A 71,584-nucleotide genomic window follows, 5' to 3' on the forward strand; every position below is an offset into this window, starting at 1 on the left:
TCCTCAATATGACATCCTTTCAAATATTTAAACAGGGCTATCATATCAACTCTTAACCTTCTCTCTTCTCCAGGCTAAACATCCCCAGCTCCGTGAGTCGTTCCTCATAGGGCAAGGTTTCCAGACCTTTCACCATTTTAGTCGACCTCCTCTGGACACGCTCCAGTTTCTCAATGTCCTTTTTGAATTGTGGTGCCCAGAACTGGACACAATATTCCTGGTGGGGCCTGACCAGAGCAGGATACAGTGGCACTATTACTTCTCTTGATCTAGACACTATATTTTTATTGATGCAGCCTAAAATTGCATTGGCCTTTTTAGCTGCCGCATCACACTGTTGACTCATATTCAACTTATGGTCTACTTGGATTCCTAGATCTCTTTCACATGTACTTTCATTCAGCAATGTGTCTCCCATCCTATATCTGTGCATTTCATTTTTCTGCCCTAAGTGCAGTACCTTACATTTCTCTGTGTTGAATTTCATTTTGTTAGCTTTGGCCCAGCTTTCTAGTCTATTCAGATCATTTTGAATATTGATCCTGTCCTCTGGAGTATTAGCTATTCCTCCTAATTTGGTGTCATCTGCAAATTTGATAAGTATGCTCCCAATTCTGTCATCCAGGTCATTGATAAAGATGTTGAATAGCACTGGGCCCAGGACAGAGCCCTGTGGGACCCCACTGGTCACTTCTCTCCAGGCTGAAAAAGAGCCATTGTTGAGCACCCTTTGGGTTCGGCCGGTCAACCAATTACAGATCCATTTAACAGTTACTTTGTCTAGCCCACGTTTTACAAGCTTGTTTGCAAGAATATCATGGGAAACCTTGTCAAAGGCCTTACTGAAATCAAGATATACTATATCCACAGCATTCCCTTCATCTACCAAGCTGATAATTTTATCAAAGAAAGAGATTAGATTTGTCTGGCATGACTTGTTTCTCTGAAACCCATGTTGACTTTTTGTGATTATGGCATTGCCTTCTAGATGTTCACAGACTCTCTGTTTAATGATCTGCTCCAGAATCTTTCCTGGTATTGATGTCAGACTAACTGGACGATAATTGTTGGGATCCTCTTTTTTCCCCTTTTTGAAGATGGGGACAACGTTTGCCCTCCGCCAGTCTGCTGGGATTTCTCCTGTTCTCCAGGAGTTTTCAAATATGATTGCCAATTGCTCCGATATTACATTTGCCAGTTCTTTTAATACCCTTGGATGTAGTTCATCTGGTCCTGGAGACTTAAATTCATTTAGATTAACAAGGTATTCTTCTACTATCTCTTTACTTATTCTGTGCTGAAATTCCCCTATCCTGTCCTCTGCTCCATTATCCTCAGGTTGAGCAGCCTTTTCTTTTTCTGAGAAGACTGAGGCAAAGAAGGTGTTGAGTAATTCTGCCTTTTCTCTGTCCCCTGTTAGCATTTTGCCATCTTCTCCACGAAGTGGCCCTACCATTTCCTTCTTCTTCCTTTTGCTGTGGACATATCCAAAAAATCTTTTTTTATTCTTTTTAACCTCTCTAGCAAGCCTGAGCTCATGCTGCACTTTAGCTTTTCTGACTTTACCCCTACAAATGCCTGCTATTTTTTGAATTCCTTTTTTGTGATTTCCCCCTTTTTCCATTTCTTGTATATGTTCCGTTTCAAACTTAGCTCGGCTGAAAGTTCCTTAGTCATCCATCCTGGTTTCTTGAGACACCTCCCTTTTTTCTTTCTCACTGGAACTGTTTGAAATTGTACCTTCAGTATCTCCCTTTTGAGAAAGTCCCATCCGTCCTGAACTCCTTTATCTTTTAGTATTTCTGAACATGGAATCGCCCTCAATACTTCTCTAAGTTTACTGAAATCCACTCTCCTAAAGTCTAGGATGCGTGTCTGACTATGCCTGGCTTCTCCTTTCCACTGTATTACAAACTCCAGGAGAACATGGTCACTTCCACCTAATGATCCCACCACTTGCACCCCATTAACCAAGTCATCCTTGTTGGTTAGGATCAGATCCAAAATAGCTGACCCCCTTGTTGCCTCTTCCACCTTTTGGACCATGAAATAGTCTTCCAGGCAAGTGAGGAAATTGCTAGACCTTGAGGATTTTGCTGAGTTTGACTTCCAACAAATATCAGGATAGTTGAAGTCGCCCATCACTACTACATCTCTCTTTTCTGACTGTGTGGTCATCTGTTCTAGAAAGATATCATCCAATTCCTCCGTCTGACTTGGGGGTCTGTAGTAGACTCCCACTGTAACATCCTTGTTGTTTCCCTCCCCTTTTATTCTTATCCAGATGCTCTTCCACCTGGCTTCCATGATTGATGTCCAGGATCTCTTCACTGGTGTAAATATCTCTGACATATAGTGCTATTCCTCCTCCTTTCCTGTTTGGCCTATTTCTCTTTAAAAGGTTATACCCCTCTATTTCCACATTCCAATCATGAGACTCATCCCACCAGGTTTCAGTGAGGCCTATTATATCATATTTGTTTTGTTGTACTAGGAGTTCGAGTTCATCTTGCTTATTTCCCATGCTCTGTGCATTAGTGTAGAGGCATCGCAGACCACGGGTCCCATTTACTTGCTGCTTGTGCAAGTTTTTTTGCCTCCAACTGTTGGGTCCTTGCACTTTTTTTCTTGTTTCCTCTATGTCTGTTTGACTATTTTCGCCATCCCTTTTGCCTTCCTTAATATTGTCTCCCTTCCCCACGGAACTCAGTTTAAAGCCCTCCTGATCAAGTTCTTGAGACTGTTGGCAAAAACATTTCTTCCAACTGGCATGACATGCAACCCGTCTGTTGCAAGAAGTCCCTCCTCATGGAACCGCAGCCCATGATCAAAGAATCCAAATCCTTCTCGGCGGCACCATCTGCGAAGCCAGTTGTTCACATCCGCTATTTTCCTCTCCCTTCCTGGACCATGCCCTTCAACTGGCAGAAGAGACGAGATGACAACCTGTACATACATTCCTTTCAGCTTCCTACCAAGCGCCTCGTAATCCCTTTTGATGTTCTGCAGGCTGTGTCTTGCAGTATCACTGGTTCCCACGTGGACCAAAAGGAAGGGGTAGTGGTCAGTAGGCTTGACCAGTCTTGTCAGCCTCTCTGTCACATCATGGATCTTTGCCCCTGGGAGACAATACACCTCTCGAGACATCTTGTCAGGCCTACAAATCACTGCTTCTGTACCCCTCAGCAAGGAGTCCCCCACTACGACCACACGCCTCCTCCGAGGTTTAGCAGCGGCTGTTCCCTTGGGTGGGACTCTCAGGCTTGCCTGCTCTGTCCCTGAAGTCTGTCATGAAGATACTTGAGACAGATTCCTGCATAATCTGTTCTGTTTTTCCTGGTATTAAGGTCAGGCTGACTGACCTTTTTTGAAGAGAATGTTTGCTCATCTCCAGTCCCATGGCACTTCACCCATTCTCCAAATGATGGCAAATGGCTCTGTGAGTACATAAGCAAGTTTCTTCAATACATTGTGATGCAGTTCATCTGGCCCTCCTGGGTAATTCCTGACTAGCTCCTTGTCAAAGTCTCTGCTCATGCATGGAAGTACACAGTCCTCTTTTTGAGGAAAAACTGAATCAAATCAGGTGTTGAGCAGTTCTGCCTTTTTGTGGTAATTTGTTAGCATTTCACGCTCCTTGTTGAGCAGTGGCCCCAACGTTTCCTTGGGTCATTCTCTTGCCTCAAACATATTTGAAAACCTCTGCTTGTTGCTTCCTGCTCCCCTAACCAGTTTTATCTTATTTTAAGCTCTAGTTTGTGTTATACTCTTCCTGAAAGCTTGGGCTACACACCTGTATGTTTCGTTAACGGCAGCTAGGATTGGCATATAGAAAATTGAACTTTTGGACTACACCTCCCAGACTCCACCAACATGATCAGAAACATTTTCTTACAGTGACACACCATCCAGAAGGCTTTCAGTGCATTAAACCTTATAGTGTTGCTAAAACATGCAAGCAGAGGGCCCAGGACTGAACAACTGACTTGGCTTCAGACATTGTGGGCACCTCAACAGGAATAACTGATAAAAGGGATGCTCTTCTTTTAGTTTCTGGATCTTTTGGAGCTTTACTTCTTCATTTGCTTGCTTGCTAGTTTGCAGTTTTGGAAATGAGTTCATTTCCCCACCAAACCCATTAGAATTAACATGGAAGACTTACACAAATGTTTACATTTTTTTGAGAGAGAGAATATGAATACGAGTAGGCAAAGAGAAAAAAAGGACGGAGTGGAATCTACATTGGGAGATGTTACACAGGAGCAGCCTTCCTTCTACATGTGGTGGTCTTGCACTTTTGGGTACAAGTGTTTAGAATAATGCAACAAACCAAGGCCAGCCTTAACTTGTAACTATGGTGGTGTGTTAAGGTCCATCAGTGAAGTTCCTCTGGGTGTCCAGAAAGGTTCTCTTTCCATGGCTGTACATAGCAGCTAGATGGTACCCAGACATACTCCCAATTCAATCAGCTCCCCAGGATGATAGAGCTATGCACAGGCACCATCCACCTGCTGTGCATAGCCAGGAAACACCAGTCTTCAGCTTTCTTGGACAGTCAGTGAGCTCCAAGGGAAAAATGGCTGCTGCCTTTTCCGACATATTGTTCCACTTTCCAGGTCTTTGACTAGCCACATAGGTGGACCAAAGTACCACGTAGTTGTCATGGAGCAATCAAGGAAAACACACGAACACACTAGAAGGTATTTGACACCTCCTTTGTGCTTGTGAAATTGGGAGGTTATGGCATCTTAAATCACCAAATGGATTCTACCCTATATTTAGGAAGCCTCCCATTTTCGCCAAAAGCTATTATTACATTTAGGAGCAGCAAGGATTTAAAAAGCTAAACAATAAAAAACTTTATCTGATTACACTGGTACCCCGGGTTACGAAATTAATTCGTTCCGCCGCCGCTTTCGTAACCCGGGATACTTCGTAAGCCGAATAGCCCATAGGCGCTAATGGGGAAAAAGCCGCGGCTGCGCCGCGGCTCCATTTAAAACAGCGCCGGGGTTTTTTCGTAACCCGAAAAAACCTTCGTAAGCCGAAACAATAAATCCCTATGGGATTTTTTCGTATCCCGAAAATTTCGTAACCTGGGTATTTCGTAACCCGGGGGACCAGTGTATTTAATTTAAAATGCTTCTTCAGAAATGTGAGGAAATTAGCATGTTTCTTGTAAAGTGGGTCAAGATTACTAGATTCAAAGTTTTCATGCACTTGGTGTATTACATAAAACTGTGAGTAGAAATTTTTTTATCCATGCCCCTTTCCATCATCTTAAGTATGTGAATCGAGCACTGGTGCAACTCAGAAAGTCAACGCCAAAGGGATTTATAGGAAGATCTTACAGTAGTATCAGTATAAACTTGATAAAACAAAATATTTTACCAATTTTTATTGGATGTTAATGTAAATACAGTGAACAATTATGGTTGTCTAAAATTTTATAACAGAACAAGGTGACAGTCTGATGGAGAAATCAAGTACAAATTAAGTCTGACATAACAGGACAACTCTCAGCTTAAGGATTTGCTTCATAGTCTGTCCATTGAAGTCTGTTTACAGAAATCCACACTACCAGGCCACTTGCCCAGGACCTCTAACAATCAGAATGCAGGGCAATCCTAGTTCACCTGATTCTTCATTTCCCTACAACTTGCAAGAGTACTTAACATAAAAGAAAAAAAAACTATTAAAATATGCTTTTTATGCAGCCTGACGTAATTCTCAGTAAACTATTTGGATTTGGGGACACAAAATACAACCAATACAAGTTAGTGCAAATTGCACTAGCATAAAGGCTTATCATTTGTATGAATAAAATATAAAACTCTTTGAAAATGATAGTCTTGCTACAAGTTGAACATGACTAGTTAAAAAAATATAATTGGCTTCTTCCATCTTTCCCTCCCTCCTTTTTTTTTGGAATCTTAGCAAATCACATCTAAAGACAAACCTTTTCCTTAAAATATATAGAAAGCAACAAACAGGAATTCCTGCAACAACTGGTGCATGGGACCTCCCTCACCCTCAATACGCAAATATCCATGGCAAATGTGATTTTACTTAAAATAATCATACAGCCTGCCTGTATATCTAATGCCTCAAAAGGTTAATAAGTTATTAGACACTTGGGAGATATTTTTTTTAAAATAAGAAAAGATCTCAAGTTTAAAACCACCTATTATGTTATGCCTTGCCAAACATACCAGTACTTTAGTTTTAAATAATTTGGGCCATCCCATTTTAGGACATGCTGCGTTAGCAAACAAAGTTTTTGTGATCTTAGTGCATTTCAGAATTTTCATACTTCTATCATGCATTTTGTTCAGGACAAATTGTGCAGTAGTACAGAACATTTCCAGTATTCAGGAAATTCGTGTTAGGTGAAGTTCTGCGATAGGCTGCCAGATTATACTAGCTTTTAAGGACATTGGAAAACAATTTTTCCTCCCTGTCATGCATTACAAAATGGCTGTTTTGAAGAATCTTGCTAATGATATTCTAGATAAAATTCTTTAGTGTTACTTTCTGATCATCTAATCAAAGTTTTCATCCCTCAGCTAATGTAGTATAAGAAGCTACTAAGCTGATTTGCACTTAAGAACAGCATGTGATGATTCTGACAAAGCTATAGCCTCTTAAAACAGACTCCATATAATAATCAGATGATCCTGCCAACTGCAATATAACGGTAACATTCACTGCTTTTCATGTTATTTGAAAAATATGAGGAAATTAGCACAAATATTTCCCCATGATTGTCATTTAACACATAGATTCAGAGAGCAATAATATGTACATATGTACATATTCTATTAAAAAGGTAGCTAAATATAACAACTTGGAACAGAATATTTAAATCAGTTCACTTTCCCCCCCAAAAAAAGGAAAAATTCAAAATGTGTAATGCAAATGTGCCTGCAAAAATAGAAAACAACCAAAACATAATTTATATTTACATTCAGGACTTGCTAAGCAGGATAAAGAAAAACTGTACTCTTAAGCCCACAATTCTTCTGTTCTTCCAAATTTGTAGATAAGGGTACTATGAAGAAAGAATTTGACATAAACCAGACATTAGTTTCATCTACATGCAAAAAGATATAACACTAGCATATACAGTATATTTCATTTCATTACCATCTCCACTGGCTTCTTAGAATAAAAGCCCAAGGCACTGCATACTCAGTGGAATTTGGTACTGACAGCAATCTGAACACGGACTGCAGTCCAAGCACATGATCTACTATGCATGTCGTAAAACGAATCTAAATCCTTTGGTCTCAACTAGACATATTATATTACTGTGAAGCTGATAAATAACACTTACGCTAAATTCCAATGACTTAATGTTTGAATGAAAAAACTGGATTAAGGCCATAATCTGATTTAAATATGCCCCTTTAAACTTCAGGTTCTTTTACTAAGCCTTACTATTTAAAACTGTTTGAGACAGCCACTAGTCAGTATGTAGTTTTGCAAAAGGCATAGATCAGATTTTGATATATTCAAGCGTATTCTTAAAATTTCAAAGAACAGCAGCAAAGCGAAGAATCTGTGAAAAGACTGTATTCAGTCAGTGAACAAACTTCGTGGAAGAAGGCATTGTGTACTAAGAAAGTCTATAACCAAGCCAGTATGAATGCCAATGACATGTTTTGCTGATGAAATCCTTACATGCAGCCCATTCGATATGCAATAATTTCAGAATTAATTTACTCCTCCACCCTGAGATTTTACTGACTTTGAAAACCATGGCTTTAAACAGAAAGCCAATCAGATATGCTCACTCCTTTTCAAGTAATCACAACCCAGTGTAACAGCTTTTGAAGCATCATTATATACAAACAGTGAATAAGCACTATAAGAGGTACAGCAGAACTAATCCTTGGACACTGCCCTCTGAACATGGTAATATATATAAATGTATAGATAATGTATTTCAAATGTAACATAGTATCACATATGGCCTTTGATCCAATGCAAACCAGACAGAGAGATGCCTGGAAAAATCTGTAGAATGTGATTTTACAGTAGCATAGTAGTAGGAATTTAGATTTAAAAAAACCCAATAAGGTTGTAACCAGATTTATCAACCAAATAATCAAAACACTGGTGTTAGGTAAGATACTGCTTTGCAATACCACACATGGTGGACTTCAGTGTATTCTTCATCTCTGTCACTGCTTACAGGTACTTCATATGTTTTATTATTGAACTGAAAGTTTCCTTTTAGTTTTGATGTTTTGTACCATGAACTAGAATTCCATAAGAAGCCTTAACACATCTTATTCTTCTGTTTGAATCATGCAAATTTTAAACAACTGTATATTTAACATAATCATTCAATGTTTGGGGATGACTTACCTAAAAAATATCAAAGCATTTTGGAAAAACACTGCTAATCCGGGGTAGACATTAACATCTATGAAATAAAAATACAAAGAATATTAAGTGGTCTTCAGAATATGCTAATACACAAAGGGTTTTTTTTTACATTTTTCTGAAGTAGCTCTAAAAGAGTTCTTTTAACACAAGATATTGGACAGAGCCACTCACTTCCTACCAGAAAACACTAAGCCTTTGATTGCATGTATAGTGGAGTCCCATCTGACTGAGGGACTTCACACTGAATTTGTGTCTAAGAACTGAACATTTTCAAAATGCACACAACACTGCTCTGAGATTGAGCTGCTGCCAGGCTGGATGAGAGGAAGACCCAGGAAGGGATCTTTGGATTATATCTAGATATAAGAATTATTATAAAAAGCCAGCAGTAATATAAAAAAACAACAACAGTATTACACAGCTAGAGTTACAGGACACAACTTTAAACAATGTTTTTTTTCCTAGTTTCCACCTTTCTTGTTTGACCATTCCACCAAATACAGTAGTTCCTTTTATTCAGTGCTTCAGACCCTCCTGCCCCGCCCCAATGGCTAACTGATGAGAAAACATCTGGCCTTTTCTTTACAGGAAAAGTAAAATGTGGCAAAAGCTCTTCTGGTAGATGGAAGCCACAAAACCTTTCTACTTAATAATAATAATAATAAAATTTTATTTATATACCGCCCTTCTAAAAAATCAGGGCGGTGAACAACAAGAAATTACAATACAATTACACAAAACCAAATAAAATACATTAAAAACAGTTCAATAAAAATAATAAAAAATAACATGTCGGCAGCACGATGCTGACATGGGGGGGGAAGAGTTACTGGTCGGGGTAAGCTTGCTCAAATAGATGGGTTTTTAACCCCTTCCTGAATTGAGGTAGGGAGGTGGCTGAGCGGAGCTCGAAGGGCAGCGCGTTCCAGAGGTTGGGGGCTGAGATGGAAAAAGCCCTCCTAGAGGTGGAATTATATTTCGCCTCTGGAACACTTAACAATAGCTGCCCTGAAGATCGAAGTGTGCGGGGCGGATTGTACGGAGAGAGGCGGTCCTCCAGGTACCCTGGGCCCAAGCCATTTAGGGCTTTATAGGTAATTACCAACACCTTGTATTGCGCCCGGAAGCGAATAGGCAGCCAATGTAAGTCTTTAAGGACTGGAGTTATATGACTGGCCCTGGCAGTGCCAGTGACCAGACGGGCTGCCATATTCTGCACAAGTTGCAGCTTCCGGGTATGGTACAAGGGTTGCCCCATGTAGAGCGCATTGCAGAAATCTAAACGAGAGGTTACCAGGGCGTGTACAACAGTTTCAAGGTCTCCCCGGTCAAGGTAGGGACACAGCTGGCGTATCAGCCGAAGCTGATAACAGGTGCTCCTGACCGTCGCATCCACCTGAGATGTAAGGTGGAGCGACGAGTCCAGGAGCACCCCCAAGCTGCGTACAGAGTCCTTCACGGAAAGCGTGATTCCGTTCAGGACAGGTGGAACCACCGCCAACCCCGGACCGGGGGAACCTATCACCAGTACTTCCGTCTTCTCTGGATTCAGGCTGAGTCTGTTGTCCCTCATCCAGCCCATTACCGACTCCAGACAGGCCACGAGAGGAGAGACGCCACTCCCGGTCACTGCATCAGTCGGAGACATAGAGAAGACTATTTGGGTGTCATCAGCGTACTGATAACACCGCGCCCCATGTCTCCAGATGATCTCTCCCAGCGGTTTCATGTAAATGTTAAAAAGCATGGGAGACAGAATGGCTCCTTGAGGGACCCCAGATGTAAGAGCCCTCTCATCGGAGCACACGTCTCCCAGCTGCACCATCTGGGACCTCCCGGAGAGGTAGGATCGGAACCACTGGAGCGCAGTGCCCCCGATTCCCACCTCCGCCAGGCGCCCCAGAAGGATACCATGGTCTATGGTATCGAAAGCCGCTGAGATGTCCAAGAGCACTAACAGGGACACGCTTCCCCTGTCCATGCCCAGACGGAGATCATCGACCAAGGCGACCATAGCAGTCTCAACCCCGTAACCTGCCCGAAAGCCAGTTTGAAATGGGTCTAGATATTCCGTTTCATCCAAGATCGATTGAAGTTGGATTGCAACCGCTCGCTCGATCACCTTTCCCAAAAATGGCAATAGCGAGATTGGCCGATAATTATTATGCAACAGGGGGTCGAGGGAGGGCTTTTTTAGAAGAGGTTTTACTATGGCCAATTTCAAATTTGTTGGAAATTGCCCATCCCTCAATGAGGTGTTAATAATCCACTGTAACAACAAGGTTACAGCCGGGCCCCCCTGTTTGCAGTCCATGACTACATGGCAAGAAAGGAACAAAATGCCTGCAGCTTCCCAAAAAAGGCTTGACCTATGAAAACTGCTGACACACATACACATGGAATAAACACCAACTAATAAAAAGCGTTGATTTTTCAAATATCCAGGAAGTGGGCTAGCAATTTCCATAGAACACAATGCTTTTGCCTTCTGAGTCACTGAGATTCAGTTCAGTTGGAAGATCAGGCCAACAGAACCTCCCTTCCTGCCTACTATTATTGGGTAGAACCTGCCTACATAATTTAGAACAGCTGTACACAAATCCTAGCTAAATGGGTTTCTATTAAGTAAAGGTAAAATGTAAAGGTAGTCCTGTGACATGAATGTTTAATCATAAGGGGTGGTGCTCATTTCCGTTACTAAGCCAAAGTGCCAGCGTTGTCCGAAGACGGCTCCAGTGGTCATGTGGCCAGTATGACCGCACAAAACGTTGTTACCTTCCCACCAAAGTGGTACCTATTTATCTATTTGCATTTGCTGCTTTCAAACTGCTAGGTTGGCAGAAGCTGGGATTAGTGACATGAGCTCGTCAAGAAATGCTGTTAATTGTTAACCGACAACATTTTCCACAGTACTTGTTAAATAATTCCAATGATATGGGCATGACACAGTGAACATGCAGCTTTTATAAGTACTACAGTTTCAAGAAGGAATACCATTTCAAGAAAATGTACTTTTGTAAATATGTTCACCTTATATTAATGCCTAGCTCATGTTCATATCCTAGGTATTCCCCTTCCCTCTTTTTTCGTCTTTTAATTTTTTCCTATTTTTTATTTTTTGTAATAATACTTTTAAAATCCAATTAAAAATTAAAAATAAATTAATTAATAACAAATTTAATCTCAACAGAAAAAGAAAAGCATGTGCACCTATCTCATTTTAAAAAGGATGTTAAGTATGTATTTCTTCCTCCTTGGATAAAAAAGTAACAAGAATGACTCTTACTTTGGGTAACATATGCTCCAAAAAGGATCCACATGGAAGCAATAAGTGAGCCAAACATCAACATGAAGCCAATGAAGAGCCAGACACGAGCACCTGTAAGAACATACGAAGCTAAGTACTGCGGTAATATTTGCTGTAAATTATGAGAGGATGCTTCAAAGAAGCACCACTGCTTATTCCACTCATGAAAAGTAGAACAAGACTTGCATTCATCATCTCAACACTGCAAAGATGACACAAATGAACATCTACAAAAAACATTATCCTCAGAAATCAATGGTATCATGATAAACTCCAGAAAAATTATGGTTTAACATAGTGCAAGATAAATGAGACTATCGGGTAAAAATCTTATACTGTTTTGTCAAGCTTGTGATGCTTTCGGTCTGAACAATCACTTGATAGCACTGACAATACCAGTAAAATGCAATATAACAAAAGGAGAGTTATATTTTAAGGAGGGAGGCCTGGGTGTCTAGCCTCTGGCTATAAAGTTTCTTTCATTAACTGGAAACCTGATTGCCTCTTAAAAGCAATCTACTTCACAGGTTTACTTGAAAGAGAAAATGGTAGTTATCCCATGTATACTGTCCTTGACTTCTACAGAAGATGGTGATACAAAAGTGCAATAATTTAGAAATATTTCCAGAATTCATCTAAGGCATTTTTATTCTGTCATTTGTTAAATCTAAATCTTAATTTTCTAGCCAATATTAGAAATTATTACTAACAATATTTTTATGAGCTGCTCCACATCTTACTTTGTGGTACTATACAGCTGGCCCTCCATATCTGCAGTTCTGATCTGATTGTTCACAGATTTGATTAATATGTTCTCTCTAAGAATCTCTAGCATGACTCTGCCAGACATTGACCATAGAATCACACTGGAGGACCTACCGTAGATATAACACTCTTTTAGGCATTTGTAAGGCCATCCAGTGCAATTATATGGCCAACGTCTGCTAGATGTTGGCCACAGAGTTGTGCTGGAGGTCCTAGGATTCCTAGAGAGGTGTACTTTCAAGTTAAAAAAATGTTTTGGGTTTTTGTTTGTTTGTTTGTTTGTTTTTTGCTGTTTTTTCACTCTCATAGGGGCCTTGCAGCCCTAACCCCAGCATATATGGAGGGCCCATTGTATTTAAATAGGTCACATCTCAGCATCCACTTGTAGAGCAAATTCTCTAATTATTATTAAGTCTAGCTAGATAAACAAATGTATTCTCACCTGTTCTTCCTAGACATCCATCACCATAGCTGTCTCCTCTCACCTGAGCATTTGATACAGCATTTATCCTAAAAGACAAAAAGAAGCATTTTAATTTAACTAATTGATGTTACCAGCAACCTAAAAAGAATTAAAAACCTTCACTATTCTGGATCCACAAGATAGCCACTTAGTAAATAACTTCAGTGTTAGCATTCTTCTCTTTGAATTTATCGTGCAATAAAATATGCAATTATTAAACCTGAACAGGTAACAGCCAAAATGCTAAAGCACAGTAATTGGTATCTGACAACAGGAGTATTGGATTCACTGGATTCTCTACCACACAAATACATATAGTAATTTCTGTATAGTTTAACATCTATAACTCTTAAGTATATTTTCTAATATTGGCAGTGATAGTGATCAGTCTACTGCAACACAAAGTCAAAAGGCAGAAGAAAGGATCATTCCTAGATAGCTGGCATAAGGTACTTATTAAGTGTAAAAACAGTAAGAGGTGTAGATCAGAAATTGCTCTCTGAAGATAGTGGAGACAGGTACCCAGGAAAACCAGCCCATGCCCCCAAACAGAGAAGGCAGCAAACTATAAAGGCATCAAGCGCTTTAATAAATAAATAAATATAAAAGGGAAAACAAAATAGATAGAGGGAGAAGGGTTTCTTTGTAGCTTCTTTTTATCATGTGAGACAGTTTACATTCAACTGCCATCTGAGGTATGAAATTCATTTTATACTGTATATACTTACATGAAGAAAGCCAGTGTGGAAAACACTCCACAAGTATGGAATGCATGGTTCATTTGATCTGGCTTTGGATAAACTACAGCTGCATCAATCATTATCCACCAACCTGTAAAAAACTGCATTACATATGATGATTAAACGAAGTCAGAAACTATAGAAAGGTCACCAATGCAGTTTCCTTTTCCATCTTCCACTCAAAGTTCATAATCAGATGGGTCCTAGACATCCAGTCTCATAAGAGAAGCAAGCCTTCAGAAACAAATGTAGGTCCATTTTGCAGCTAAAGAACTCTCTCCTTCACAGTAGCTTTTAAATACCTCCTAAAGTAGGGATGGGAAACATGCAGCTCATGTGCTGCATGCAACACCCTGCCCCCATGAATTCTGGCAATACCTTATAGGTTCCCTGCCCCCACATCAAACTAGTTGCTATGAAAGAAACTAGGGGAACTACTTTAAGAACAGATTTGAAACTGGGAAAAATATGCCTACCTAAAAATTAGTACTTCCAGGAGATGCTCCATGGAAACAGTATGTTTCCAGACTAAATTGCCCCAACTACTCAACATAAATGGGCTCAAAATGGAGGCCAAAACAATGTAGGTCAAGCAGACTCCATTTAAATAGTAAATGGCACTTGGAAAAGATGATGTCCCATTCCTCTAATTAAGAGATATCATACTTCAGTATTGGCTTCAAGATACATAAGACTGTATGGTTTCATGGTATCTGCTTATATAAAAATGGGAGCCAGTTGCACTGTCCTGAGGATAGAGTCTATGATAGGGTGTTAATTGCTCCCAAACTGTATCTCTTCCCAAATAGGCTGAAAAGCCATGGCAGCAACCCCCATGGTTAAAAATACTGCTGCTTAATGCCCAGCCAGTGAATGGTAGGACAGCTGCCATTCAGGATGTGATCCTGGATGAACATGCCAACTTGGCATGTGTTACAGAGACCTGGTTGGATAAAGTGGGGCGGGGAGTCCATCTTTCCCAGCTTTGCCCATCAGGATTCTCTGTGCAGCAGCAGGCAAGACCTGGGGGGGGGGGGCAGGAGAGAGATGGAGTGGCAGTGGTCTATTAGGATAATATCCCCGACCATGTGTCTTATTCCCTCAGTCTGCAGGGTTTGAATGTATGTATTTAAAGGTGAGCAGCCAGGACAGATATGGGACTGTTGGTGTATCGCCCACCCTACTGCTCAACAGTCTTCCTTCCTGAAATAGCTGGGGTGGTCTCAGAGGCTGGCGTTGGAGTCTCCAGGGTTATATTGCTGAGAGATTTCAATATCCATGCTGAGGCTACCATGTTGGGAGTGGCTCAGAACTTCATGTCCACTATGACAACGATGGGTCTTTCATTCCCCATAATAGTGATCTGGGAATGGAGGAGCTTTCTACTGTTCTGTTGTCATGGGCAGATCACTTCCTGATCAGGTTTAGACTTGCTAGAACTTGGAGCATCCAGAGGAGTGGGGAACCCATTAGGATGGCCCACCCCATTTGGCAGATGATCCTGTTGAAGCCCCCTGGTTGATCTGTGAAATGCAAGAATGACCAGGTCAGTAGACATGATCACTCCTAAGTGTTCCGTCTCATGGAGTGGAGCTAAACCAGCTCCTTGTTTCTCTAAGGAACTGGCAGCAATGACGTGAACAAGATGGAGAGTAGAGCAGCAGTGGCAGAAAGTTTAGTTAGAGTGAATCTGACTGAAAACAGGCTAAAATCTATCTGAAGGCATATAGTAGAGCAACCAAAAAAAAGGTTATTATTTTTTTGGCTACAACTATTGCAGCTGCACAGAACCATTCAGCTGAGTTGTTGAGATCTGCTGTGATCTGGTCCAGAGGATAATGTAAGCAAATCAACAACTCATTGTGAAGAATTTGCTCACTATTTTGCAGATAAAATCACTCAGATTTGCTCTGACTTAGATGTGAGTTGATACAGTTTCAGTGGATGTAATCTTGGCCCCTGCTTGTCCAGTACTGATGGACACTTTTCAATTTGTGCAGCCTGAGGATGTGGACAGTATCATTGGAGAGGTGAGAGCCACCACATATGTACTAGATCCTTGCCCTTCCTGGCTAATTAAACAGTCCAGAGGAAGACTGGTGGAGTGGGTAAGGGAAGTGATTAATGCCTCTTTGCAACAAAGCAGGGTCCCAATAGGCTGTGGTGAGACATCTTCTTAAAAAAAATAACTGGATACTACTATATTAGCTAACTATAGGCCAGTTTCCAACCTTCCATTTTTGGTCAAGGTACTGGAGCATGGCTTCTCAACTCCAGGGATTCCTAGATGAAATGGATTATCTAGATTCATGCCAGTCTGGTTTCAGGCCTGGTTATGGGACAGAAACTGCTTTGGTTGCCTTGGTGGATGATGTACGCAGGGAACTGGACAGGTGGAGTGTGTCCCTGCTGGTTCTACTGGACCTCTCAGTGGCTTTCGATGCCACAGTATCCTTCTGAGTCACCTCTCTGGAATGGGGCTTGGAGGTACGGTTAACAGTAGTTCTTGTTCCTTCTTGGAAAAATGCTCTCAAAAAGTGGTGCTGGGGGATCCCTGTTAGACTCCTTGGTCACTGGCCTGTGGCGTCCTTCAGGGTTCAGTCTTGTCCTCTATGCTTCAACATCTACATGCTGACAGAGGTTGTCTGGAGTTTTGGAGTAAGGTGTCACCTGTATGCTGATGATACCCAACTCTCCTTTCCACCTAATTCCAAGAAAGCTGTTTCTGTACTAAATCGTGTATAGCAGCTGTAATGGACAAACAAATTGAAGCTTAATCTAGATAAGACAGAGGTGCTCCTGGTCAGTCAAAAGACAGATCAAGAAATAGAGATTAAACCTGTGTTAGATGGGGTTATACTCCCCTTGAAAACCCAGGTTTGTTGTTTAAACGTACTTCAGGATTCAGTGCTAAGCCTAAAGGCCCACATTTCGACAGTGACCAGGAATTCTTTTGCACAGTTAAAATTGGTGCAACAATTGTGCCCGTTCCTTGAGAGGTCAGATCTGGCTACAATGGTACATGCCTTGGCTACATCCTGTTTGGATTACTGTAATGAGCTGCCTTTGAAAAGTTCTCCGAAACTTTAGCTGGTCCAAAGAGCTGTAGCCAGGTTGTTAACTGGAACTGGCTACATGGAACACACAACTCTCTTGGCATGACAGCCCCTCCCTAAAGAGGCCAGGATGGCTCCATCTTTGCTTTCTTTTCGACCACAGATAAAAACATTTTTATGCCGTCAGGTTTGGAATATAAATGCGGTGTAATTCAGATTTTAAGGCTTGTATAGAGTTTTTAATACATTTTAAAATTTAATGCATAATTGAACTTTTAAAATTATTTGTTAAGACAACATTAAAATAGTAAAGCATCATACTTCCTTATCACAACTACAAAACCAGCTTGTATTAATTTGTTTAAAGTATATGCTCATTCTGAACAGAGAGGAGACAGCAAAATATGTCTTTTCCATTTCTGCTTCATATATCTAGTAATGATTTATCAAAAAATGGAATACAATAGTATAGCATAGTGCATACCTGTACTTTATTTGTGAGGCTAGAGAAAGATGTGAGGATCTGTGAAATGGCAGGAGGTGTGGATTCATAACAAGCATGGATTCCTGCCATTTCAAGGATCCTCAGTCTCAATCCAGCCTCACATATTTTGTCACCTGGTTCTACCTTCAATGCAGCTGCTTCAATGCTCCTGTCTTGCTTCAGCCTCACATTTCATTCATTTGCCCCTTCTGTTATGTATGAGACACAAGGGTGACAAGAGACAGAGGATCTGAGAGATGAACCAGCAGGAGTGGCACAGTTGCTGCCTTGAAGGTGGAAACGGGTGGCTGGTGGCAAAAAGTTCCTGGTTTTTGAGGTTTTTGGACTTTGGATTAGAGGTGCTCAACCTGCACTGTGCCATAATGTGTTGGTCTATGACCATAAGAAAGATGAACTAAAACTAGAACTGAATCCATAATGATGGCATATATCACTTGAGAAAAAAAGAGAAAATTAGGAATGCAGCTATCACTAATGCATGATTTAGACAGTGTGCTTGGAATAATGCCAAAATAACCATCACTGCTAATATGCTGATCTAACAAACCTATGCTTTCATTACTCTGCTGTACTGCTTCCAGTTCTCCCAAGAGGAAACCTAAAAACACCCCATTTTGTAGTTCATAACTTCCCAGAATATGTTCTGATATGATAAGGCCTTTAATACAAATATTATTTCTTTGACCAATCTATAAGTGTGGTGATTATTCTCAAATGAAAATGTGCACAGAATAGTGCAGTTGTAAGCATATTTTCCTCCAAAAAACCTGACAAGGATTTTTACCTATTGATAGGTTTGCCTTACGGTCAAATAAGTCAGAAACAACTTGAAGGCAGACAACAAAAACGTGTATAAGACTAATGCCTAACTGGTCCTCAACAATGCAATAGAACATAACTTTTGAGAAAACTTGCACACTACTGCATTGTAACAGACCAAATGTAAATGTTTCCCAAAGCTTCAACATAAACAGTGCCTTTAAATATGATTTTTTTTTTTACCATCAGCAACTGGGAAGGGTCTGGCAAATAATAAAAATGTATGATATCAACTTTCACCTACCACACAAGACTTTAAAAGCTGGCTCTTACAGCATAATTATAAATCAGAATGCAAATCATTATCTGCCTATGAAAGATTACAGATACAATACTTATGGCCAGTTCTGCCAACCTTTTAGTCACCAGAAATGATGCCATTAAAGATAATCAAACTCATTAAAAATACTATGACCTCTTACAAAAATGAGATATCTGCTAGACATTACGTTAACATTAGAAACACAGATAAAACATGTTTACTGTATATACTCATGTATAAGTCTAGAAATTTAGGTCAAAAATTGACCCAAAAAACCCTGAGTCGACTTATTCATGGGTCAGTGTAAGTACTGTATCTTAACTCTTATTTAAAAGAAGGAACTATACCTTGGTGAAAGGCAAGAGTATAATTTGTCCTGGAAGCACCAATCCCCTCCACTTTCTCATCCATCCAGCCTTAAGAGTGAGCACAAAGAGTTATGTCTGCTGGAATTTTGTAAGTTCTTTGAAATTGTTTTGCTTTGCTTCATTCTTTAGATCCTTTGCTATATACCTCTAAATTTTACTCTCAACTTATCCATGGGTCATATCAAAATCCAGGATTTTTGCCCCAACACTTGCCCTCAACTTATACATGAAGTCGACTTACAGTCAATTTTGTACAGTAATTTGTCTCAAGACTTACCAGAATCCCAGCTACCACTGAAGCAACAGTATTTCTTCTTTCACTCCAATCTATACACTCACATTCTGGCCATCGGAAATTGTCCAGGAAGCCTGCCATTTTCTAAGTTCAGTTTTGCTTCTTCACTTGTGTATTTGCATTAGATTTTCATAAGCTTCCAAGATCTAAACAAAAGATGATCAAAAGATAAGAGGGGTTTATTCCCACAGACTTTCTAAATAGTAGTATGCAGTAATCAGGCAAGAACCCATATACAGTTGACCCTCCATATCAATGGATTTTTTATCCACAGATTCAAGCATCCATGGCTTGAAAATTTATTTTTAAAATAAAAATTTCAAAAAATAAGCTTTGATTTTGCCACTTTATACTAGGGACACCATGATACATTGTATTTAATGGAACTTGAAGATCCAGAGATGTTGGTATCCACGGAGGGTCATGGAATCAAACTCCAGTGGATACCAAGGGTCGACTGTACAGATATACAATTATCTACAGCTGTACATACCTATTCAGGCTCCTGCTCTACCCTCTGTATAGTACTGTGTATCTCTTCTGAACAGGTCTCTAGAGCAAGACAACTCCTTTGCATTAGATTTTCCCAAAAAGATGTTTTGTCAAGGAAAAATATAGGCCTACAATTACAGTCAACATGCATTTCTTTGAAGTCTATTGTCCCATGCTGGCAGAGGGGCTAGACATAGCATAAGGCTAAGAAGTAATGAAAAGCTGAGTATTACTCTCCTGATATGCAAGCAAATGTACACACACAAGATTTCCTAACCCCATTCTCTGGCTTTTCCCCATCAGTAGGGGAAAAAACGCACAGAGAATGAGTAAGGACAGAATGGACTAGGAAACCCTGTGTGTCTACATTTTCACTCTCCTATTCACTTGAAAAATACCATTGCAGAAGGGATGATCACGCATGAGCCAATGAATCTAATATCACATTACTCACAGAAATAGGCTATGCAGGGGTTGTAGCTGTTTTAGATATCAGTCCACTCAACCTTGCATTCATGCAAAATGACCAGAGTATGCACATCACTTTTACAAGGAGAGATTGAGGATGTTCTAGGACAGGTACGCAATAGCCTATAGTGAAAGACTAAGGTGGGTTACAGACCGCCTGTTTGGGATGGGCTGCACCCACCCCTTTCCCCGGTGTATCGGGGCCTCAGCTGCCAGACCGGCAGCCTCTGAGGCCCCAATCCGCCGCTTTCCAGGGCAAAAAGCCCCTTCCCCGCAACCTGAAAAGGGGTGTTCTTGGGGCTTCAAGAGGTGGGGAGGAGGAGAAAGGCTGCGCCCAGCGACACAAACTGACTCCGTACTTTCATGGCAGTTTATAACCCGCCATAGTTATACTAGAGTATCTACCCAGACACTTCCTGATCTACAACTGTAAAATATAAAACTGATGAAAAAAGTTGCACAGCTGTTTTCTTGGTGAATGGGGAAACAGATACACAGAGAAACCAAATATATTCCATCCACCATCATGGACTAAAGCAGCAGTAAAACTGTCAATGAAGAAAGCAGGTTAAGGGATATAATTACACTATGTTAAGTGACATCTAATACCTCTATCAGAGAGCTAGCATAGTCTAAGTGTAGTGGAATCTCCCTCTTTGGAGGTCTTTAAACAGAGGCTAGATAGCCATCTGTCGGGGATGCTTTGATTTGGATTTCCTGCATGGCAGGGGGTTGGACTGGATGGCCCTAGTGGTCTCTTCCAACTCTATTATTCTATGATTCTAATAGTTTGAGCACTGGACTACAGTACTGGAGATCAGGGTTCAATTCCTTCCTCAGCCATGGAAACCCACCAGGTGACATTGGGCAAGTCACCCTCTCTCACCTTCAGAAGAAGGCAAACGCAAATTCTCTCTGAACAATTCTTTCCAAGAAATCCCCACGATATAGTTGCCTTAAGATCACTGTCAAGTCAGAAACGATTTGAAGGCACACAACAACAATACCATTACAGGGAGATAATCAGACAATATCACCATATTCTGTGGAAGTGTTGCGTTGATTTATTTCTACAATGATTTCCTTCTACACTTTACTCAAAATAGTGGGATACACTATTGTAGGATATTAGCTTCAAAGCGGTAACACCTTTCTTGAAGATCCACATCTAAGGCATCCAGTATATTGTATTTTCTGGCGTATAAGATGACTGGGCGTATAAGACGACCCCGAACTTTTTCAGTAAAAATATAAAGTTTGGGATATACTTACCGTATAAGACTACCCCTCTTTCTGTGAAGCTGGCAGCTGGCCGTGTGCGTGCGCACGCAGACTTCAACAGGCCTCTGGAGACCTGTGAAGCTGGCAGCCACGCACAGGCTTCAAGGGGCCTCTGGAGGGCTGTGAAGCCGGCTGCAGGCCATGCACGCACACGCAGGCTTCAAGAGGCCTCTGCAGGTCCCTTGAAGCCTGAGCGTGGGTGCCAGCTTCACAGGCCTCTGGAGGCCCCTTGAAGCCAGCAGCCGGCCGTGCATGCGCATGCAGTCTTCAAGAGGCCTTCGGAGGCTTGTGAAGCAGGCAGTTGTGCACAGGCTTCAAGGGGCTGCTGGAGGCCTGGAAGCCGGTGGCGGATGCGCTGGGCCATGGAACAGACCAGGTGAGCGTGCCAGGCCGCAGGGCTCTCTTGTGGCCAGGGCTTAACCCGGCGTATAAGACGACCTTCGACTTTAGACGCAGTTTTAGAGGGTTAAAGAGTCGTCTTATACGCTGGAAAATACAGTACTTTGCTACAAATTCAGTTAAAGGAAGCTGACATAGATATGTTGGGATTTCAATTGTTAGAGCACCAAATGATACAGGGAGACAGACAGAGCATGGAAAGTTACTTTTTTGGATTAATTTCCAGAACTCCCCAACTGCCTTGACTACCGGAGGGAGTATGGGACCCACACTCCAAAATATAACTTTTCTACCTCTTGAAGATCAAATGCTATGATAAGCATCTTTAGGGCAACAATCCTCTGAAAGTTTATCTGGGTATAAACCCAGTGAAATGAAAGGATATATTACTGAATAAATGTATACCAGACTGGGCTGCAACCTTCACTGATTTCAGCTAGCAAACATGAGGAACATTATATTTCTTAACTTTCTTTCTGATGACAGTCACCTAAATTTTAATTTTCCATCTTTCATGGGGAGAAAAAAGTATATATCAAATAAAGAAATAAATTCTTCCAGAATGTTTAATTTCCCCTTTGAAATCAACTCCCTTATAATTTTAATTCATAAGTCGACACAATATTTTTGCAAGAGATTCTCATGTTCAGTAATGAGGTAAAAAACAATGTTAGCAATATGCATACATGAAGCATTAATTATGCTGTGCACTCCCTAGCCTCTACTTTACTTCTTTTGAAATTTTAAATGTCCAGAGTAGGCAACCTGTGCTTAGCTGACCCAATTTCACACGTTTCAAAATGCAAATCTCTGATGGAGATTCCCCAACAGCAGACCTCTGGAATTCTATTTTGGTCATTCCAGCAGCTACCAAAGCCAGCTCTTTGTGGTCTGTGCTACTTTGTCCCAAACACCAACCTGATAACCTTTTCACACAAAGCCCTTGCGCTCTACCACTGAATCCTCAAGCCGATATACTGAGAAAACTCTGAAATCAAGATTTTAATGAATAAGCAGGCAGCCTTTATCTATGCAAATGCAGCGCTTTAATAAACCTGTAATAAATGTCATTCCACTGAGGCCTCCTTTATTGGCTTTTTGCCTTTCGCAAGCACTCATATAAAGCTACAGAGCATTCATCTGAGGAAGTAGGTGCATGTCTATGAAAGCTCATGCTCCCAACTTCTCTCTTCCAGTGAGCCTCAAAACTGCTCCAAGATCCCTGTTGTTGTTGTTGTGTGCCTTCAAGTCATTTCTACCTTATGGTGGCCTTAAGGTAAATGGGCTTTCCTTGGCACGATTTGTTCAGAGAAGGTTTGCCATCTGAGAACCAACAGCGCAAGGTCACCTAATGGGTTTCATGGCTGAGCTGGAGAATCAAACTCTTGTCTCCAGAGTGGCAGCCCAGCACTCAAGCCACTACACCAGGCTGGCATACAAGATCCCTCTGCATAATGGTTTTCCAGACGAAGACTGTGATGGTGTCTTTGAATACAAAGCTCCAGTCACTCTTGCTGAGCTTGGTCCCACAAGTGGAACCGGTTTCCAGAGATGGAAAGATAATTTAAAAGGGGCGCAGTCAACTCCTCTGCACAGAAACAGACAGAAGGGTGTGTAAAGGCATCCTTGGGTGAGCATTCCCCAAATATTCTCATGAAGAGTTTTAATTTAATTTCCCCAACACCTGCGCACACACAAAAACTATCCGTCCGTCCATCGGGGCAGGAAACCCCCTCCCTGGCTTGGAAATCGGAACTAAAACAAGTGCTAAAAACACATTTGCCCACAGGAAAGAAAGAATTAGATGCTCATTTGTGCTTTGCTGTGTGCCTTCAAGTCGTTTCCAACATATGGACCCTAAGATGAAACTATCACAGGGTTTTCTTGGCCAGATTTATTCAGAGGGAGCCTGCCATGGCCATCCTCTGAGGCTGAGAGTGTGTGACTTGCCCAAGGTCTGCCAGTGGGTTTACATGGCTGAGTTGTGATTCAAACCCTGGTCTCCAGAGTCATAGTCCAACATTCAAACATACTGTACTACATCAAGCAGGATTATCTCTGCAATGTGTTTTGGTCCCTCCTCACTCTGTTTCGATATAACAAGGAAAGAGGACAGAGCCTAGTGGCACCTTTAAAACTGGTTTATTTTGGCCTGAGCTACTACCACAGAGTCAGAGCCACTTCTTCGGAGGACCTGAGGAACAGACACTCCTCCACTCCTGGCCTCCTGAGCCTTGGTCTCAGATGCACTGGTTCTGGGGCCAAGGGTCAGGATGTCTTTACAAACACAAATGTGTGACTACATATAGCCATACACTTGTGTTTGTAAAGATATATAGAGAAAGGAACAGAGAGATATGTTATATATATACAGTTTATATACAGTATATATAGTCACACATTTGTGTTTGTAAAGATATACATAAATAGGATGGAGAGATATGGAATGTGTGAGAATATGGAAAATTAATGTGTGTGTGTGTGACATTTGTGTTTGTAGAGACATCCATAAGTAGGAATGGAGAAATATGTAATGTGTGAAAATACAGAATGGATAATAATAATAATAATAATAACATTTTGAAAGTGTGACACATCTGTGTTTGCAAAGATACACAGAAACAGAAATGAAATCTAATGTGTGAGAATATGGAAAACAAGAGAGTCCTATAAAAGCATGAGACGTTTGTGTTTGTAAGGATGTCCATAAAGAGGAATGGAGGGGCATGCAATGCGTGAGGATGTGGGGAACAGCAGAGAGAGACTATCGCCAAAGAGAGCAAGTGAGCCACACTCTCTCAGCCTCAGAGGATGGCCATGGCAAACGACAACAACAACACACACAACACCTCCGAAGAAATCTTGCCAAGAAGAAAGCCCCACGGCGGGGTCTCCTTGGGGTGGCCATAAGTCGGAAAGGACTCCAAGGCACACAACAAGAGCAAATGTCCTCCCGCAAGAGCCGCCCCCGCTGCCCCCAGCCTCGCTGGGCTCAAGGGCAAGAGTGAGCGGAGGAGGAGGAGGAAGGCGGGGGCGGGCGGGAATGATAGTAAGGGCTCCCCGCGCGAGCCCCGCTCCCCCTCACCCTCACCTGGAAGCGCCTCCTCTCCTGCGTGCTCCATCCACTGCCCCAACCGGGCCACCTCTGCTCTGCCCTGCTGCCAGCCACAGGCTGAGGCGAGGAAGGAAGCCACAGGGAGCCTCGACCAATCAACTCCCGGCTTGACGCGTCACAATCGGGAGGAACCGGGATGAGCGCGGTGATTGGAAAGCGCGCCGGCGCAGGGACAGAGAGAGAGAGAGAGAGATTGAGACAGAGATGCCTGGCGAAGGTGTGGCCTCCGTGGCTCCGCCCACCCGCCAGACGTCATAGATGAACTGGCGCGCGCAGGCGTCAGTCGCGATGACGGTTGGGCGCGAGGCAGGCCTCAGAATCAGAGCGCTTTCATGCGGGAGGAAGCCCTGCTCCTGCTGCCTTAAGAGGAATTTTTGCCTATTAGCTATAGTGGAATCTCACTGACTGCCTTATGTTTATTTTATTTCCAACATGTGTGTGTGTGTTTTATATATTTACAACATGTAAATAAATATACACACACATATAAAACATTATATATATGTATGTGTGTGTGTGTAAATATACAATATCTATCTATCTTTCTATAAATATATTAAAAAAGCACTTTAAAAACAAAACAATCCACTCAAAACAGTAAAAAGTTTTAAAACAGACAACATTTAAAATATACAATATTAAAATAACCTAAACTGCCCCTGCATGGTTCTAAAAAGCTTTTGACAGGGCTTGGCCTGCCAGGGCTCCATGGTGTGGGATCCTGGGATGTGTAGTTTTGTGAGCTGTCCAAGGCTCCGCTGTCAGTGAGCTCTGGGACCACAATCTACACATCCCAGGTTCCAGAGAGTAGAGCCATGGCAGGTAAAGCAATGTCAGACCGCATCATCAATTCATTTCATAACCTGCCTTGCCACAGACTTCTCTATACAGTTGCTAACTCACCTGCTGGGTTGTTACCTTTCTTCCAAAACACAATGCAGAAATAATCCAGTTTGAGACCGCTTTAACTACCCTGGCTCAGTGCTAGGGAATCCTGGGAATTGTAGTTTTGGGAGACATTGAGCCTTCTCTGTCATGAGAACTCTGATTCCACAATAAACTACAGTTCCCAGGATTCCCTAGCACTGAGCCAGGGCAGTTGAAGCGGTATCAAACTGGATTATTTCTGCAGTGTGTATTAGACCTTAGGCTGCTGCCACACTGAGGAATTAATGCAGTTTGGGCACTGCTTTAACTGCCCTGGCTCAGTGCTAGGGAATCCTGAGAGTTTTCTGTGGCAAACATAAAGCTCTCTGACAAGGCTTAATTTCTCACAAAACTATAAATCCCAGAATTACACAGCATTAAGCCATGGCCATTAAAGCGGCGTCAAACTGCATTGATTCCTCAGTGCTGATCCATCCTTAGCTGCACCTAAATGTGCAGCTTCCTTTCCCATTTTGTTTTCTTCTGCACTGCTTTAAACTTGATGTCCATTGGTTGTTTAATAATGCTATCCTATGCATATCTCCTCAGAAATTAGTCCCATTATTTATAGTGGCACTTACACTATGTCTTGAATGACAGACAGACAGACAGACCTGATGTTGTGCTCTTTAGCTCCCAGGAATTGTGATTTTACTGTTCAGTATTGTAATAGCCACACTATCCAAACTACACACTGCTGTAAAAGTAGCAGTTACAGGTATCTTCACTCACTGCTGTTATTAGATAAGCTGCAGTACATTTGCTTAACTAGCTAAAGGATATGGTTCTAGTAAGTTTTCCCATTACACGAACGGTAACTCTCAACCTAAATTTCCGAAGACCAGTGATGTTTTGTTTCAGTAATAGTCACTGCTACACTTCAAATTGAGAGTCTCAGCTACAGGAGACCTACTCAATCAATATATTTACTAAAGTATTGACATACCACTCAGCAATTGATTCAGTAGATCTGTTCTAGATGGACCTAATAACTCAATTCAAGATGAATCTCTGAAGATGCCAGCCACAGATACTGGCAAAACGTCAGGAATAAACTCTTCTAGAACATGGCCACAGAGCCCAAAAGCCTCACAAAAACCTATTAATTCAAGATATCTCTCCCATAGTCATATTTTTAGCGTCCCTAAAAATTCCTGCCACTTTAAAACCTTTGCTCTAGGAACAAACATTTGTCTGTTTCAGCTAATTTTTAAAACTGTCCAAATGTGTAGGTGACTAAATTTCTAATCAAAATATTAATTCACCATAACTAACAAATGAAGGGATAGCAACAAAGCCAAGGCATGCTGGTAGAAGTGTTTTTATTTAATCCTATCCTTCCACAGCAAAGATCACTTACTATGTGTTTGAACTAGAAATTGTTCCAACAGTAAAATAGAAGAAGAAAAAACTTAAAGTCTTTTGGAAGGATCTGTCTTTCACAGAAAAATCAAATTATTATCTGCTTAATTCTACTTCAGAATAAGAGTAATCCAGTTTAAAAAACTGGTTTTAATATCAGATGCTCTACCACTTTTGTTTTCTGTTTTCTCTGTGTCATTTCCAGTCTTTTTTTCCACTTGGATTTTGTGGAGCTCCTGTATCTTTGCAATTTCTTTGCCTGCATTAAAATGTACCATTTGTCTGCTGAGAAGGGGAACAACTAAGTTGAAATCATTAATTCGTTTGTTTAATGCCTTGACATCTTCTATAAAATGTTCACAAATCTCCTGCCATTGTTTTGCTTTCTGCGGTGTCATTGGATCTCCCAGTTTCTTCCTAGAAATAACCATATCCTTTCTTAGCTTTTCAATGGTTTCCCGTATTTCTTTCTGCATGAGAATCCATTCTGGTTGGTATCCATTGTCTATCAGGATCCGGTTCAGGTTGTGAGTCATAGGATCAATATGTGGACAATCTGAAAATTTTCTCAAAGGCTTTCCTTTACCACTAAGGTTATCAAAATCTCCTTTTGCCATGGATTCCTGAATGAGGTCTTCAACCAATCGTTCCATTGCTTGGGTGATCTTTGCTTTCTTACTTTGCCGTACATCTTTTGCTAACATAGCTTCACTCATAGCAAGTCCACTCTCCATAATCTGCTTCCGGTATTCCATGACCTGTTCAGAAGCCCGATCAACTCTAAACTGCATGTACTGTTTTTGTCTTTGACTTGGAGTACCATAACCAATACCTTCAAAACTTAAATAGTGTCTGTGTTGTGGTGCTTTAGATTTGAATCTATCTTCCTCATCCTCCTCTGCCTTTTCTCTTGATTTCATTTTCTCAGCTATATCATTAAGCACAGTTGTATATGCTTCTTGAATTTGCACAAAAATTGCAGCATCTGCTGTAGCCGATCCGCTGTCGGGGTGATACTGCTTGGCAAGATCTCGGTATACATTTCTAACATCATCCAGTGAACAACCTTCCTGAACTTTAAGAATCCTGTAAGATTCTTTGATGTTCTTATGCCTGTGATCTGACAGCAGTCGATGGCCATAATCAAAGCAACGTGGAGCTGGATTGTGTTTCTTTGGAACCAGCACTGAACATACCGAGATATGACATTGTATTTTTCTCATCAGCACCACAGAAAGCCACTTCATAGCTCTTCAGTGTAGCTACAGGTACAAACCTGAACAAGTTCAAATGGAATTTAAGTGAATTAGTTATATTTTTGAAAAGATCTACTGTATTGCCATTCTTGGGTTCTTTTCTGTGAGTTAGTTTAGATAATTAACAAATGTTCTGAGTTAATTCTCACACACAGTTAACCCAGAGGCTAAGCAGTTACGAAGTACAGTTGTGCCTCCATATTCGCTAGGGTTAGGGGCACAAGACCCCCATGAATATGGAAAAACCGCAAATAACAAAAATATCATGTTTTTACCTGAGGGGACACCTCTCTAGGAATCTCTAGGTCCTCCGGTGCAACTCTGTGGTCAACATCCGACAGACACTGACCATAGAACTGCACTGGAGGAGCTACAAAGGCCTAGTAGAGTATTCTTTCTAGGAATCTCTAGGTCTTTCAGTGCAACTTTTAGTTTAAGTTGACTATAGACTTGCACTGGAGGACCTAGATATTCCTAGAGAGAACATAGTAATGAAATCCGTGAATAATCAAATCCGCAAATATGGAGGGATGAGTGTATACTTTATAAATGGATGGAGAATAACTTTGTCCACTTTTATCCTATCCCAGACCTTGAAAGGCCACACTTCTCTCCATCCTTTCCCCAGTTTAGGCCTGAACCCCACTTAGCAGAGGAGTGGAGACATGCTTTGCCTGCCCCTGCTTTATAAATATGTTTGCCGGATTCTGCTTCCACAATATCAATGAAATGGGAGCATTTTTGAAGCTATATTCCACCTGACAGGTTAGTATTACAAGAATCACACCATCTATTAACTCAAGTTCCAATAGAAACAGAGGGAAAACATGCAATTTGGCACATATGTAACTGAAAGAATTTCAGGAGGTGAGAATACTCTGTAAAGTTTTTCTCAATGGCTTTGTGTTTGTGCTGGTCTACTCTACCTACTCTGCATTTCATATTTTCAGATTTGGAAAGAGACCTTCCTCTTAACAGTGAGTTTCCAAATTGTTTCCAAATGTGTAAGCGAACAACTAACCTTCATGCTGCCACCAAAAAATGCAACTGATTAAAAGTCAGGTGATTGACTGAATACGTGATCAATAAGATTAACTAAAGAAAGTAACTCTAAATAGCTTAAGCCCAACTTTGAAACTGAATCAAGAATCTTGCAGTCTCAGGCAATAATTAATTTAGAAAACAAATGGCGGAATATTCTTAATGATGAAGTGAGAAGACCAACACCATTTTACCTTCAATTCTTCTAGAAGAAACATGGTCATTCCGCATGTCTTGGCAATTCTGAAGCTTTCTGTCAGCTTCCTTTAGACTATGGGGGGAAAGAACAGTCCCATCAAAATATAAGTGATGATCAGCAAAAAACCTTCAGTTAAAGGACATACATAAAACTGGTAAATGTTTTCCTGGATACTATCATTTGTATATTCTTCCATCTTGGAAAGACAAAAGATATGAGTCAAAGGCTAAAGTCAACAGAATAACTACCACATGTTCTTGTATTTAGATTAAACAAGGAGAAGGAAACAAAATAGGAGAAAATATCATTTGTTCCAGTACTGAACTGGAAACAGACTGAACCAAAAGTCCATACACATAAGTTGTGGCTCCTAAGACCTGAATGCATTGCATTTAAGGCAGATTAAAGGATTGTCTTAGTTATTTATGGAGTATGTCCAATGATAACGGAAACAAAATTTATTTCATGTGCTATTACTCCATGATTGCTAGAAACAACGTCAATGTCGAGAGCAGACTGGATTTTCCATGGTTATACTTTTGGGTTTAATACTCTTTTGAATATGCTCTATAGTACAGATTACATAATGAAATCAAGATTTCTTTTTAAAAGAGTAATTTCTCTTTTTATCAAATCACTCTATTTCAGTGTATTGTTTACAAGCTTTTACTCTGCCTCCTACACATTATACCAGTATAGTCCCACTACAAAGGTAAAGTTAGTCCCTTGACATGAATGCCTAGTAACCAACTGCAGGGTGAATAGTCCCACTAGTCTATTTAAAACCCCATTGACCCTTGTGTTTGTATCTTCTTTCAAGTCACTGGGCCCTTATGGCAACCCCAATAATTTCACAGGGACTGCTCAGAGATGGCTTTTGCCAGTTCCTTCCTCTGAAATATAGCCTGCAGCACCTGGCTTCATGAGCAGTCTCCCACCCAAGTACTAACCAGGGCTGATCCTGCTTAGCTTCCAAGATTAGACAGGACCTGGGGCCTTTTAGGGTACTCAGGCCACTCACAGACCCTTGTTGTTGTTGTTGTTGTTGTGTGTCTTCAAGTCATTTCCCAACTCATGGTGGCCCTCTCTTGGGGTTTTCTTGGCAAGACTAGTTCAGAGGGGGCTTGCCGTTGCCATCCTCTGAGGCTGAGAGAGTGGAGTTTATCAGACAAGGGGCTTCATGGCCGAGCTGGAGGCTCAAACTCTGAGACCCCTTTACAGCCCTGGCTTAATGCCAGGGGATTCTGGGAACTGTAGTTTTGAGAGACACTGAACCTTCTCTGTCACAGAGAGCTCTGGTGCCGCAACAAACTACAATTCCCAGGATTCCCTAGCACTTAGCCAAGGGGCAGTTAAAGCAGTCTCAAACTGGATTATTTCTGTAGTGTGTTTGGGACCTATGCTACCTAAAGAGCTCTTCGTCCTTTAGCGAGGAAGACACTGACCTTCTTTAAGGGCTCCCGAGGAAGCTGTCAGCGAAGCCCCGCCTCTGCGCGCCGCTTGGGATGCTGGGAGGCGTAGTCCTGGGTAAAGTTGCCATGGAAACCGTTGCCATGGGAGACCGGCCTACAGGATTCAGGCCCTTGGTTGCTCAACCCAGTTCTTCATCATGTTGCTCTTGCTTTTTCAGAGTGTGGGTCAACAACAGATGTCAAAAAGAGAGATTTGTTTTACTTATTTCAAGGATTATATATATATATATATATATATATACACATACCGCCTCTCTCCCACAATGGGGTTCAAGGCGGATTGTTACTACTACTACTACTACTACTACTATTATTATTATTATTATTATTTTCTTACATCCTGCCTTTCTCCTTACATAGAGACTCAAATAATAATAATAATAATAATAATAATATTTATTTCTATCCAGCCTCTTCAATAAGAAATGGCTAACAGCAAATTTGAAAACAATACAACAAAATGTTTAAATATATAAAAAATGTTAAAAAGGGCAAACAATTTAAAAAGTTAAAACACTTATGAATTAAAACGTTACAATGTTAAAAACCTTAAAATTTAAAACGCACAACATTTAAATCCCAGCCTTTATCAGATTGGAAAAGCCTGACAGCATTGAGAAGGTCTTTATCTGCCGATGAAAGGAATAGCAGGGACAACGACTTAAACAGCCAGAATTAAAACGTGGATGACAAAAGCCAGAAAAAATAATACAGTAATTCGATGTTACTAACATTCAAACATAAGTTAAAAACAGCATAGTTAAAACCAATAAAAAAAAACCAGTAAAATATTAAGGCAGCAGACTACACAACACAAGTAAAATTCACCTGAATGACCCAGGTCAAGGAGACAAGATGCCTTGGCCACAAAGGAGGACAAAGTACCATGAAACGGAGGACGTCACAAAATAAAAGCGAAAAACACTCATAGGAATAAAATCCATGCTTCTTAGTCAAGCCGAAAATGGAGGACATTTTGGAATTCCCCCTGGACCAAAGGTTGAAATGTAGGGAGTTTATCGCACGGGGTTTTCCTATGCAGAAACAGGATTTAAAATGGAAAAATCCCACAATAGCAGGATCGTTTTCACACGACATCGCGCATTAACACATACAAAAAGTGGATAAATCCTGCAAAGGTGGGATCGTTTTCACATGATGTCAGCGGCACTGAGCATTAATCCAGCAGTAACCCACACAGAAAATGGACAAAATCAGCTGCTTTTTACACAGGATTTAGGTGCTTAGCCTCCTGTGTGATAAATTCCTGTCCAGGAAAGAGAAGATGTCTAGTCACCCTGACCAGAGTCCTTTCACCCTACACAGTTACAGTATAGCACTATGATGTTACTTTAACTCCTGTGGCAACATCCTAGGGACACCTGGCATTTGTTGCTGGCAAGGTACTAAAGCTTGCTGGCTGAGGATTCAGAATATCCTTTCCTAAACTGCAAAACACAAGAGTCTCTACAGGATGTTGCCATTGTACAGTGCATCCGTGCCATATGCGGGTGCACCGTACACTGCTTCCAGCCTAGGTAGAAGCCACATGGGGGGGGGGGACAATGGTGTGCAGGCTCATGCCCCATTATTTTCAATTGGGTGTGAGAATATGCACTTTTTCCATTATGTGTGTGTGGGGGGGGGGTCTGGAACAGATCCCCTGTGTAAGGGAAGGGTCCACTGTAGTTGAACCGAGTGGCATCATTGTGGGGTATGGGGGGGGTGTGCAGCCCACATCAGGTGACATCCCGAAAGTAGAGGTGTTGACACCCGGTTGGGCCCTCCCCTGCACTCTCTCCTGCGTTCCCCCTGTCCCCACCCATGCAACGTCCGTGTGCTCCCCCAATGTGCCATCCCTGTACTCCACCCCATCCACCCCAGCATGTGCTCCACCCCCTGCTCCCTACCATGTGCTGTTTCCTGATGAGGAAAAAGACAGGGTGGCATGGGAGATGCAAGCATGCGCCACCCAGGAATCCCTGCCCCCTGCACAGGGTGACCTCCAGTGCGGGGACACCAATAGTTGAGGTGGGCCTCATAGTGCTACAGTTGTGTTGCGTGAAAGGGCCTCAGGTTACTGCAACAAGTTCTTGGAAGAATTACAGTGGTCCCTCCACATTCACTGTGGTTAGGCATGAAGGACCATGTGAATGTGGAAAAACCACAAATAAGAAAGAGCCGCCTTGGTTCCCTTTCTGGGAGAAAGGTGGGATAAAAATCAAAGTAAGAAAGACAGAAAACACTGTTCTTTTTACCTGAGAGAACACCTCTCTAGGAATCTCCAGGCCCTCTAGTTCAACGCTGGGGTCAATGTCTGCCAGAGGTTGATCATAGAATCATACTGGAGGACCTACAAATGCCTAGAGAAATGTCTTCTGTAGGAACCTCTAGGTTCTCCAGCACAACTATATGGTCAACCTCTGACAGAGTTGCTCCGGAGGACCTAGAAATTCCTTAGAGAAAACATATTAATCAAAATTGCAAATAATCAAAGCCACAAATGTCAAAACCACAAATGTGGAAGGTCAACTGTAGTCCATAGGAAGAACTGGAAAGAGTCAGCAGAGTAGGGAAGAATCAGCCTGGACACCAAGACCACTTCTCAGAGAGTCTTTTCTCTTGTCTGCTGCTAGTGGTGGTCCACCTGTCTACACCTTTCTCTCCCTGTGGACTGCTACTTGATATCTCCCAACAGGATGAAGTCCCAGGTGCTGAAGGCTTCCTGCTTGACCCCATGGCCATTGACCTGAAGGGTCTCCTTAGGGCTCCTTTTTGTCCCCCATGCTATTAAATGTCTACACAAAACCTCTGGGAGAGGTTATTCAGAATTTTGAAGTTGTATATTACACATATGTTGATAACACACAACTCTGTCTCTTCTTTCCATCTGATTCTGTGGAAGCTGTCTGTGGGCTAAACCTATGTCTGCTGTCGGTAATGAACTGGATAAGAGCAAATAAATTTAAACTTAATCCAGACAATACAGAGGTGCTCCTGGTCAGTCACAAGGCACATCAGGAAACAAAGAGTCTCTGGAAATCTCACATTTTGAGGGGGAGAGAGGCCTGGCCTGGAAGACAAAGTGCCCTCTTCCAACCACCATCTTGAGGGGGAGAGAGACCTGGCCTGAAGACAAAGAGCCCTCCTCCAACCACCATCTTGAGGGGGAGAGAGGCCTGGCCTGGAAGACAAAGTGCCCTCTTCCAACCACCATCTTGAGGGGGAGAGAGGCCAGGCCTAGAAGAAAAAGAGCCCTCCTCCAACCACCATCTTGAGGGGGAGAGAGGCCTTGCAATTTTTTGTATTGTTTTGGAATTTTATTGTACACCGCTATGATCATTGCGGAATAGCGGTCTATAAATAAAAAATATTATTAATATTATTATTATTTGCTGCTTGGGTGTGCTCCTGAACTGTCTGGATGCTCAGTTTTCCGCAATGGCCAGGAATGCATTTGCAAAGATAAACTGGTATGCCAGCTCCACCCAGTCCTTGAGACATCAGCTCTGGCTACAGTGACACATGCCTTGTTTACATCCCATTTGGATCACTGTAGCACACTCTACTCAGGTTGGCTTCCAAACTTGAGAGAAGAAGCCCCTCGTCACTGCTGGGTGGAGGACATTTATGTCTCATTGTGCATATGATGGGGCATGGGGAAATGTGTGATTGAGCGTGTGCGTATGTGCAGGTATGGAAGTCTGTGGACAGGTTTATGGATATTCATACCTGGGTGGGTGGGAATTTCCTTGCACACTCCGTCACCACCAAACATCCATGGCTATGTGCAAGGCAAGAAGGCTGTTCATTCTTAGATTAGTACAGTAATTTGTTCACTAGGATCCCATTCTAGAGTAGGAGTGAGAATTGTACAGCCCTCCAGGTCTTTGAAACATTTCCAGCACTAAAAGAAAATCCAGTTTCTTAGGGCATATTGAGATAGAGTGTTGTGCAATTCATCAAATGCCTTAGACAAAGCAGCCGAAGCTTATTTCAGCTGTATCTGTTTGGCTAACAAATTACTGCATGCTGGTTTTGGGAAATGAATCTTGCACTATAGATTAATCTCTTAAATTATTTTCATCTTTGACAGGTTGGGATCCTATTCCAATTTGCTTACTTAGAATTTTGACTTTTACAGATATATGTTTGTTCCTTGTTTCTTTCTCTTATCAATCACATGTATATTTCTCTAATTTTATATAAGATCATTTGAGCTGCATCATACAATTCAATTAATGCAAATGTACTGTTATCTTCCTCTTATGTGATTGGTCACAAGATGGAATTTCAGGCAGTGCATTCTGTCAGTGATCTAGACTAAAGCCTTCCCTCAGCAAAACAATTTCTTTCTTGGCCAAATATTCATATAACTTAAACTGGCATCTGTTCAGGGATATATTTTTTTTAGTACTGCAGTTTACAATTTAGAAGAAAGAACACTGAAGCAATTTTTTAAAAAAAATTCAAAGTAACTTAAATATTTGGTAAGTTATGTTTACTTTTTTATTACAAATCAGGTTTTAATGAAGTAGTAAGATAAAATATCTTTTAACTTTTACAGGAGAATAGCATCTGGGAAAATTTATTGCACTTTAATCTCTAAAATGTACATTTATTATAATGTGAAAAATCAATTCTGAATCAAATATTTAGATGAAGTAAAATAATGAAAATTAATAACACTTTTTACATGTGAGCAGAAACACAACAGTATTTTGTTTTAAATTGAATTTACTCTTAATTTCCACTAAAAACTGTTGTGTCCATTTCCTGGACACTGTAGCAAAATGCTGTTGTTACTAGTCTGTGAGAATTATACTATTATCATTTGAAGTGAAGAGGAAGTACTTTATCTAGAGTAGGGCAATCTAGGCACTGCTCTAAGCATAGCTGAGTTAAATACACAACTTGGGTAGCAATGATAATCTAAAACATTGACAGTTGTTATAATAATATTAAATTATGGGATGTTTTCTATTTAGTGTGGTAAAGTTAAGTATATTTTAAGATCGAGGCAGAACAGCTAGACAGTTGATTTGTGTAGAGGTCTGTGCTAAACTGGTTTGTCTGGATCTCCAGTCCTGCAAGGTAAGACTGGCTGCAAGATCCTTTTTGTCTGTATTTCAGAGTTTGCACTCATATGTTCTTAGTACAATTCTAGCCGGCACCTCCGAGAATATAGCTTGCGTGTGTGTGTGTGTGTGTGTGTGTGTATCTATGTGCCTTCAAGTTGTTTCTGATGTATGTCAACCCTAAGGCAAAATCTTTAATGTGGTTTTCTTGGCAAGATTTGCTCAGAGTTGGTTTGCTATTGCCCTCCCCTGAGGCTGAGAGTGTGTGCCTTGCCCAAGGTCAGTGGGTTTCATGGCTGAGTGGAGACTTTAACTCTGGTCTCCAGAGTCATAGTCCAACACTCAAACCACTGTGCCATGCTGTGCTCCACAAGCTTGTGTGAGTGTGGAAAAGAATGAGCTACTTTTTACACAACATTTTTAAAATAAACAAAAAATGACATGAGTGAGGCTACCACTCTTCAAACTGGGCAAAGAATTCATTTTAAACAAGGTGTGCTAAGTCCAACATAAATCTGCCTAGAAATCAAATTCACATGACATTAATTTAAATGGGTCTACTCTACTTTGGACTGAGACCATCATATTATTTATAGAATCAAATGTGGTGCATTTTAAAATTAATTGCTTACTTTAAAAAAAATGAACATAAATGTGGCTAAAAAATCAGGATCATAAGAATAACTAACTAAAGCAGCATATGAGGAGCCCCTGTAACATGGCTTAGTCTTGTTTTGACTCAGTCCCCAACCTAAAGAGAAAGAAAAGTTTGTCACACCAGGAGAGCTGGGCAGCTCCAAAAGAAGGAAACTCAGGGGTCATTCCCACTGGGCATATAATTCGAAGCACCCTTTGAGTCTGCTTCGGATTGCATATTCGATTTGCCCGAGCCATAGTTCCCACTATAAAGTGTGTCTTTTTTGGAGCACATGCATTCAGTTTATCATCACCCATGTTCCTCGTTCCCATTTGCAGTTTTCCGGGAGCATTTGGATGCAGACCTTTCTTGTTGCCAGTTTCCACAGCTGATCAACAGCCTGGGATGATTTGATCATCCCCCATGATTCCTACAAGTACCAAGTTCATGTATAAGGCTGCATAATAACACAGAGAGAAAAAGCAGGAGAAACACAGTCTGACTCTGGACCATGTAAAGATGTAGATTTTTGATGCATGCAACTATCTGACCATGCTCTTTATGTGAAAATATTTACAGAAAGGGGAGGGAGATAAAGCCTGGATTTCTGACAGAGGAGCTATAGGCTAGAGAAAGTTAGCACTATTTCAATTCTCTCATCTACATAGAAGTCACTTACTATGATCTGTCTAGTAATATTAGTACATCATGTGTATCTTAACTCCTACAAAATGGTTACTGCAAGACTTTTGTCAAGCTCTGACACACTTGTTTCTGTGCCCATTCAGAGTTCTCAGATATCTACCCAATCCATGAATAATCACATAATATGTCTCTGGACGGAGATATAAATTAACGTTAATGTATAGTATGAGGTACTCTGTGATTGTCTGGAATGGAGGATCCACAAAGTTTTGGGATGACTTTGGGCTAGTCTCAGTTATCTCTCAGCTTGACCTGCTTAATAAGAATTGTTGGGAGAATAAATTTGGAGGGTATTATTATTATTATTAACCTTTATTTATGAAGCGCTGTAGATTTACACAGCGCTGTACATGGAATCTTTTTAGTTAGACGGTTCCCTGCCCTCAGGCTTACAATCTAAAAAAGACATGATACAGAAGGAGAAGGGAGTGGTGACGAGAAAGGGTAAGAGGTCCAGCAGTTCCTCTCAACCTCCGAGGCCTGGACCAAGGCAGATGGACTGGAGGGAGGGCAAGGCTTCATAATGGATGGTTAATCATTATCCAGGGAAAATACATAATCACAAGTAGGATAATACATATACAGTACATAGGAATACAGGAAATGGATCGATAAACAGCCAACAACAGAACATCAGATAGTAAGCGACAATTATGCGATGCCTGGGAAGGCTTCTCTGAATAGGATGGTTTTCAGCTCCGTTTTGAAGCTGGTTAAAGAAGTGATGGCTCTTGCTTGTGGAGGAAGAAGGTTCCAGGAGTGAGGGGCAGCAAGTGAAAAGGGGCGAATCCGGGATGGGGCAGAGGAAATCCTGGGCTGAGACAGGAACCCTTGACTACCAGAACGGAGGGCCCTGGTGGGAAGGTGAGGAGAAAGAAGGTCTGATAAGTAAGGAGGGGCCAGTCCATGGAGGGCTTTGAATGTCGACAGCAGGAGCTTATACTGAATGCGGAAAGGGAGAGGGAGCCAGTGAAGGGATGCCAACACAGGAGAGATGTGGTCAGAGCGGTGGGTGGAAGTGATAATGCGTGCAGCTGAATGCTGGACAGAGATTAAAGGACGGAGGTGAGAAAGAGGAAGCCCAGCCAGGAGGACGTTGCAGTAATCAAGTCGTGAGAAAATAATATAGACTACCCAGAGCTGCATGTAGATGAGGGAGAATAAAAACTGAGTAAATTAATAACCGTGAACTGCTTCGAGTGCAGACCCAGCTCCCAGTACCTAATTAAAGGTCTCAACTTCCATCTTTCCTCCTACTGCAGTTTCATGCGCTCAGATTGTCCATATATGACAGGGATTGTTCCAGGTAATCCTCTGTCATCCCAGTTTTCTACTGCTTTTCAAATATTCTTATTCTTCTCTCCTCCTACTACTTGCCCCCTTTGTCCCTGGCTTACTTCCGTTTCTGAAAACTGAGTGCAAAAAAGCAAAAGTTGGTTGTACAAAATTAACTCAGCCGAGGGGAGATGATAGGAGGAAGCAGAGTCATGCCCTCTCCCAGTAGGCTTAGGCAAAAGCAAATTTCTGCAGCCTCTCCTAGCTTGTATATTCTTCCTCATTAATGGCTTTTGGCATCTTGACCACACACTGATGTTGTTTCACCTTTCCTGTCCAAGTTTTCAGCTGTGAAATGTTGGCTGTGTGTGTAATTTCATGTACAAACAATTGTTTTGCCATGGTTCATTTAACATTGATAAATAATTCTTATGTAAAATGCTGCTCAAGGATGTTGGAATCAGGGGCCCAAGCATGTATGCACATACACACATGTGCACAGCCACCCACCCCAATAGCCTTTCAGAAAAAGGGGAACATTTCTCTTTCCATCTCAGCTTCCCATTTCTTTGGGAGAACTGTTTGTAGGGGGTGCGTGCCTTACAATATGTATCTGCTCATACAGTACAAGAATCCTCAGCCTTTGTCCTCCAACTATTTTTGTAGTTTTCAATATTTAATTTTATGAATAAAACTGATTTTTAAATGTTTTGTCACATTGATCATTTCAAAATACTTTCCATCATGTTTTATTTCCAATACAATGGTCACACTGTACAAGTAAGCAACATTTTACTTGGACATTCTTTGTTATATCTTGCCTAGAAAATCATCTTTCCACCCGAGTTCTGTAAATTATTCAGAAAATTTAAAACAAAAATAATGTATATGTAGAAAGAGTCATGTTCCCCTGTTAGAAAAGAGGATGTATCTCACAGTACTTTAATTAATGTATTTGATGGGCAAAGGGGAAGGACTGCATAATGTCAACAAAGTATTTCTTAAAGGTCACATTTGCTGAGCTTCACCCCTCCTCCTCTTGACATTTATGATAGCTCATTCCCAATTCATATTAAAAATAAGGTCACTGAATAAAAGTGTTATGAAGTAAAGTCAAAACTGTGTGTCATGTCATCTCTTCATCAAACTGAACATGCCCAATTCCTTATATGTTTGGTTCTCCATACTTCTTATCATACTTCTGAACTTCCTCCAACCTGTCTATATCCTTCTTAAAATAAGGCACCCAGAACTGAACGCAGGACTCCAGATGAGATGTCACTGGTGCTGAATATAGTGGAACTATTACTTTCCTCAACTTGGAAACTGTGCTTCTATTAATACAGTGCGTCTGTTTCATACGTGGGCATGCTTTACATAGCTTTCAGCATACCCTGAAAGCCACACGGGGAGAAGGGCCAGCACATCCCATAGGCATGAATGGCGTGTGCACCTGTGGCACATGCGCACCACCACACCACCGCATGCACGAGCCCCATTCATTTAAATGGGACTAGAGCATAGGCGGTATTTGCTTTATGCAGGGGAGTCCGGAACGGATTTCCCACATAAAGTAAGGGCGCACTGTACAGGCTAAAATAGCATTCACCTTATCTGCTTCAGCATCACACTGCTGGCGCGTGTTCATTTTATGATCAACAATAATCACATGTAGTACTACTGAGCCAAGTATCCCCCATTCAATCCCTGTACATTTAGAGTTTTTTGGCCTACATGTAAAATGCTGCATTTGTCTCTGCTGAATTTCATTTTATTAATTTCAGCCCTTTTATTCTAGCTTATCAAGGTCCTTTTGAATTCTGTTCCGAATTTCCAAAGATTTCCCTTCCCAGTTTTGCATCATCTGCAAATTTAATAAGGATTCCCTTTAGCCCATCTAATTGAGCACTCCTCTATAATCTATTCTAATATTTTTCCTGGTATTGAGATTTCCTGGTATTGGTATTGAGATCAGGATGACTGGCTGGACTGTAATTTCCTGGATCATCTTTTACCTTTTTTGAAGAGAGACAGTGTTTGCTTGTCTCCAGTCCTTTGCCACCTCACCCATTCTTCACGATTTCTCAAAAAACCCGATGTTCCTCATAACTACCAGCTCTTGCTTCTTGGAAATTTCTGAGATTTGTTTCAGAATTGTGTTATCACTCATGACATAAATTCTAAATGAGGAACATTTTTATTATTATCAATAATCCAAGGTCGTAGCGTCACTGATCAGTAGTAGAAAGGCAAGAAATGGCTGCATGTTGAAAAGCCCCAGAGGATGGTTCTGTATGTGGATGGCTATGTAGGATCTAGAACTCAGCATTAGTAGGAAAATGCCCCCCCCCCAAAAAAAAGACTCTCATACAGTTAAGAGAAATCACCACCATAGCTACCTTTTAGTCCATTCAATACCATTTTAGGTATTACTTTTGTGAACAATACAAATTCCCCATATAGTTGTCTAGAAAATCTTTAAAAAAAAGTTTGCGCTAGTCCATTATGACATACATCTACATTTGAAATTATGCGAAAGGCTCTTTAGAGCCATTGTAGTTTGTCAAGATGAGCTGTTTGTGATGATCTATTAATTAACATATTTGTTAATAATAAAATAATTTCCCATGCAATATGTCTCCATGTAATAAATAAGTTTCCAGCCAATGAATTGGATCAGCTGCCAAATAAAAATGTTTGGGACTGAGACACTGTGGTGGTCCTGTAAATGATAAATCACTTCTTATTCTAAACACCCAGATGGCGGATCGAGTGCTTGTGATTGGAAGTGGAGGTCGAGAACATGCTCTGGCTTGGAAACTGTCACAGTCTCCACATGTGAAGCAGGTACTAGTCGCTCCAGGAAATGCAGGAACAGCAAATGATGGGAAGATCTCTAATTCAGGTAAAAAGAATATTACCTTACAGACTATTTCCCAGGTGTTTATCACACGTGAGGAATTTCTTTTAATTTCGAATGAAAAGAAAGTGGGGCCAGAACGCATTCACGTAAAGTCGCTGGTTTAGCGAAATTACGTGAATGCTCATTGCATTCGAACTGGCTCCCCATTGCCCAAAAATAGCATGTCATTGCCTGAATTTGCGTGTGGCAGTCTAACGTGAAACCCCATGATTGCACTCGGACTGACTTCCCATTGCCCGAATTTGTGTGTAGTGAGTTATCACGCAATAACATTAAACCCCATGATTGCGTTCAGATTGCCATTGGATTATACTTCCAATTTCCCTTGGGCTAGAATCCACCAGTAGGTCTCATCCCACTTGCTGATGGAATTGCCTGCCCAGTCCTTATTAGACTAAGCAACCTGCCACAATCACGTTACAACCTTGCAACAGCAGCTCTTGGAATCACAAACAGTGCCTAGGAATCTATGAGAATGAGAGCTGATTAGGAAGAAAACCTGAAGATGCCAGCCACAGATGCTGGCGAAACATCAGGAAGAAAATTTTCTAGAACATGGCCACATAGCCCGAAAAGCCCACAAAAAACCACGCAACCAAGATTGTAAAAGGCATGAAAAGACTATTGACAAGCTGAAACAAATCCAGAGAAGGGCAACCAAGATGGTAAAATTTCTGGAAACCAAGCCCTATGAGGAATAGCTTAGGTAGCTGGCTATGTTCACCTGGGAGCAGACTGAAAGGTGGTACTGTGGCAATATTTAAATATCTGAAGGGATGTTAAGTAGAAAATGGAACATGCCTATTTTCTGTTGCTTCAGAGAGTAGGACACAAATGAGGGAATTCAACTTACAAAAAAAGAGATTCCACCTAGGAAAACTTTCCTGATGATAAGGGCTGTTCAACAGTGCCATAGACTGCCTTCTTTGGAGGTTTTTAAAGAGAAGCTGCATTACTGTTTCTCAGGAGTGTTTTAGTTGTCTATTTCTGCATGGCATGAAGTTGGACTTGATGGCCCTTGTGGACCCTTCCAGCTCTATTATTCCAGCTCTATGGTGGCACAGTGGTTAAATGCTGGCATGGCAGGCAAAACGTTGTGAGATTGATTCCACTGGGCTCAAGGTTGACTCAGCCTTCCATCCTTTCATAGGTTGGTAGAATGATTACCCAGCTTGTTGGGGGCAATTGCACACTGTAAACCACTTAGATAGTGCTTAGCACTATAAAGTGGTATAGAAATGTAAGTGCTATTGGTAAGTGCTATGATTCCTCTTTCCTAGGAGAATCTGGCATGAGGTAGCAAGCAGGTTTTTGATATTAGCCTTCCGATTGATTGTATAGTTCCTTTTTGCCTCTATTGCAATGGTATAACAATAATATGTAAGATATTTAGGGTCCAGGTGTTAACCACTCATCATATCTTTATCATTTGTTTCAGCTGTTTTAATTAGTAACCATACTATTCTTGCCCAGTTCTGTAAAGATCATAATATCGGATTTGTGATTGCTGGACCAGAAGCGACACTTGCAGCTGGTAAGGTCAGAACAGCTTTGAAAGAAAATAACTTGATTCTATATTTAAAATTAAAATTCAGTTTGAAGTAGCAGAGATATTATTTATACAACACTGCACAAGTAACCTAGTTTTAGTACATAACACTGAATTGATCATAAACTGGTCAGGTTTGGTTGAAGTCTATTGTTAGTTCCACAGTTGTTGTTGTTGTGTGCCTTCAAGTCATTCTGACTTACGTTGACCCAGAGGTAAACCTTGTAGACCCATTCAGTCAATTCAACTTACATAAATGTTAAGTTACCAAGTTGCAATTGATTAAGTGGATCCATTCTAGTTGGGGTTAACAATTTGATTTATGCCTTGGTTTTTACAACTTGCACCAGCCTGTTGTCCCCTAGAAGCAATGGACAATAATTCCCAACATCCCCAGCCAGCATGGTCAGAAGTCTGGCCCATAATATCTAAGAATGTGTTATAAAAATTGTCTTGCTAGGCCTGGGTGAAAATTAGTGTAATGTTAAGGATGGACACCTGTTTCTCCTGAAAAACCCACAAGGGTAGCATGACAGAGATAGTTATCTCTTTGTCCCAATTACTTGATAATCAGAAATAGTGTCTTCATTCTGAACTCTGTTCTTAGATGCCAATGTTCTAATTTAAAGTGACAAATAGTTTAAAGAGATTTGAAGGTGGCATGAAGTCTCCCTTCAAACTAATGACCTACTTTCTAATCATTGTAATTGATCTTTTTCCAGCTGTATGATGTCTTTATTGAGAAATGGAAAAACTGATAAAATAAGATGTAACATTGTGTAAGCAGTTAGGTTTTAACTTTTCAGTGTTTCATTATTAGGAATTATTGATGACTTGATAACAGCTGGAGTTAGATGTTTTGGCCCTACTGCCCAGGTGGCACAACTGGGAACAGACAGGCATTTTTGTAAGGTCTTTCTTGATCAACATGAAATTCCCACAGCAAGATGGAAGGCATTTTCCAGTTCACAAGAAGCCTGCATCTTTATTAACAAGTAAGTGTTATTGCTGCTGTCAGTTTATGAATAATTGTCTACTCTTTATATTTTGTGATAATAGACTGTTTGTATTTTCTTTCATGGGCAAATAAACAACCACGTTTGATACTATTAACATGTTTTTATAAGAGCCCTGCTGTAATTCATGTATGAAAGAGAAATCTAAGAACTCAGTTGTGAAAATCTAATCTGTTGCATTTTATGTTACTTTCTATTGATATTTTTAAAGGAAAAAAGCAAAAACTTTAAACCATAGAACTTGAAAAAATACCTCTTAAAATGCCTTACCTGCCCTTTAAATAATTTTGAAAAGTAGTTATTTGGTAAGCCAAACAAGTAACTTCATTTCCACTCATAGTATTACTCCTGAAATTTATTTTTTCCATGCTAATTACAAAAAAAAGAGCTTGTTGCAGCCAATTATGGTAAGGTAGAAGAGAAGAGACAAATAGGCCACACTTTTCCTTTCTTTTCCATAATTAACATTTGTTGTTGACTACAATACCAGTATGCCTGGTATAAAAAAGACACTATGCAAACAATGTGGAAAACTGGCTCTGTAAATGTAAAAAAGGAGTCATATCTAGCTTTTCTTTAAACACACACCTGCCTATAAACCTCTATTTTTAAGTGCATTTATTGGTAAATGTATATAAGAACTGGATGTCAAACTGGAGCTACTGTAGATGGTGGCTAGATAAAAATACATCTGCCAAATGCATCATTCTAGACTTTGCTTTAAGGAGAGGAAAGTTTGCAGTAATTTCCCTCTAACCTATCATATTTTAATTTAAAGTGCAGATTTTCCTGCATTGGTGGTAAAACCTAGTGGCTTTGGTCCTAGAAAAGAAGTAATTCTTGCATCAAACAAAGAAGCAGCTTGCAAGGCAACACGAGCAATTCTACAGGTGATATAGTATCTCTGTGTTAAACTACAGTGAGAGTTAATTTATAACAGCTTTACTTGATAAGTCTGCAAAACTCAGAGGAGTTGCTATATATCAAAATGAGTTATGAAATACATTCATTTTTGTAGTGTATGCACTATTTTTGGTATATGTTCATCACACTGAGTTGAAATTCATAGCTAGTCCTTACTTAGAATTATACAATCAAAGAGGAAAAGGGTGGATTGCTCTCACAAAACTGCAGATCAAACTGCCATTCAGTTGATATGTTTGCCCAACAGTGTTTACAGCCAACAAAAATTCATTAAGCACTCAGATGATGGTAGTACTTGAGGCCAGTGGCCAGACTACATGGTGATTTGCATGTGATTTTTTAAAAACCCCATAAAAACAGTGACTATAATTGGAAGTGATTTAAAGATAGCTTACATAATTAAAAAAAGAAAAGAAAAGAAAAGAAAAATTAAAAGAATGAAGATCTGACCAAAGGTTGTCATATTTATAATGCAGGACAACATTTTTGGAGATAATCGAGAGACAATTATCATTGAAGAACTTCTGAAAGGCGAAGAATTTTCTGTATGTTTTACATTTTAAAATATAAATTTCATATATTGTTTCTATATTGTCAATACATCGTAACTTGATTTATCAGTATCAGCTACAACCAAAACACAGATTACCACAGTTTGGAGTCCATCATTGAATATTCACTCACATTTGTAGAATATAATTGTTTCTAGTGTATTGTCATGGATAATCCCAGAATGGTAGAGTTGGAAGGTCTCCCAAGAGTTGTCTATTAGTCCAGTGCCTTGCCAATGCAGGAAAATGTGCTGGAATGAGGACTTTAACCTGGATCTCGCAGCCTGTCATGAAGTCTATTGGATATTCCTGTTTTACTCCTGGTTTCCCAGCCAAATCTACCTGGTAGGATTATTGTGTAGACAAACTAGGGGCCCCTGAACTCCTGGGAGAAAATACTGTGTAAACTTCAAGGGTATCATAAAAACTATGAAACAAATGGACTGCTGCATGAAGGAAGGTGTTCTTTAGCAGAGCTGTGCTGAAAATCAGAAGCTCTCAGCTTTTAAGAAAGATCCTGGGTGGGAGGTTGGTTTTATTGTGCATAGGGGTTAACATGTAGTAAATCTTGATTTGCATTAAACATGACTTCTGTCAAAGAATACTAAAGGATATCTTTACAGTCCTCTACAGAGCAGACCAGAGAACAGGATTCTAGACCCTTTCAGATTACACAATCAGAACACTTTGATTTCACTTTCATTGCCATGGCTGCATCCTATGGAATCCTGGAATCTGCAGATTAGGGAGTGGTATTGAAAATTTTCAGCCTGAGTGCTTTAGTGCCTCACAAAACTACAAATCCCAGAATTCCATAGGATGCAATTATAGCAGTTAAAGTGGAACTAGAGTAGTGAGGACAAGTTCTGTGTAGTGAGGAAAGGTTCAGTGTCATTATTTCTCATCATAGCTGAAGAGTACAAAGAAACCTCCATCTAGAGCCTTTCCCTTTTTCTTCATTGCCAAGCACTTGGTAGAAATTACTGTAAATATTTCCCCTACTCCCTCCCCAAGGGCTTAAAGCAGCTTTTCAAACCATTTTAACTACTGCTGACATCATCCATGAGCCATGCTGGCTGTGGATGGAGGTATCAGCCATCAGGGGGGTCTAAAACTGGGAAAGCTGGCTGAAACAAAGGGAAAGAGACCTGATAGTTTTTTGTGGATTTTTCGGGCTATGTGGCCATGTTCTAGAAGAGTTTATTCCTGACGTTTCTTTGAGGATTTGAGAAAAGAAGGGGGTAACAATCAAGGTAAGGAGAGGAGGAGAAACAATTTGACACCTTCTCATATAGATCCTTTTGAAGCTGTGCTCGTAACTGCAGACTGATCTGCAACACACAGAAAGTGCTAATGAGTTGTGTCCACTGGTTTAAAAGGCAGCATACCAAAGCAAAACACTAGCCACCTCTTCTGCTTCTGTGTTAGTCAAATACTTGATATAACCTTGATCATCTCTCTATATTCAAATCATACTACTTCCTTGAACCTTTCAATCCTATGTATTGTACTAAGTATCATAAATATATGTAACTTTTGCTCTTAACATATGCCACTCAATTCTGTCATTTTTCTTACAGTTTCTCTGTTTTGTGGATGGAGTCACTTTTGCTTCCATGCCACCAGTCCAGGTCCAGAAGCAGTTACTGGATGGAGATCAGGGTCCAAGTCCTGTTGGAATGGGAGCATATGGGCCTGTGCCTCAGGTACCAAAAAAGATTTTGGTCTCTTTGTGCTTCAAGTGCAGATGCTCCAATACTAAGAAGCCTCATTTCTTGTCAGTCATACAAGGCTCCTCCAGGCTAACAAAAATCCTCAGGATTTGGTGGGAGTTATTCCTGAACTTACTGGGATTTTAAAAAATAGCCATATAATATGCTTGTTATTCTGATCTATTTCTTGTGAATTTCTGGGACTAGCCACAACTTTTTAAAATCTAACACAAGGATTACCTGCCCCATGTCCCAACAGTTTCTGATAGGCAAGGCAAGGGTAAATTCCCACAACTGTATCCATTGTTTCATTTTCTCCTGTACTTCTGTATTTCTGGGCAGTACCACTGGTGACAGGTTGATTAGGGATATGTGAATGTTGTCATGGAAGTTTTCTTCTGACTTTCCTCCCCTCCTTACATATTCAGTTACAAAACTTGACATTGTTATAATGATATAGTACTTTAATACTAAGGCTGTAACATTTTTTAAAAAAAGAAACTTGTCAGACTGGGAACGTGGATATTGGAGCAAGGGGCTGAAATGTGGAGTTTACAAAGAGGATGAGAGTGAGGAAAGGAAATCCCACCCACAACACAATTAACCATGCCTCAAGCAACTGGGGGAAAGTGTGGACAAAATCCATGTATATTTAGGGCATGACTGCATGCAGAAGTGGGAACAAGTGTCACAAGGCATGAAGTCCAGAAATAGAAGAGCCTGACATTTGTTAGAATTATTGACCCATCTGGAGAAGCCCGTGGTCCTGTTTTCTGCATAACGTCTTTGGCAACATTATCTAGAATCTGGGCAAGCTGCAATGTCATTTCTTTTTATTAACATAAAGTGTCATTACCAACATTCTCACAAATAGATGTTTAGTCAAAGCTATTCACAACTGTACTCTGACAACACAGAAACTAGTACTGTCTGTAGAGCTTTGCAGAGGAGAAGTGTTGCCTTCCTTTTTCCTCCCCTCCTCCACCCCACATGTTTCTGGCTCCTGGGATTGCAGAGACAGACCCGAAAGTGAATTGACAAACCAAGGGAAACTTCAGCTGTCTAGGATGCTTGCAGGAGTCAAGGATTAGGGCCTTGACCCCATGAATAAAATTCTTGGACCTTCTGATTTTAAGCTTATCAAAATCAATTAAGTATAATCAGGGAAGAAATGATACACATAATCTGTGAAATTATGCAGAATATTTAATTTTTGCTTAGAACACATAAAATTTTGTGTCTCAGCTCTATATACAGTGCATAGATGGGAATCATGCCCCTTCCAGATGTTAGTGGACCTCATTTTCAACAGTTCTAGCCAATATAACTAATGGTGAGGAATGCTGGGAGTTGTGGTTGAACATCATCTAGAGAGCTACACGATTCCCGCTACCCCTGTTCTAGAGTCATAACTGCTTGCCCTCTGCTGGCACTAAATCAGTCTTGCACTGGTATAACAAGGCAGCAGTAGCAGTTCTCCATGCCTTAATGCAGCGTAGCAAGGGATTTGGAGAGCAATGTATAGAAATTTGGGGCCAATCAGAACCACTGACACCATGGCAGATCTGTGGCAGTAAGCAGAGAAGATTATAATTGCTAGATCAGTTGCAAACAATTCCAATGAGGATGAAGTGTAGGAAGGGGATGTGCAATGAATTTTCAGATGAACTGAGATTTAAAAGAGACATGCATAAGAAATGAACGAAATCTATTGGAGGAGGGCAAATGTTGTTCCCATCTTCAAAGAGGTTAAAAAAAGAGAGAACTCAAGCAAATACTGATCTGTCAGTGTGATATCGATACCAGGAAGGATTCTAGAACAGATTGTTAAACTGTGTACACAAAATTAATGCTGTGATTACTAAAAGCCAGCATGGGTTTCTCAAAAATGAATCTGGGTACCGCAGTTCATGAAGGACATAGACAAGTTGCAGCATGTCCAGGGGAACGATTGTGATGATCAAAGGTTTGAAAACCAAGCCTGATGAGGAAGAACCTGGGGAGCTGGGTATGTTTAGCTTGGAGAAGGGAAGTCTGAGAGGTGACACAATTGTTTTCTTTAAATATCTGAAAGGATGTCATGTAGAAAACCAAACCAGCTTGTTTTCTGCTGCTCCACAGACTAGAACACAAACCAATGGATTAAAATTACAAGAAAAGAGATTGCATTTAAGCATAAAAAAGAACTTTTTTTAAACTTTAAGAGCTATTTTAACAGTGGAATAGCCTGCCTCAGCATGTAGTGGACTCTTCATCTTTGGAGGTTTTTAAGCAGAGGTTGGATGAACATCTCTTAGCAGTGCTGTAATTGTGTATTTCTGCTTAGCAGGGAGTTGGATTAGATGGCCCTTGTGGTCTCTTCCATCTCTAAGATTTTATGTTAACAACAACAACACATATATAATAGCAGCAGCTATTGTTAAGAACAACTGACATATAGTTAATTGTGCGGAATTATGAATTTTCCCATATTCCATTGTTCTTTAGGTTCCTGAAGTTCTTCTGCAAAAAATAAAAAGCACACTTCTTCAACACATTATTGACTGCCTGAAGCAAGAAGGCATGTCATATGTAGGTAAGAAATTGCTCTGATAAATAATATTGTTTAGAGATTATTGTTCACATTATGGTTTGTTCTCACATACGACTACTCTGTGCTGTCTTCCTGGATTGTTTTATATGTTAGAAGCTCACCATATTTAAAAGTACAGTGCTTGTCATCTGTTCATCCTTTCATATACACAGCAGATTCATATCAGTCCCATTTAATAAATAACTTCTCTAAAATTATTATTTTATTAGTGAAAAACCTGATCCTCAACAAGTAACAATTTACAGTTTTCTAATGCTTTACTTCATCTCATACCTTAATCTCACTGTTCACTACTAAAAAATGTCTGTAAATGTACTTTTATACTTCTCCCATCCAGGTGTGCTGCAAATAGAATTAATACTTACAAAAGATGGTGTGAAAGTCTTAAGCATGGACTGTAACTTTGGTGACCCTCAGTGCCAGGTAAGACAGAATTGTACAGCTCAATCCTACAAACCACTGAGCCAACCAATTAGGAATTTAACTCAGTTTAATTTCTACTGTGTTGGTATAATGCTGTTGCACATGGTGCTGCACTGGCATGATAAAGTGACCAAAGAGACGCTGGTATAATGCCTTGGCTAGACTGAATCAGCCTAGCAACCATGCTACATGCACATTTTCTTTCCAATGACCAGACCAGCTTGTGCAGCAAACAGATGTTGATTTTTGACAGCTCAGAGCTAAGAATCATGAGATTGTTTTTCTGTCATGAATTCACTTCATCATCTAAAACAATTTACTGTTGCTCTATTTCCATCTTACACTATAAGGTTTATAAAGCAAGCATACTTTAGAGAACCAAAACCAGGATTACTGAGCAATGTATTTAACATACTTTGAACAATTTAAAAGCATTTTATAAATGAAAGATGGTGGGACAGATTTTTGTTGTGGTCCAGATGATGTCAGTGGGCAGGACCAGGCTACAGTTATTGCCATCTCTAAGCCGAGCCATGCCCTCTGATATCTTTCACTTTGAATATCTGTTGTTATCTCTGGGGCAAATGTAGATATTTGCGTTCTCTGATTTGAGAAGGTATGAAGCGGGTGTTGAAAAAATCTGCTGTTAAGTCTGATCACTGGCCAGTGATGATGCCAGTATTGATCAACTATGGTGGGGGTAGAATTTCCTCCTCTCCCTGTGTTATTTTGTAAAATCCAGATTTTAAGAACCTTAAAAAGCATACTTTTTATATTAGAACTAACTATCCCTAATGTTACTGACAAGGGCCCCATTCCCACTGGGCGATAAAGTGACGAATCTTGCTGCGAATCAGACTCGGAGCGAGTTCCCGAGTTCTATTCAAATCACGTCTATCGTTCCCATTACAAAGGGAGCAAATGGACTCGGTTTTTCTTGACCCATGTTTTTCCACTGATATTTCTCCGTTGTATTTTGATGCTGACTTTTTTGTTCCCCGTTCCTATTGCCTGTCTGGAACCGGTTTTCCTTTTTTAAGCTGTCAATCAAGCACTTAGGCGATTAGACATCACAGTGACGTCAGTTGCTTCAATGCATTTTGACTCGGGCTATTTTTGTTCCCCATTCGCATTTGCGTCTTTCCAAACTGTTTTTCTATTTGGTTTTTTTGTGGTCAATGGATCCCTAAAATGACTGAGCACTTGGGCGGCTAGGCATAATTGTGATTGCTGCCCAGACGCTGGAGCGCTGAGGCGCTTAGGCACTCAGCAAAAACAGAAAAAAGAAAAAGAATAAATAATAGTTATAAAAAGGGTGTGCAGTGGGTCTCCTCACACATTGATCTATGTGGAGCGGGGGGGGGGGGGGGGGGGGGGGGGCATCATGCGCTTACTGTGTTTGGAGGCCAATGGACCAATTTGCAATGTTCGGACACCTGACAGAGCGCCTAGGCAATCGAAAACTTAATTATTATTATTTTTTTAAAAAAATTGTCTACACATGCGATCGCCTTGCCCTGCTTCCCTCTCCACTGGGGGAAAGGCTATGTGAGTGGGGGGAAATGCCGCCAAGAATGCAGGAAAGAGAACAAAGTGGGTGATACCCCTGGGACAGCCCCATGAACATTGCTCCTCCCTCCATCATTCCCATTAGTTTGCCCTGGATCCGACACAGCAGCTGCAAAAAACCCTGCTGGAAATGTGCAGTCAGGATAACCCGGATTATCCACCTCTGATTCGGGTTTTCACTGGAGAAATTGATCAAAGTAGGATCGAACACAGATTCAAATGGGAACGATTTTCCTTAAACAAGGATTGAATGCAAATTCAAATGGGAACAGTGTCCCTATAATCCGATTCTTGATTTGCTTTATAGCCCAGTGGTAATGGAGCCAAGGTGTTGGTGCCCCATCACCATTTGCTTATTTATTTTACAAGATGACTAATGAATCCTACAGCATGAAGGCATTGTGGAAACATTTTCTGTAAATATGTATTATCCTCAGTCTGATAATCACTGTATGCTGATCTCCATGGATTTTTGGGAATAAATAAAATAATATTTTATATTTTAAAATTCTATAGTTGTTGTATTTGACACTCAGTCATTTGTCTATTGTGTTCACTTTTGCAGGTAGTTCTTCGACTTCTTAACCATGATCTATATGAAGTGATCCAAGCTGCTATCAATAGCAGGCTCTGTGATGCCACATTAACTTGGCCAAAGAATTTAACTGCTGTGTCAGTTGTCATGGCATGTGAAGGCTATAGAGAATGTTATAATAAAAATACAGAGATCACCGGTAATTCTTTCATCCTGACCACTTCTAGTAAAAAGAATTAATAATCTAATTTGATATTTTCTGATGATCATTATTTCTTGTCAAAGAAACAGACCATGATAATCCTCTTCACTCTCCAGTGTAGGGCTGAAGGCAAAGTATGGTTCTCCAGATGTTGTTGGATTTCCATCAGGCATAGGCAGCAATGGTGCCAATGGTGAAGGAATTGCAACAACATTTGGAGGAGCATGCTTTGCCCACCCCCGCTCTTGCACTTTAAATTGTTTACAAGGGCATATCTACAATCCTGTACTCATTCACTTAACCATGAGTTAGCTGTTAATTGCATCCAGTCAGCTTCAACTTATGACAGTCTTATAAATGAGAGACCCTACTATTAGCAGCCCTGCTCAGGTTCTGCAAACTCAGGGCCATGGCTCCCTTAACTGAGTCAATCCACCTGTAAAGTGGACTGCTTTTCCTACAGCCTTCAACTTCACCAATCATTGTGAGCTTTTTCAATGAGTCATGCTGTCTCATGGTATGTATGACAGCCTCTGTTTAGTCCTTTTGGTTTCTAGGGTAAGTTCAGGCCTGATTTTCTGTCAAACACATTTATTTGTCTTTTTAGCAGTTCATGTTGCTTGAATATCTTATCTAGTTTCTATGTAGTTGGCTTTCCAAGTCTAGAGTTTGCATCACTGAAATAACTGAAACTTACTACTGAGTAGATATGATTGTGTTGTTCATAGGTCCCTTGTCATCCAGAGTTCCTAGAGTGAAACTTGAATAAAATGTGAAACAGGATTCTTGCCACCAACTCTCAATGCAACTGAGAAGATATTCTGAAAAGAATAACAGAGTGCACTTTCCTTTTAATTTTGTAGGTCTACTTCAGGCCAAGGAACTGGGCCTGGAGATCTTTCATGGAGCAACCATAATAAAGAATGACAAAGTGTTAATTAATGGAAGCAGAGTCTTGACAGTAACAGCTATCAAGCAAGACCTCATGTCAGCACTTGAAGAAGCTTACAAAGGACTAGAAGTAATTTATTTCCAAGATGCAATATACAGAAAGGATGTTGGCTTTCTTGCTATGAAGTTCCTTGGGCAGTCTGTGTATGTATTTGTTAAAAGCACTAGTAGGCAATGGCTACAATCCAATATCCCTTTGGTGTAGCATAAATATCCAAAGACATGCCTCTCCAGAATAGCAACATTGTGTAACACATTCTAATGTGTCATTGCCACAATGCATGATGACAATATGCAACACCAATATGCAATGTAAAATTGTAATTCAGTGTGCAACTACAATGCACAGCATTGTTGTATATACAACTCTGGCTGTAGTCCTGTCAGCAGAATACATCTGTTGTGCTATGGCAAGTAATTTGCCTTACATGCATTAAGTGACTTATACATGTGTAGGTCATAGAATCATAGAGTTGGAAGAGACCACAAGGGCCATCCAGTCCAACCCCCTGCCATGCAGGAAATCCAAATCAAGGCATCCCCAACAGATGGCTATCCAGCTTCTGTTTAAAGACCTCCAGGGAAGGAGACTCCACTACACTCCAAGGGAGTGTGTTCCACTGTCGAACAGCCCTTACTGTCAGGAAGTTCCTCCTAATGTTGAGGTGGAATCTCTTTTCCTGGAGCTTGTATCCATTGCTCCGGGTCCTAGTTTCTGGAGCAGCACAAAACAAGCTTGCTCCTTCCTCAATATGACATCCCTTCAAATATTTTAACAGGGCTATCATATCACCTCTTAACCTTCTTTTCTCCAGGATGAACATCCCCAGCTCCCTAAGTCGTTCCTCATAGGGCATGGTTTCCAAACCCTTCACCATTTTAGTTGCCCTCCTTTGGACATGCTCCAGTTTCTCAATGTCCTTTTTGAATTGTGGTGCCCAGAACTGGGCCTGACCAAATCAGAATATAGTGGCACTATTACTTCCCTTGATCTAGACACTATGCTTTTATTGATGCAGCCTAAAATTGCATTGGCCTTTTTAGCTGTCATGTCACACTGTTGACTTATGTTCAACTTGTGGTCTACTTGGACTCCCAGATCCCTTTCACACGTAGTTTCATTCAGCCAGGTATCAACAGCATGCCAACCAATGAGTGCTAACCCAACATTTATAAATTTGACAAGAATTTTCTTAAAACTACTGTCTTAAGCAAAATGTGATATTTGGGGAATTGGGTTTTTTGTTTCCAGTTTTTTATCCTCTCTTCCATAAAAATGTCCTCTTCCACCAACACAAGAGTACATAATTGCACTAAACACTTTAATATGAATTCATTTTGAAGAATAACTTATTATTTATTAATTTATTACATTTCTATCCTGCTCTTTCACCAGTCCAGATTAACAATTCTTTTCAATAATGTTAGCATGATTTATTAAAATTATTACAAATTATGCAATTTTAATAATCAAATTAAAGTATTGGTCAGTATTATTCATCAGTTCTTTAAATGAATCTGTATATGACCAACCAAGTTGTTTTACTGTAGATAATACAAACCACCTTGAAAGTGCCAAGAAAATAACAATCAGATTTTTCATAAACTGCAGCAGATGTAGGAAAAATTACCTTTTCTGAGGGTAACTCCTGAAATCTTCCTGGAGAATCTAAATATCAGTAAAAAAAAAAAAAAAAGCTGTCCGGGAAAGCAGCCAAAGGGCTGATAAAGCAGCTAGTTATCAAACAAACAACCCCCTCCCAGCACAGCAAAGTCAATGTAAGCTACACAGTCCTGGAGAGTTGCAGTAGCTTTGCCAAAAGGGTTTACCAGAAGAATTGTCAGACGGTCCGAGGTTCAGGGTAACAGATAGGCAGGTAGATAAAGCAGTCCAAGGTCAAGTTTCCGGGTAGTCAAGACAAGAAGCCAAGGAGCCAGAGACAGAGTCTTTCCTCTAAAAGAGTCAGATATCCACTGGCAAAGAACCACACATGCTCCAGGTGCTTAAGAAGGCAAGGAGCTGGCCTTCAGCTGTGCCTGATTACGAAGACGTTTCTGATAAAGCCTCCGAGATCTTCGAAGGCCCTCTCTTTCTGCTCGACGCTCATTGAAGGTAGGCACACTGCCCAGATCCTCCTCCATGTCCACAGCCTCGGCACCAGGCAAACTTGACTGCTGAACCTCTGGAGGGGCCATAGACTCTGCTCCAGCAGAACTAGGGCCAGCCTCTGGCTCCTCCATTACAGGTTCAAGCCCCTGGGGCTCTGGCTCCTCCATTATAGGTTCAGATCCCAGAGGCTCTAGCTCATCCTCTGAGTCCTCCAAGCCATCTTCCAGGCTGGGCATGACAAAAGCAACTTTTCCAAGGTCTCATGTGTCCCACTTTTTCTTTCATTCTGGTGCAATTCTTAAAAGCTTAAAACAACTGATATTGGGTTGGAGTCATATTCCTTTTCTTCCCTTATGCTGTGTGTAATCTGCTGCAGCATCTATGACAGTGATGTGTTCTTCCATTTTAGGAGACCATTACATGAAGACAAAATTGCTGATTTTATATCTTGCAGTATCTTGGTTCATCCATCTAAACTTCCAGCTGCAAGCAGTTCCAAATCAGGTAAGGATATGGTGAACTGATAAATAACTAAATTACTTGATGGAAATTTCTCTAACACAAATCAAATAATGTTATGTCAGTACTGGTCAGGTTTTTGCAAATTCTTTCTTCATTGTTCTTCTTTGCTTGTGCTGAGACAGACAGGCTGGACACCAAGTGTATGGGATAAATGTTGACTGCCACAACTTTATTGCATAGTAAATTAGCATAAACAAATGAAAGGAAGGGGTATAGACTGCAGTATGCAATAAGGCTCTAAGGAGTTTATCACACAAGGAAAATTGGAAGTATAATCCAATGGCAATCTGAACGCAATCATGGGGTTTAATGATAACCCACTACACGCAAATTCAGGCAATGGGGAGTCAGTCCGAGCGCAATCATGTGGTTTCACGTTATTGCGTGATAGACTGCCACATGCAAATTCGGGCAATGGCATGCTATTTTCGGGCAATGGGAAGCCAGTTCGAACGCAATGCACATTCATGTAACTGCGCTAAACTAGCGACTTTAAGTGAATGCATTCTGGCCCCACTTTCTTTTCATTTGAATTTAAGAGAAATTCCTCCCATTTGATAAACTCCATAGTGTGGGTCTAGCCTATTCCTCCACAGTAGGATTGTAAGACTGCTCAAAGTAGGATTGCTCAAAAGTGTTTTTTTAGGCTTGATGTTCCTGATTTTTTTTAGACTTCTTCCAGAAGTTGGTTGTTCTAGATGATGCTTCTGGGACCTGAGGTCCAAACATCTGAAAAACCAAAGGTCTCTTACAACTAAAGGACACTTTACTTTTTTTTGTCTTTAGCAAAAGTGATGGGATACGCAGAAGCTAGGTCTGCCTACAGTTTCTTCCCAGAAGAAATAACTTATGTTCTAGATCTGATATTTTACTTAATGCATCTTATGGCTTAGTATTGTCACTATCTGATACTGCCAGGGTGGCTTGGTGGATGTTTCATTGTTACCTATGTACAGTAATATGAGACCTAGCTAGAGTGCCTTGGTGATTATTTTTGCAGTCAACCCAATTTATTATCTTTAACTGATTCCTCATAGTGGACAATTCCCACCCACTACAGTTATAGAAATTTGTTTGGGATCACTGTACTCAAATAGTGGGTGTTGTATTCTGTGCCTTATGTTGTTCACAAGAATATATTACCAGTGATCATTGGAATTCATCAAGGAGGTGGAATGAAGATGAGATGGAAATGTGCATGTTTATCACTAACAGTATCAGCAACACCAAGCAGTGATCTGCTCGTGCAAACAACCAACGCAGACCACACATCACAGCCAATCTCATTAAATGTCTTCCAGAACCACAAAAACATCCAAAGGAGACAGTTAAAAATATTCTTTCAGATTATGAATAACACACACACACACAGAGTGAGAGAGGTTATTTTATATTGTGTCAAATGATGCTTAGGTATGTGTGAGTCAGATGTGTGAGAAGAGTAACGTTTCATCCATGTATATGAACTATAGAAGTGAGCATTGTTGTCTTCCTTCATGTATTCTAACTCTTCCCAACATCACATGCCTGTATCAGTGATCTGACAGAGGATTTGCAAGGGGGAACAATTTTCAGCTTTTCCTTGACTGGTATGTACTTTGCAGGCAGCCATGAGCACCAACGAGGTACACCTGCCTTCTTTGATTTGGGAGCATCTGGTTATATTGATCCCATTCTAGTATCCCAAACTAAAGGCATTGGAACAAAACAGAAGGTAAACAGAGATGTGTCTGTTTTTCAGTTTACATGATATGTGCACAGTCTTGTGATAAAAGACTACAAATCTATTCTATTCTAATCCAGATGAAATAGTATTTATTTAGTATTTCAAACCACTGTATGTTTCTGTAAAGAGCTTTTTACATCAGGCCTTACAAGGCCTTCCAAGCTAAATACAGCTCATCCACCATACATAGCTATGCAGCTTGGAGACAACTAGATAAAAGTAATTCATAATAAATAATTCATTATTTTCCTACTAATTAAGTTATGGTTACATTACATTACAGTAATGGCTTAAGAAGAGATAACTTTACATTTTTGTGGTGTAAATGACATCTCAGTTATTGTTATAGAGCTAGTCTCACACATTAAATGGCAAATTAGGAATATCACATACCGGTAGTTCAAGTGCTGACTTATGCTGTGCTTCAGGTTGCAGCCTTGTGCTTTTTGTGGCTGTTGAGGCATGGAGAAGATAGAGAAGGTGGACTGAATCATTGGTCAGCTCCTTTTAGTATTCAGATTTTTTTCAACGTACCTAAAATTATCTTGCTACTTTTGAGAACTGGAAAGAGTTATTTTTAAAATTGCAGCTGTAACAGTTACAATGAATTTGCAATTTATTAAAATGTTTAAAAATAGCTTTTGAGCTTTGCTGTCAATGAATCTTTCTTTTGCTTTTTCTTCCTTGTTTGCATTTTGCCTGTATGACTTTTAATTTGGCACTATTCAGTGTCAGATTAGTCAGACTTGGGAAATAATGGTTCTAGTTTGGGTGGTGGTGATTTGGTTTTGTTTTAATTCAGTCATCCAGCTATAAGAGTGGGCCTATGATGATGTTTCCAAGCAACCTGGCAAGCCCCATTGTATTGGGACATGTATGTCTGACTTTAAAATAGGACTGGGGTTCTGTTAATGTGCCAGCCACCTACTGCCTAACAGTCTGTCTTCTGAGTTGGGTATAAGAATGACAAAGCTGTGTGTTTTGATACACTTTAACATTCACACCAAACCAAAGCTACCTTGTCCAGAGCAGCTTGGGACTTTACAGTTAGTAGGACAAACATGGACCTGCCATAGCTAAAGGCATGTGGAAAGATACACAGTATATCTGTCACTTCTAGTTTGTTCTGTTGCAGAAAGACCATCATTATCTGATCAAGTCTGATCTTTAAGACCCTTTTAGCCCCTGGTGGTGGAACAAATCTGATGGTTCTCCAATGGGTGCAGAAAGATTCACATGATTTCCTTTGTTCTCATAAGCTCTGCCTTATGCAGTGGTTCTGCCTTCTGCTTGGAACAATGAGGTGATCCAAGCTATTGATACAATAATTCCCTGTTTAAATACTTGAAGGGATGTCATATTGAGGAGGGAGCTGACTTGTTTTCTGCTGCTCCAGAGACTAGGACCCGGAACAATAGATGCAAGCAACAGGAAAGAGATTCCACCTGAAAATTAGGAGGAACTTCCTGACAGTAAGGGCTGTTCGACAGTGGAACACACTTTCTTGGAGTGTAGTGGAGTCTCCCTCCTTAGAGGTCTTTAAACAGAGGCTGGATGGCCATCTGTCGGGTATGCTTTGATTGAGAGTTCCTGCATGGCAGGGGGTTGGACTAGATGGCCCTTGCGGTATCTTCCACCTCTATTATTATTATTATTATTATTATTATTATTATTATTATTATTCCACTAATAGAAGACTTCTGATGGCAAAGCAACAAGAGTTAGATTTTAACCTGAGCCTTTGCCTCCATCAGGACCAATGATTGGTTACAGGCTTTGTATTTTATAAAAGAGGAATGCATTTGCATTACAGTTTGGAACTGATTCACTTTTTTTAAATTACAGATTGCCCAACTATGCAATAAACATGATACAATTGGTCAGGACTTGGTTGCCATGTGTGTCAATGATATCCTAGCTCAGGGAGCTGAGCCCCTCTTCTTCCTTGACCATTTTGCCTATGGAAAACTGGATGCTGGAGTATCTCAGGTGATCACTGAGGGCATAGCTGGAGCATGTGAACTGGCAGGATGTCATCTCCTTGGTATGACCATTTGTTCTTGCTCATCCATTTTGAAATGTGCTCCTTATGGCCAAGTAACTGCATGTTTTCTTGGCATGAATCTCCAATTGCAGAGTCTTAATCAGATTTAAAGGCTACTCCAGATGGATAGTAGCTGTCCAAATTTGGGCTGGAACTTTCAATGTTGCATCTGCATTTTATATAGACAGAACAGGTAGACTTGTAGAAGAAGAATTAAGTATATTAACCAACTGCAACCACATTCCATTTTAAAAAAGCATGCTATAAATGCTCCAGTGTCGAATCAGGGCTGCCTTTCCTTTGGTCAGCTGTTCCCTGGTGATAGCCTTGTGTTGTCTTAAATGGCCATATATAGATTTAGGCAGTGCTGTGGGATTCTCGGCATTGTACTCCCCCAAAAAGAACACATTCCATTTTTGGACTACAGCTCCTAGAATGGACTTTTTTGGACTGTAGTTCCAAATGATGCTGATGGCTGAGGAATTCTGGGCATTGTACTCCCCAAAAAGTGGCTTTTACAAATTCTTAATTTATGTTGTCAGATTATGATAGAAGAACTTGAAAAAGTGTCTGGCTTGTACCAGATTGATGCCAAATTCATGACAGGGAGAATGCAGCCCAACTGTGGGATCTTGGCATTTTTCATCTGTATCTGTTGTGTGCACATGTTTTCATGCTTTGGAAATATTTCCCTGCCCTCTCAATATTTTGTGCCTCTGCTGACTTTTGCAGGTCTCCTTGTTTTGTTCCCATACAACCAAACTTTGGGAACCAAGCTCAGCTACATACGTATTATATACAATAAGACAAACAGATAATATTTGTGTTTGTAACTCACTGAGGGAGGCTATGGTATACTCAAATGGAAAATAAGTTTCATGAAATTTGATAGTTCTTACTGTTGTTGTTTTCTCCCTTTCTACGCCTAGCAAGAGAGACCAGTGAAATGTCTGGCACATGGGCAGCTGGAGAATATAATCTTGTTGGCTTTGCAGTTGGAGCTGTGGACCGAAGAATGAGGCTTCCTCAGCAGGAGAAGATTGCCAGTGGGGATGTTCTCATTGGAATTGCTTCTTCTGGTCTTCACAGTCAAGGATTCAACCTAGTGAGGAAAATTATTTTAGCATCATCGCCACACTATTTATCTTCAGTCCCTAGTGGTTGTGGCTCCTATACTTTAGGTAAGTCAACATTAGTCATTTTCTTACTCTAATTCTTTTTGGGGAGTACTAGCACTCAGCTATTAGTGAGTCTTCAGAATAAAATGTTGTACATAATTGTACATACTGTAATTGCATAGTTTTAAAACCACTGTTTATTTCACTTTATTTGATCTCAGTGTTAATTTCTACTGTAACTATTTCTAGTATGTCTTCAGACAGATACATGTTTGCTCTTATCTCATATTGCTTCTGACAAAGAAGGAAAACAACCCTGTGTTGAGGAAGACATTTTCACCTTGCTTGCTTCTCCCTCAAACTACAAATGATTTCATCTTTTCACAGGAGAACAGTTGCTAACCCCATCCAAAATTTATAGCAAAGCCCTGCTGCCTCTGTTCCATTCAGGAAATGTAAAAGCTTGTATCCATATTGCTGAAAGGGGATTGATGGGGAGTTTTTCCAAAATTCTTCCAGAAAAATTTAGCATAATTTTGGGTAAGTAAAATATTACAGGCTGGAATCCTGTTGGTGCACTATGCTAATGTAAACGTATTCAAGGGTAGCTGTGTTGGCCATACAGCAAAATACAACAAATTCCAAAATCCACAACTAAAAATCACAAAATATTTAATCAAACTTTTGAAGCTCCACTGGCATCTTCATCAGGCCAAGGTGTTAGAAATCATACAGGAGAAGAAGAAATAAAATGATGATGTTAGAGTCTCAGGCCTGTATTTTGTCTTAAGATGTTGTTTCTTGTTGTCAGTTATGATGGTATGGATATTAATGCAAGCAGATGCCACTCACTTCTTTGGCCATGTAGGAAGTGAGAAACAACGAGCCTTAAAATCCAGGCAATAAAATTTAAACTCCACTAACAACAGAAAAAGTAACTTCCCTTGAGATCCAGGCTGTTTCTGTCCTGTATGAGGCTACCCACTCCTTTCTCAGGTAGAGAACACTGAATTTCTCAAGAAGCCACTGTACTGTTGCATCTGGAAAAACGTTTAGGTACTGCAAAGTTAAAACTTGCCTAATGTAGTCCCAATGAAAAAGTTTTACTTTTTGTTGGAGGTAGTTAAATTCCATTTTCTTGACTCCCTCATCTTTAGGATTCCCCTGTTGTGGCTAAATTTGGTATCCTCAAATCCAGAAAACATATTCAAGAGTAACCAGGTTGACCATACAGTGAAATACAACAAATTCCAAAATCCACTTAACAGTGATACCTTTATTGGAACAACTAAAAAGCACACAACATATCACGCAACCATTCAAAGCTCCACTGACTTCTTCATTAGGCAAAGGTATTAAAAACCATACAGGAGAAGGATTCCACAGGTGCAGCAGCAGTGACCGAAATAAAGCATTGGATAAACAGGCAGCTCAGAACTGGCAGATTTTTCTTTCTTTCTTTCCTTGTTACCATTGCACAGCTCTGGAAAAAGTGCAACCACTAGCATAGTGCATTAAGAATTTACCATGTATAAGTGTGTGTGTATGTGTTTTATTAAATTTAGTTATTATTAAATTTATTTCTTAAATTCAACCTCCTCTTTTCCACCTAAAAGACACACAAGCATATAATTTTTCTAAACCTTCTATAATTAATAATAGCATCTTGGAAACAAAAGGCCCCACTGAGATTTCTGACCTTGCTACCCCAAAAAGAAGGTTAGCAGGAAGGGCGTAGCAATTCCACAAGAAGGTTTGTGTACCACTGTCACCCTTTTAGAACCCAGCTGTCTCTGAGATAATTGACTAAACAATGCCTGATAGGTCTTCTGTGCCAGACTGGAGCCCACAGGAGCACTCTGGCCAGGAATGACTGATCAAGGAGCCAAAATACCAGGAAGACAGAAAGTTCAGTGTAAGGCTTCAAATTTACTCTCAACCTTAAAGCTTAGAATATGCTCAAGTAGTGCTCTGAAGCCAAAACATGGTTAGCACAATCAGCCTTCTGTACCCATGGATTTTTTATCCATGGATTCAAGCATCCACACTTTGATTTTTATACACACACACACACACACACTAAAAAGCAAACCTTGATTTTGCCATTTTATATAAAGGAAACCATTTTACTACACCATTGTATTTAATGGAACTTGAACATCCATGGATCTTGTTATTCACGGGGGTTCTGGAACCAAACCCCAGCGAATACCAAGGGCTCACTGTAGAATCTTTGGATGGGAGGTTCATTTCACTGATGTTCTCCTTTTGTGTTTGGAGAAATCAGCCATCTCCATTCTCAGGATCTCCCAAACACTCCAAAATGTCTGTTAGTCTCCTGCAATTATAAATGACCCATTCATCGAGCATACTATTCCATTTTGCTGCCTGATTTCAGGATTTAATAGGAAACATCCCTTTGGAGGGGGTCCTCATACTCTCTGACACAACTCTCTGTGTTTCCTCACAGCTACATTCTGTATGCTTTTTTTTACTCAGTAGTGTCTGACTTTCTCTGGATTGTATCCAGTACTGCTGATGAGAGTCAAAGCTGTAAAGATGAACAGGGCTTTAACAGGGGCAAAATAAAGTACAGTATGTAATTGCACTGCCTGTGCAAGATGGTATTGTCCTTTACAAATTTAGTTGTTTTTAGATGCCCATCATTGGAAGATACCTTCAGTCTTTTCTTGGCTCCAAGAAGAGGGAAATCTTTCAGAAAGGGAGATGATGCAAACATTCAACTGCGGGATTGGTGCTGTGCTGGTGGTTCAGAAGGAACTTGCTGGACAGGTTTTGAAGGATGTCCAAAAATATGAGGATGCATGGCTGATTGGGAAAGTCATCCACCATATTTCAGGTTACTGAATTTCCTAAACTGATTAATTTTCTGATTAGTTTTCTTACTGAGCCAAGAGAAGTGATAACAATATTCTGTTTGGCTTTACATTATTTGTATTAGGTTTCTGCTGCTGTGTCTCTTAACATGTACAGTAACTGAGGGATGAAAACCAATCAGATTTTAAAAAGTATGTTCTTCAGAACAATAATCACCAGCCTAGACTGTCTTCAGCTTTAAGAAAGCTATTTATGGCCCCCCAGGACATGATTCCAATACTTAGCTTTATTGTGATGGAGAATATTGCAATTTGTTCTCCTAATGAAAGGAAAGGGTGAGGGAATCATAAACCTGTATGTGCTATTCTTAGTCCTTTTTGTGTCCTAGATAAAAATAGATCACCCTGAAGATGTCATAACCTAACAAGTCCCATTAATTTCAGTAAGTTTACTGTCACTGAACCTGCATCCAGTGTGAAATTTAATCTGTATTTCCACTGAATCAATCTGTTAGATACTATTTGCTTGTAACACTTTTGTGACATTGCTAGTTTAGGAAAGTGTATGAATAATGCTAAGCAATATCCTAAGTATTATAGCTATAAGCAAAGTTATGTTTTAATCAGCTTACCTGATTCTTACATCTGAATATTTTAGCTGTTCTGTTTTAAGCTGCAGAGGGGAATATCTCATCTGTATTCTAAACAAGCATAGCTTTGTGTTGCATGTAAACACAAATCATCCTTTACATTGCTATAGCTTGCATACATCTGAGTAAGCATGTTGCAAATTGACCTATTGACACACATCACTCTGATGGATTATAATGGACACTGGTAGAAAGCAAGAAGGGAAAGTTGGAATGGCAGTAATGGGAAGTAAAGGGCACATCTTGCAGACTGTAGACTAGCAGAAGAGAACCTCTGGCTTGCAGACCTCATCTCTGAGGCTCCCTGAAGCTCCCAGGCATCTGTCCACCTTCTCTCCAACATCAGTAGCTTTCCCTTGCCTTTGAAATTTGCAAAATATCTTTAGAGGTCCATGCAAATGCTTGTATTTCCCCCCCTCATTACAATCTTCTTTTTAAAAATTGAATATACGCACTCAATTATTTTTTTTTTCCCTTCAGGGTATCCTCAGGTAGAAATAAAAAATCTCCTTGAAGTGTTGCTGCAAACTAAACACCTCTATCTCAACAGTGTTTCCGCTGTAGATGGGCAGCCCCAAAACATGCAGAGAAAGAGCAAAGTGAAAGTGGCTGTTCTTATTTCAGGAACAGGTGAGCATGTCATTTATTTCATTTAATATCCATTTCTGCTGGAGAGGTTACACATTCTGCCTTGTGGTGGGCCAGGTGTGTCATACTTTCATTTTGCTATTGTGTGAAGTTAACTCTGATTGACAGTATTCATTTCCACTGAATATTGATAGTCCCTGTGTGCATATACTGGTAATCTTTTCGCTATTGATAGTCTTAATCAGATTTTACACTGGGTGCAACTTCCAAATCTTGCATCACATCAAATTCACATTGAGAGCATAATATTCCTATTGGAAAGTTGAACAATATTTAATTTTCATGTCTGTGAGGTGTACCTCCTCAAACAGAATCTCCAAAAGAAAGTAATTAGGTTGCTTGTATTGTATTTTTTTAAATGGTAGTGTTTTCTAACTGTTTTTTATTATTATTATTTGTAAGTCTCTCACTTTAGGGTAGCCATAAGACAGAAACAACTTGAAGGCACACAACAATGATAACACTGACCCCTTGCAAAAAAAACCCCTCAAAACCCCCCAAAGCCACTAAAGATCTGGGCCAGACCAAGGCTGTTATCACATGACGGAAACTGGAAGTATAATCCAGTGTCATCCTGAACACAATCATGGGTATTCACGTTATTGCGCAAAAGGTTATCACACGCATTTGCTGGCATTCCAAACGCAATTCCACATCAATCCAAACCTAAATAAATTCGGTGAACTAGCGAATTCACAAATCCTATTCCCAGGCTACTTCGCATTCAGTTTGGTGTTGTTTGGTGTGATATGCATGCCTGCTTTGGCCCTGATATTCTCCCTGCATCAATTCCCATGATCCTCCGTTTTGGCTTCCAGGGCTCCTAGGTCTTCCCCAGCAGCCAGGAGGAAAAGCAGTTGTTTTTGGCAGAGGAAAGAATGAGGGGGGAAGGCTCTCCATTAGGCATCCTGCAAGCTCTCTCTGCCCAAAATGGTGGGCTTGGGGCTTGCCCTGCTCCTGGCCCCTTGTGTCCCTCAGGGACCTTTTTGCCTTCCTTTCTTCCTCCAGGGCCAGGAGACTTCAAAAAGAGAGAAAACTCCCCCTCCTTTTTTAGCCCAAAGAGTTGTTCTTCTTCCCCATCATCCTCTCCTTTGGGGGATGATGGAGTGGGCAGCCTAAGGAATAGTTCTGTTTTTGCTCCCCTCAGGTCATTGCTCTGGTTCAGAACAACTCCAGCTCCCAGAATTCCATAGCACCCATTGAGCACAAAGATTAAAGGGGCACAAACTTAGTTATTTCCATGTGGGATGTAGCCTTAGTCACCAGCCTGGTTCCTGCCCAGCTTCCCTCCCCTTTCCCCATTTCCGACTCATGGTGAGTCACACAATTGCCTTCAATGGGACTCCAATGGGCCAGGTTAGAACCAGAGAGGACCACAGGCCCCCCACAACCTCACTGGCAGCCAAACTCTTCCAAATGGGAGGGACTGCTTCCTCCCCCTATTCCCCCCATATCGGGAGACTTAAAAGGCCAGGCACAGACACCACACACACAACCCATGGAGACCCCACCCTGCTTTTGGGTTTTTTGGCAGGTTTATTCAGGTGGGGTTTGCCATTGCCATTTTTTTTGAGGAGGCTGAAGAGTGCGAGTTTGCACCGGTCACCCAGTGGGATTCCCCCTTTTAGAGTCATAGTCCGGGCTCAAACTAAGTACAAGGTTGCTTTTGAACTGATTTTGAATTGGTGAATTGCCTAAATTAGGTGAAATAGGGTAATGAATGAACAATAATGTGAATTGCGTAAATAATGTGAAATACATGCGCCCGCGCCATATGCAGCCTTGAGCAGACGCGCTCAAGCCATGGGGCGCGCGTGGGGCAGAAGGGGGCGCGCGTCCCATTAAATGAATGGGCGCGGTGTGCCGTTGCCCCCACGCGCCTGCCCGCCGCGCCACCGCGCCACCGCAGAGCCCACCATTGTTTTCAATGGGGCTCGAGCATAAGCGGAATTCGCCTTACGCGGGTGATCCGGAACAGATCCCCCTGTAAGGCCGAGACGCACTGTAAAGGGTAATGAATGAACAAATAACATGAAACAAGGCAAACCATGGGAACCAGATGCAAGCCCAGCGGAAGGTAAAAGGTCACAATCTGATCTGCCTCCCACTGCGTATGTGCAGGGACTAATGAATTCTAGACTATGAAGGGTACGTACTCATATGATAATTTCTTTTCATCCACACTAACTTTGGCTTTGCGATGGCCATTGTGTTCTTCTGTGCATTTGATACATTCGCTGTAATAGCGTTCATTTTCAATTGGCCCACTTCTTTTTCCTTTCTAAATTGGGAGACATTCCTCCGTGATAATGGCCCAAGTCTATGAAAGCTGCTATAATGTCTCTCTCACAGTTGTCTCACAAATAGCTGAAGATCTCCTTCCATACTGATATTCCACAGTAACAGCAGCGGGATACAAACCGCCCTTGGCGGCGCTTCCTCCGCCGCTGGCCGTGTTGCTCCGCGCGGGAGCCGCAGCAGCCAAACCGGCAACTCCATTTCGGAGCTTCTTCTTGCGGCGCACTGATGACGTCGCGAAGCGCTATGCGGCCAGTACAAAGATGGCGGCGCCCATGTAGAAGGGGCGCCGCCATCTTGTACGTATAGGATACGTACAGGGTTAGGGGGGTGCGGAACACCGCCCCTTCCTCAACCAGTACGTATTCTATACGTACTATATGACGATTTGTACCGCCAAGTCTCTGAATTCTACATAAGAAATGCAAGACTAAACAAAAGGGTCTTATGGTCTAAACAAATAACATGGCTTACAAGAAACAAAGAATTTGTGACTGGAATAGGGCCTTATAAACTGGCCTGGGCAGACTTCCCAAAAAGGGCAACCATGCTGCGGTCTTTTTTCCTCTGGAGGGAATCTGCACCGCACCCAAACCACAGGCTTCCCTCCGGAGGAAAAAGAATCTGCAAAAAGTGGGTTCCTTTCGCCATGCCAATTACATCTGAGTGCACCAATGGTGCACTTGTGACGTAACGTAGCGCGACGTGCGGGCAGCTATGTGTCTGTTTATCATAATGTTACCAACCAGGACATAATAGGGTTTAGGGGGCCGTGCGGTTACTGTGTGGCCCCTAATCCTAGCTACGCAACTGCCATGCCACAAAAAGGCTGTCTGTCCCATGCCTAGGTTAATAAAACTGAGTGAACTTTAGTGAGCTTCAAAGATATTTTGAGTGAATACTATGAGATGTAGTTTTCATTTCTACTGTGTAGATGTTTTCTGTGTGTAATAGAAACTGACTGACTGACTATTTCCTTTTCTAATTTGAGGTACAAGCCTTGCAGCCCTTCTCACATATGCAAAAGAACCAGCAAGCAGTGCACAAATAGTCCTTGTAATTGCTGATAGGTCTGGAGTGGAGGAATTGAAGAATGCAACCCTGGCTGGCATCCCTACCAGAGTAAGAAGAGTACTATATTAATTTAACTTACTTTTAAAAAATAGTCCACATTTTATATGCTGGAAAATACCTTTGCTTCGAATATATTTCTTGCTTAATGTTATACTGGTTGCAGGTTCAGATGTTAAGTAAACATGAAGCGATGATGTCAGTTTGATCATATGGCGGTTTGATAACTGGTAGGCTCTCCAAAGTATTGATTAGTGAAGATATGGAATTACGGATACTTGTGCCCTGGAGATTCACTGGCAGCTCAAAATATTTTTTTATCTAAGTGAGCTTTTGTTTGTCTAACTCTAGTTTATTTAATTTTTTAATTACTGTCCTCTGAGCTCATTCTTTGTTGCCTGATTTTTATGTGAGTTGATATGCTATAGATTACAGTGTGCACTTTATTTTATTTTTTTGGTGTATTTTACATTAACTGCCTTGGCTATTCCAGGAGCAGAAAGGAAGAACAGACATCCATTAGCAATCAATGATTAATGAAGCAGTTTAATGGAAACTGTTCACAGAAGCAGTAACTGATGTTACTTGTCTTTTGGATATTTTTGGTATCTCTGTTCCAGATGAAAGCTGTCTCCTAAACAATAACAAGGTATTATAGATATACAGTTATAGCAGTTTATAACTGTACTACTTTTAACTGTCACAGCATCATCTATGGAATCCTAGGATTTCTAGTTTAGTGAGGGTACATATAGCAGTAGAACTCTCACCAAACTACAAATCCCAAGATTCTGTAGGGGGGAGCCATGGCTGTTGAAAGTTGTATCCAGCTGCTATAACTGTGTAGTGTAAATTCTCTGACAGTACCTTTTTGTGATCAGGCTGAAAAGATCTCTCTCTCTCTCTCTTTTACATCCTCAAAGGGGAGGGAAGAAGGGAGAGGAAGAGCACCATGTGAAATCACATCTTCTCAGTGTGACCCCACATTGCTGAGGACCGTGGATGAATATTGCAACCAAGATGGTTGGGATGACTGGCTCTTTCACAGGGGTTGGCTTTGCAGTTGTCAAAGAGAACCTTGTTTTCTGAAAAGCTTCCAAATTCTAGCCACCTTAATCTGTCCTTGTCTTTGGAAAGACTGTAGATCCCATGAATGTCTTCTGAATGTGAATCTTGGAATGCTGAAAGACCTGCATATATCCAATATGTTGACCTTACTGTTCACCAAATTAATAACTTTTTTCTTTTGTTTTGGAACTCTCCCCTCACCTTTTTTCTTATTCTATCATTCACCTTGACTTTTGTAGGTAATTGACCATAAGCTGTATGGAAGCCGATCAGAATATGATGGCACAATTGACAGAGTCCTTAATGAATTCTCTGTTGAGCTGATTTGTCTTGCTAGATTTACAAGGGTTTTGAGTAGTAACTTCCTCAGAAAATGGAATGGTAAGCAACCAGGATGGAGTAGCATTGTAATATATATTTAGAAGCAGGGATTGGTGCATCAGTTTGTGCCATTTGCACATTCATTATGCAAATTGGTTTTTTTATGGAGTTTGCAAAGGGAAGCCTCATTCTACCTTCCTCTGACACAGCTTCTGGGGCTTTTGAGGCTTCTGGGGCAAAGAGGATCCCCCCAGTTCCCCCCCTGCCTGGAACATGTGTGTGTGTGCGCACTCGTGGAAATGACAGTTTGGAGCATGCGCAGAAAAAGTATTTCTACACTAGCAATGGGGATTTGTTTGTCTCCTTATGATGGCCAAATTCACACTGGGCCCTAAGTAATGTGCTTTTAACCCCTTGTTAGGCTTTGTGTGTGATAACCAATAGCAGATGGGCTTGCTTTTGTGGGATGCCAGCTCTTTAACCATTTTTGGGATGGAAGCACATAGGTCTAAATGTGGAAAAGTCCATTGCCACAGAGGAAAAGAAATTAGGCATTCTTTGGAGCATCTCGTGGAATTGAGATGCTTATCACACTAGTCAGTTGTTTTGGGTTGTCCTGTTCAACAACTGGTTCACCAACATTTGTGGGACAGCTGAATTGAATAATGCACTGAAATACATAATACTCATCACCTCTAATGTACCTTCAACACACTTATGCTTTAATAGCGTAACTTCCACTGTTTTCTTTTCCACGCTGTAAATTCCTCAATATCAACAATGCCATTTGTTCAACCCTGTTTGTTCTGCCTCCTATGTCATTATTGGTTTCCCTTTAACTTTTTTTAAACTTAAGCTAGAATAACTCAGTTATGGCATGGTGTCACAGTACCATTACATTACAACCTGAAAAAACTCTAAATGTTAACAATAATTATATATATCACTGAGGCAGTAACAGTGTGGCTCATGGTACATCAGGAAAGCAGAGAGATCTTTGGAAAACACTCAGTGCAGTAAAGATACCTGAATAGTAACTTTCAAAGGTTAACAGGACAGCATTGTATGCTTATTGCACTACAACAGCAAACCATTTACATAAAATAATTACCAAACAAAAATAAAAAATAAAAAAGGGTTTCAAGACTGTAGAGAATAGAAAATAGATAAGAAAATGCAGCTGTTCTCTTGGGAAGTGTTGTCCCCCACTTCCAAACAAAGGAAGTAGTCTGAGGCTTTCCAGCCAGAGATTTCTTTGGGAATCCCCAAGGGAGGGACAACCAGACCACATCAACACCACACCTACTATTCAATACTTCTCAGTGAACTGGAATGAGACATTTGCTCTCAAACTGGTTACTTAACCACAACAGGAAAGGGTTCATTAACAGATTATTTCCAGCATGAAGAAAAAAATTTAATTACTAATAACTCTACAGTAAAACAACACCAGGAGCCACAACATCTTGTGATAAGACTGAAGCAAAGGTGGGATCAATCCACCATTATAACAGTATAACATCATTGTGTGATAAGCACCTC

The 71,584-nt window shown here is 40.7% G+C and overlaps 3 protein-coding genes across 5 annotated transcripts in view; 1 reads left to right on the plus strand and 2 right to left on the minus strand.

Annotated features, from left to right (window-relative positions):
• Positions 1–5,383: 5,383 nt before the first annotated feature.
• TMEM50B (transmembrane protein 50B) lies at positions 5,384–30,978 on the minus strand. Of its 3 annotated transcripts, none has more exons than XM_042458324.1 (8): positions 30,960–30,978; positions 29,510–29,586; positions 18,957–19,120; positions 13,658–13,770; positions 12,909–12,976; positions 11,681–11,773; positions 8,374–8,431; positions 5,384–7,051 (listed from the first exon to the last, which is right to left on the minus strand). In XM_042458324.1, the coding sequence occupies exons 3-8, from the start codon at positions 19,053–19,055 to the stop codon at positions 7,006–7,008; spliced, it is 477 nt and encodes a 158-aa protein (XP_042314258.1). In that variant the 5' UTR covers positions 19,056–19,120; positions 29,510–29,586; positions 30,960–30,978; the 3' UTR covers positions 5,384–7,005. The 3 variants fall into 3 exon arrangements, with proteins under 3 accessions (XP_042314258.1, XP_042314259.1, XP_042314257.1); XM_042458325.1 differs by lacking the exons at positions 29,510–29,586; positions 30,960–30,978 and adding an exon at positions 24,706–24,886 and having other exon boundaries at positions 5,384–5,670; positions 6,966–7,051; XM_042458323.1 differs by lacking the exons at positions 29,510–29,586; positions 30,960–30,978 and adding an exon at positions 24,706–24,883.
• On the minus strand, positions 26,962–31,009 carry DNAJC28 (DnaJ heat shock protein family (Hsp40) member C28). Its single transcript, XM_042458321.1, has 3 exons — positions 30,960–31,009; positions 29,510–29,586; positions 26,962–28,294 (listed from the first exon to the last, which is right to left on the minus strand). Exon 3 carries the CDS (start codon positions 28,263–28,265, stop codon positions 27,129–27,131), a length of 1,137 nt encoding a protein of 378 aa, XP_042314255.1. The 5' UTR covers positions 28,266–28,294; positions 29,510–29,586; positions 30,960–31,009; the 3' UTR covers positions 26,962–27,128.
• Positions 31,010–41,385: 10,376 nt separating this feature from the next.
• The window catches only part of LOC121926976 (trifunctional purine biosynthetic protein adenosine-3-like), a 32,009-nt gene continuing 1,810 nt past the window's right edge, over positions 41,386–71,584 (plus strand). The window contains exons 1-19 of the mRNA XM_042460413.1: positions 41,386–41,586; positions 43,043–43,138; positions 43,974–44,148; positions 44,948–45,059; positions 45,570–45,638; positions 47,225–47,350; positions 49,844–49,931; positions 50,287–50,372; positions 52,507–52,675; positions 53,542–53,773; positions 56,149–56,243; positions 57,866–57,975; positions 59,833–60,031; positions 60,961–61,212; positions 61,537–61,689; positions 63,806–64,009; positions 65,117–65,266; positions 68,610–68,704; positions 69,961–70,102. Coding sequence (XP_042316347.1) covers positions 41,442–41,586; positions 43,043–43,138; positions 43,974–44,148; positions 44,948–45,059; positions 45,570–45,638; positions 47,225–47,350; positions 49,844–49,931; positions 50,287–50,372; positions 52,507–52,675; positions 53,542–53,773; positions 56,149–56,243; positions 57,866–57,975; positions 59,833–60,031; positions 60,961–61,212; positions 61,537–61,689; positions 63,806–64,009; positions 65,117–65,266; positions 68,610–68,704; positions 69,961–70,102 — 2,698 coding nt within the window. The 5' untranslated portion in view covers positions 41,386–41,441. The remainder of the gene's footprint in view (positions 41,587–43,042; positions 43,139–43,973; positions 44,149–44,947; positions 45,060–45,569; positions 45,639–47,224; positions 47,351–49,843; positions 49,932–50,286; positions 50,373–52,506; positions 52,676–53,541; positions 53,774–56,148; positions 56,244–57,865; positions 57,976–59,832; positions 60,032–60,960; positions 61,213–61,536; positions 61,690–63,805; positions 64,010–65,116; positions 65,267–68,609; positions 68,705–69,960; positions 70,103–71,584) is intronic.

Source organism: Sceloporus undulatus, chromosome 3 (assembly GCF_019175285.1).
Source record: "Sceloporus undulatus isolate JIND9_A2432 ecotype Alabama chromosome 3, SceUnd_v1.1, whole genome shotgun sequence".
NCBI lineage: Eukaryota > Metazoa > Chordata > Lepidosauria > Squamata > Phrynosomatidae > Sceloporus > Sceloporus undulatus.

Coding starts and splice junctions, on each gene's coding strand:
- TMEM50B (XM_042458324.1), bottom strand. CDS start 19,055: ATGGCAGGCTTCCTGGACAATTTCCGATGGCCAGAATGTGAGTGTATA. Junction 11,774..12,908: donor TGGATGTCTAGGAAGAACAG/GTGAGAATACAT, acceptor ATGTTCTTACAG/GTGCTCGTGTCTGGCTCTTC. Junction 7,052..8,373: donor AATGCTTTGATATTTTTTAG/GTAAGTCATCCC, acceptor CTTTCTTCATAG/TACCCTTATCTACAAATTTG.
- DNAJC28 (XM_042458321.1), bottom strand. CDS start 28,265: ATGAAGTGGCTTTCTGTGGTGCTGATGAGAAAAATACAATGTCATATC.